Source organism: Bos indicus, chromosome 20 (assembly GCF_029378745.1).
Source record: "Bos indicus isolate NIAB-ARS_2022 breed Sahiwal x Tharparkar chromosome 20, NIAB-ARS_B.indTharparkar_mat_pri_1.0, whole genome shotgun sequence".
Lineage (NCBI taxonomy): Eukaryota > Metazoa > Chordata > Mammalia > Artiodactyla > Bovidae > Bos > Bos indicus.
In genome coordinates this window covers 31685380-31757468 of record NC_091779.1, presented here as the reverse complement: position 1 = coordinate 31757468, position 72089 = coordinate 31685380, and the positions used below count along the sequence as shown (strand labels likewise).

The 72089-nt window shown below is 38.7% G+C and overlaps 2 protein-coding genes across 4 annotated transcripts; one reads left to right on the top strand and one right to left on the bottom strand.

The window, feature by feature from the left end:
- The first annotated feature begins 15908 nt into the window (after positions 1-15908).
- Positions 15909-57575, top strand: CCDC152 (coiled-coil domain containing 152). 3 transcript variants are annotated; one of them, XM_070774710.1, is made up of 9 exons: positions 15909-15996; positions 20630-20723; positions 22433-22538; positions 33133-33201; positions 44737-44801; positions 48430-48532; positions 53990-54117; positions 55446-55529; positions 56063-57575. In XM_070774710.1, exons 2-9 carry the CDS (start codon positions 20637-20639, stop codon positions 56210-56212), a joined length of 792 nt encoding a protein of 263 aa, XP_070630811.1. In that variant the 5' UTR covers positions 15909-15996; positions 20630-20636; the 3' UTR covers positions 56213-57575. The 3 variants fall into 3 exon arrangements, with proteins under 3 accessions (XP_070630811.1, XP_070630812.1, XP_019838433.1); XM_070774711.1 differs by having other exon boundaries at positions 15956-16046; XM_019982874.2 differs by having other exon boundaries at positions 15964-15996; positions 20635-20723.
- Positions 56316-66023, bottom strand: SELENOP (selenoprotein P). The gene is made up of 5 exons (XM_019982873.2): positions 65853-66023; positions 62665-62880; positions 61735-61947; positions 59551-59668; positions 56316-57792 (listed from the first exon to the last, which is right to left on the bottom strand). The coding sequence occupies exons 2-5, from the start codon at positions 62865-62867 to the stop codon at positions 57094-57096; spliced, it is 1233 nt and encodes a 410-aa protein (XP_019838432.2). The 5' UTR covers positions 62868-62880; positions 65853-66023; the 3' UTR covers positions 56316-57093.
- Between the last annotated feature and the right edge of the window lie 6066 nt (positions 66024-72089).

The following is a 72089-nucleotide window of genomic DNA, read 5'->3' as shown; positions in this document are numbered from 1 at the left end:
AAACTCTTCCAGTTAACCTGGCCACATCGAATTCACAAGCCTGTCCCTGGGTTGATATCCCTAAACCTGTGGCCGTAATTCTGTAGTGTAAATGTTTATCTTACCCAACCACATAACAGTAAGTATTTGCTAGATAATCCAGGTTCCTGCATTTTGTCTGTATTCAGCGGCCACCCCTGTGCAGTCAGATGAGCGCAAATGCAGGGTTGCTACTTTTAAAAGTAGAAACGAGACTCTGAGGTTAACAGGATATCATCAGTATCACGATAAGCATCTCTCATAGTAGTCAGCTGCCTCTGCTCTGAAGAAGGGAGCTGCTCTTCACCTCTATCCCACGAAACGGGGCCTCTGTGGCCTCCTCCCAGCCTTCTTCCTCTTCTTCAGCGCCCTCAGTAGGGTTGTACACCTTGGGGTCCCAATTCAGACAGGCCCTGACCATCTGGACTCTCTTGTGGGCACCCATTCCTTAGTGCACAGCCATGCCAGGGTCCCCCCAGCACCTTTCAGTTCCCCGTTCTTATTTCCCGACATCTTGGCTCTCACAGGAGTCTCTTCAGCCTCCTGGTTCACTCAATTGTTGGGCTGCACCCCACAGAACCGTAAGCCTTGTAGTTGCCAGCCTCAAGACCAAAGAAAGAACCCGGAAATAGCAACAAAAACATCAACTGTTTACTGGGAAGGGAATCTTACCTGTCTGAAGCGAAAGGTCATGGAACTACACCCCACCGTGGCTGGCGGTGGCTGGCGGTGGCGGACTAACGACGGCAGGAACCTTCACAACCCGGAGCAGAGGAGGATGCATCACTTACGGGGCCAATGACGTCAGCGTGGCTCATCAGTTACCAGGGAAACCTGCAGCTGGGGGGAGGGGGGCAAGCACGGTAGGCAGTCACTGATGATGCCCTGTAATTAAGAGAACTGGATACTCATGTTATTAATGCTAGTTCACATGCTCAACGCACAGTGAGCCCAAACAAACGGAAACTTCAGAGTTTGGAGCAAACAAATTTTACTGCCGGGCCCTGTGAAGAGACGGGGGGCTCGTGCCCTGATAAGCCCTGAGCTCCCCGAAGGGTTTTGGCATAACACTTTTAAAGGCCAGGTGAAGAAGGGGGAGGGTTTCTGGGTCTATTGTCAGCTTCTGCACAACTCTCTGGCTGATGGTGAGGTAGCAGAGTGGTGTCACAGGGGTTAACAGTATCAGTCCTTAGGCTGCAGGAGGCCTGGGGCTATGTGCTCATGGTCATCAAGTAGCTAACTGTCTTCTATTTGTTGGAGAGGGGGAGTTGTTACAAAAACAACCAGGAAATGTGCATCAAATACTATTATCTAGGTACTTCAGGGGAGAAGGTAATGGCAACCCTCTCCAGTACTGTTGCCTGGAAAATCCCGTGGATGGAGGAGCCTGGTAGGCTGAAGTCCATGGGGTCGCTAAGAGTCAGGCACAAATGAGCCACTTCACTTTCACTTTTCACTTTCATGCATTGGAGAAGGAAATGGCAACCCACTCCAGTGTTCTTGACTGGAGAATCCCAGGGACCGAGAGCCTGATGGGCTGCCGTCTATGAGGTCACACAGAGTTGGACACGACTGAATCGACTTAGCAACAGAAGCAGCAGGTACTTCAGAGAGGAACCAAAGCAGAGGATATGGGGGAAGGCCTGCCCTTCCCGCCCCCTCAAGGCCCCGTGGGGTCCTGCTTGGTTACAGTGTGAGTGAAGCAGAGCCTGGTCAATCAGGGGATGCATAGAGAGCAAGAGAACAGCCATCTTGAATGACCTGACCCTACAGCTATCTCACGAGTATTCATTTTATACAACTTGCTAACCCTGGCAGCTGGTTTTCCATGATGTTCTGTGATTTCTTCAGTAAGCAAAAGGATCCAGGTGGAAGTTACCTCCTTTTGTTTCCCATGTGCTTATTTTCCCATTCTTTTTTGGGGGAGTCGGGCAATATTATTTTCCAGTATTCCCCAACAGTGATGATGGAAAAAGCTTCATTGTTGGGAGCTGGTTTTGTGTGTTTTGGCCTAAAGATTCAGATGAAGAGGTTGGTGCCTTCGGCCCAGCAGTTTAGAGGTGTTTAACCCTTCAGCTGAATCTGTGAGCCCTCTGTAACTTAGGTTTCTGTCGTATTTCTTGTTCCTAAAACTTAAATGAGTCCTTTTGGTTCTCATAGGTATTTTATTTTCCACTGTTATCTTGTTTGTTCCAAGTCATGACTGTGAGAGAGTTCAACAAGTTTTAGCAAATAAATAACCAAGCTCCTGATGGGGACCTGGTTGCAAGGTGCAGTCAAACAGAGCAGCGAACAAAGGGGTCAAGTCACAGGTTGCCACTTCTTCCTCTTTGACCTGGATTCTCCCTTTAAAATCGTAACATAAAGTCTGAAGAGATTACAATATCAGCTTAAATGGAACTCTCTGCAGCAGCGTGAATTAAGAAGAGGATACCAAGTGGTCTTAGTTCATGTCGTATAGCTGAGGAGATGACTCAAATTGAAAATCACGCAATGTCATAGGAAACTAATGGATAAATTGTTTCCTACGAGTTATTATGATATTAAAATACTATATATCTCTTTAAATCATTTCAAACTGTATGCACAATTGCTTTACAATCAAATTGCTATTAATGCTTCTTGGTAAAGATGGGAGATAATAAAATGATGACAGAATCTCACCACATTACAAATTAGTAAAATGAACCAAAAGGAAAAAAAAAAAAAGATGAAAGCAGTCACAATGTTCAACGACAAGAAACAGACAAGAGAAGAGTCATGACCTCATGTCATATATTTAGAAGATGACAATCAGGAGAAGAAATGGAGGATGGTGAAGAAGAGCTCTTCTACCCACCCTCCCCTCCCGCAAGCCTCACTGTTGAGTCAGAAAAGTCCTGAAACTTCTGCTTATACCTTCTAATGATGGAGAGAAGTAGACTTAATATTGTTACTTTCTTGTGATTAGGAAAGGGTGGAGGAGGGGTTAAAACTACCAGGTGAGATGGAGGAAAGGAAAAACCTGGGCTGATTTTCTTGTAGAATACAGGCTCCCAGAACTCCAGATTGAGTTTAACAATCTCTCATGAAGATATCAGAGAAGGCAATGGCACCCCACTCCAGTGCTCTTGCCTGGGAAGTCCCATGGATGGAGGAGCCTGGTGGGCTGCAGTCCACGGGGTTGCTGGGAGTCGGACATGACTGAGCAACTTCACTTTCACTTTTCACTTTCCTGCACTGGAGAAGGAAATGGCAACCCACTCCAGTGGTCTTGCCTGGAGAATCCCAGGGACGGAGAAGCCTGATGCGCTGCTGTCTGTGGGGTCGCACAGAGTCGGACACGACTGAAGCGACTTAGCAGCAGCAGCAGCAGCATGAAGATATCACCCATGGAGCTGAAATGAGCTCTTATTAAAGAGGCAAACTCCATTTGTGAAGATTTAACACAATCTCAGAGGAGACAGCCTAATCAGTTTTTCCAGGAAAAGCTGCAAACAGCTTTATCTGAGTTGTTCTCATATTCAAGACACAAGAAAGTGGTTAGATATCACTTCCCAGTCTTCACACAGAATTTAGAGGCAAGCTAGATTAATGAAGTAACTTAAGGCATGATATGAAATTTATATTTGAATTTACAATAATAGATATAATAGACATTACATTTCCTCAAACTCCAAAGAGCCAAAGCCTCCCTCTTAACTTAGTCATGAAATTCAAAGAGTGATAAGTGCCCTAAAACCCAGGAAAATGAGAACCGACTTCCTTCTCCGTGGTGAATGCCATGAAGTACTCTGACGGGAGATTCATAGATCACTAAGAGAGATTGCTTCTGCTGCTGCTAAGTCGCTTCAGTCGTGTCCGACTCTGTGTGACCCCATACACGGCAGCCCACCAGGTTCCCCCATCCCTGGGATTCTCCAGGCAAGAACACTGGAGTGGGTTGCCATTTCCTTCTCCAATGCATGAAAGTGAAAGTGAAGTCGCTCAGTCGTGTACGACTCTTAGCGACCCCATGGACTGCAGCCCACCAGGCTCCTCCGTCCATGGGATTTTCCAGGCAAGGGTACTGGAGTGGGGTGCCATTGCCTTCTCCAAGAGAGATTAGTGAAAAGTAAAATATAAGAACACGAATAACTTCCCAAACTGTGAAAACATCTGCTGAACCAGGGAGATGGCGGAAGACCTGGGAAAAGAGTGAGAAAGAATGCCTTCCTTTTATTAAAGACAGACTATCTCCAGTGAGACAAACCTCAAGAATGATGATTGGCAGCTCTGTCAACTGAGAGAAAGCTCAAAGAGAAAACTGGGGTAGAGTAGGAAGAGGTTATGATAGACAAAATTGGTGAAAACACGGTTTAAATTCCAGCTTTTTCCAAGTGGCCCTTTTGCCCCTATTGTTTCACATACAGTCCTGGGCAGAGGCCTGTGAGGATCAGGAGAACTGCTGGATGATCAAGTCCTCAGAGAAAAAGGGTAATACTGTGAGGACTCAGGAATCCGGTGGACAAGCAGGTCTGATTCGGCTTTGCCAGCAGCCGACCTCTGAGCATCCACAGCCACAACAGGGCATCTAGCTGTATTTTGTTGCCGGGGACCAGCCCTGGCTGATCCAGGGTATTCGAAGGAGAGACGGCGTAGGCGAAGATCAGGAAACAATTGCTTAATTAAACGTTAATTAAGGATATAAAGAGTAATAGAATGAGGATAGCTCAGTAGGAAAATTCAGTGGAGAAAAGAGGCTGAGTAGCTTGGTTTACGCGGGAGACCAATAAAACTTCAAGACAAGAAGTTTGCACCACTTACGTAGGCCGCAGGCGCCCTCTCGAATAGCGGAAGGTGCCTCACCCTAGACACCTTCTCGAGTGGGTCTTAGAAGCCCAGGCATAATTAGTAAGCGTGGTGGGTTCCGCGCTCCAGATGGAGACTCAGCTGGAAGTTAAAGGGAAGAATGACATGGGGAGACCAAGTTTCGGTGAACAAGGCCCGCACTTTATTTTCCAAAGTAGTTTTTATACCTTAAGTTATGCATAGAGGATAATGGGGGAAGGGGTAGAGTCTTGCAGCAAACCAGGCTTTCTTCCTGCAAACTTATCATATGCAAAAGCTTAGGTGATTTGCATCATCTTATGGCCTGGAGGCCTGTTAACATTTGAAGACCTTTTCTTCAGAAAACATATTTTTCTCTAAGGGTGATTGGTCAGGAGCCACCCTCCAAAAGCATTAGATAAAGTTGCATTCCTACAGAGCAAAGGTGTGGTGGGCTATAACAAGAAAAAGAATTAACTCAAGGGTCCCAGGTTACAAACATTAAAGCTACTACTTACACCAATTATATTAATCAATACACTGCCAGGGACACAGCAGGTAAGGGATATGGAAACTTAGCAGCAAACATTGGCCCAACAAGTGAAAATCCCTTCACCAATACAATTTCTAATCAATCTTTTAACTACTCAAAAGAATCTGTGTTTAGACAGTTTAGAACATCTCCTGCCTCTCACAGTTGGGAGGTTCTGAACAATCACATGTGGCCGGAAAAACCTATTCAGGCAGGCTAGAGGATTTCCAAAGGAGTTTGTAGGTTAAACACTGTCACACCCAGGAATTATTAACTGGAACCGTAAGCTAACTCTTTCTTCAGAGAGAGGTAGTGGGGGACAGCCCCCCGTAAAGTCAGAGGTGTAGGTGAAAGCACAAAGCAGAAAGTAGGCAGACTCTGGTTTTGGGGGTATATGCTTGAGAATTTCCAGGGGGACTCCTGAGGCTCGATCCCGCCTTTTCGTATGCCGAGCCTCCTTCCTCATGACCTTTGTCATGGGCGGAGTTCCTCACACTGGCTACCGGCAGTGATAGAATTCCAGTTGAGCTATTCCAGATCCTGAAAGATGATGCTGTGGAAAGTGCTGCACTCAATATGCAATATGCACTCAATATGCAATATGCCGGCTCCCGGCATTTTGTGTCTCTAAAAGTAATTCATTTCTTTTTAGTTTAATTGCAGTTATTTCACTGATGCTAGTTTTGCTCCTATTGAAGTTTGATAAAATTTTATTTTCCCCAAAAATGTTTTGTAATTAATGCTTATGAACGTATTTCCAACTACATTTGAACACTCTAGAATCTAAAAGCATACTGATGGTATTTTGATTGAACAATCACCTATTACTTCAAGCAAAATTGAAATTTTACATGATCAGATAGACCCATTTTAAATAATAAAGACCATCTTATAGGTTATGAGGATGTTATTTAAAATATGCAAAAGTCATTTAATTTACCTCAATAAATTTCATGTTTTAAAAGCAACAACCACCAGGATACTGGAGCTAAACTTATTTTCATTAGTTTAGCTCTAAACTTATAGATTAATTTAGAGGAGTTGACATTCTGCAACAATTTGCTTTTTATTTTTCAATTTCTTTTTGATCTTTGTTATTTTGTTCAGAATATTCCATGTTCTTCAAATGTTTCTAAATTTTATGCAGTCAGTATGAAAATTTTTTTTCTCCTTAAAAAATTAACCCAGTTTGGCTCCCTGGTGGTCCAGTGGTTAAGAATCTGCCTTTCAATGCAAGGGATATGAGTTGGGTTTCTGGCCTAGGAAGACCCCACATGCTGCAGAGCAACTAAGCCTGTGTGCCACGACTACTACTAGGCCAGCTCTCTAGAGCCCCCAAGCCGCCACTACTGAAGCCTGTGTGCCCAGAGCCTGTGCTCTACAACAAGAGAAGCCACCACACTGAGCAGCTCAGGTACCGCAATGAAGAGGAGCCCGCACTTGCCGCAACTAGAGAAAGCCCACGTGCAGCAACAAAGATCACCACAGCCCATAAATAAATCTAAAAAAAAAAAAATTAATCCAGTTTATTTTATATAATATATAAAATTAATGTGTCCCAGATTTCATTATTAATTCAAATATTTAGTATTCGGAAAGCATCTTTCTGTAGAAATGGTCAGATTCTATGATTAAGCATACCTATAGATGCTTAAGTTAAACCTCAGTGTAACTGAAATGCTATACATTCAAGGTGAAATTGTAGATTCTGGGCACTAAGAAAATTAACTCTGTGATTAAGAAACAATTTTTAAAGTACCTTTCTTTTCATGTTTGAGAAGAACATTTAACTAGCACAAGGTGAGGGGGCAGAGGGAGGCTTGTGTGAGAAGGATGAAGAGGACTTCAAGAAACTTGCAAGGGATTTGGAGGTGTTCACACTGGCTCCCAACTTTACATTTTCTCTTATGTAGGTCACATTGCATTTATTAGCCAAAACTAATTTTATTTTGGTAACATACGAATTAATCTAAGAAAGAAAGAGAGATTTCTTAAGGTTGTTGTCGTTATTCAGTTGATCAGTTGTGTCCAACTCTTTGCAACCCCATGAACTGCAGCACACCACAATTCCCTGTCCTTCATCATCTCCCAGAGCTTACTCAAACCCATGTCCCTTGAGTTGGTGATGCCATCCAACCATCTCATCCTCTGTCATCCACTTTTCCTCCAGCCTCCTATCTTTCCCAGCATCAGGGTCATTTCAAGTGAGTTGGCCCTTCACCTCAGGTGGCAAAAATATTGGAGCTTCAGTTTCAGCATCAGTCCCTCCAGTGAATATTCAGGGTTGATTTTGTTTACAATTGACTGGTTTGATCTAGCAGTCCAAGCGAGCCTCAGGAGTGTTCTCCAACACCACAGTTCAAAAGCATCAGTTCTTCGGTGTTCAGGCTTCTTTATGGTCTAACTCTCACATCCTGGAAAAACATGACTACTGGTAAAACCATAGCTTTAACTACATGGATCTTTGCCAGAAAAGTTATGTCTATGCTTTTTAATATGCTGTCTAGATTTTTGATAGCTGTTCTTCCAAGGAGCAAAGTGTCTTTTAATTTCATGGCTACAGTCACCATCCACAGTGATTTTGCAGCCCAAGAAAATAAAGTCTTTCGCTGTTTCCGATGTTTCCCCTTCTATATATCATGAAGTGATGGTACCAGATGCCATGATCTTCAGTTTTTGAATGTTGAATTTTAATTCAGCTTTTTTACTCTCCTCTTTCACCTTCATCAAGAGTCTCTTTAGTTCCTCTTCCTTTTCTGCCATCAGGGTGGTGTCACCTGCATATCTGATGTTATTGATATTTCTCCCAGCAATCTTGATTCCAGTTGTGCTTCATATAGCCCAGCATGTCCAGTGATGTACTCTGCGTGTAAGTTAAATAAGCAGGGTGACAATATACAGCCTTGACATACTCCTTTCCTGATTTGGAACCAGTCCATTGTTCCATGTCTGGTTCTAGCTATTACTTCTTGACCTGCATACAGGTTTCTCAGAAGGCAGGTAAGATGGTCTGGTATTCCCATCTCTTGAAAAATTTTCCACAGTTTGTTGTGATCCACACAGTCAAAGGCTTTAGCATAGTCAGTAAAGCAGAAGTAGATGCTTTTCTGGAATTCCCTTGCTTTTTCGATGATCCAATGGATGTTGGCAATTTGATCTCTGGTTCCTCTGCCTTTTTTCTAAATCCAGCTTACGCGTCTGGAAGTTCTTGGTTCACGTACTGTTGAAGCCTAGCTTGGAGAATTTTGAGCATGACCTTGCCAGCATGTGAAATGAATGCAATTGTGCAGTAGTTTGAACATTCTTTGCCATTGCCCTTCTTTTGGGTTGGAATGAAAACTGACCTTTTCCAGTCCTGTGGCCACTGCTGAGTTTCCCAAATTTGCTGGCATATTGAGTGCAGCACTTTAACAGCATCATCTTTTAGGATTTGAAATAGCTCAGCTGGAATTCCATCACCTCTATTAGCTTTATTTGGAGTGATGTTTCTTAAGACCCACTTGACTTCACACTCCAGGATGTCTGGCTCTAGGTGAGTGATCACACCATCATTGTTATCTGGGTCATGAAGATCTTTTTTGTATAGTTCTTCTGTGTATTCTTGACACCTTGTCTTAATATCTTCTGCTTGTGTTAGGTCCATATCATTTCTGTCCTTTACAGTGCCCATCTCTCCATGAAATGTCCACTTGGTATCTCTAATTTTCTTCAAGAGATCTCTAGTCTTTCCCACTCTATTATTTTCCTCTATCTGCATTGTTCACCTTGGAAAGCTTTCTTATATCTCCTTGCTCTTCTTTGGAACTTTTCATTCAGATGGGTATATCTTTCCTTTTCTCCTTTGTCTTTCGCTTCTGTTCTTTTCTCAGCTATTTGTAAGACCTCCTCAGGCAACCGTTTCACTTTTTTTCATTTATTTTTCTTGGGGATGGTTTTGATCACTGCCTCCTGTACAATGTTAGGAACCTTCATCCATAGTTCTTCAGGCACTCTGTCTATCAGATCTAATCCCTTGAATCTATTTGTCACTTCCACTGTATAATTGTAAGGGATTTGATTTAGGTCATACCTCAATGGTCTAGTGGTTTTCCATACTTTCTTTGATTTAAGTCTGAATTTTGCAATAATGAGTTCATGATCTGAGCCACAGTCAGCTCCCTGTCTTACTTTTCCTAACTATATAGAGCTTCTCCAACTTCAGCTGCAAAGAATGTAATCAGTCTGATTTCAGCATTGACCATCTGGTGATGTCCATGTGTAGAGTCTTCTCTTGTATTGTTGGAAGAGGGTGACAGGCACCCTGGAGTAACAGGAAAGCTCGACCTTGGAGTAAAAAATGAAACAGGGCAAAGGCTAACAGTTTTGCCAGCGGAATGCACTGATCATAGCAAACACTCATCCTCTTCTTAAGGTTGAAGTAAAGTAGTGAAGTATTAGTTGCTCAGTCATGTCCAACTCTTTGCAACACCATGGACTATAGCCTGCCAGGCTCCTCTGTCCATGGAATTCTCCAGGCAAGAATACTGGAGTGGGTTGCCATTCCCTTCTCCAGGGGGTCTTCCCAACCCAGGGATCAAACCCAGGTCTCCTGCTTTGCAAGCAGATTCTTTATGGTCTGAGCCACCAGGGAAGCCCCTCTTCTTAAGTTTACTAGGTACAAATTGAGTATAGTAGAAAGGAGTTATTAAAGAGATTGTAAGAAGGTAATTATCTGAGGATTTACTAAACAAAGACAAATAAAATGGTGACGAAAAAGGAGAACTTTCATTAAAGGTCTAGACTCGTAGAGTAATATTGATTTCCTTTCTGACCTGACTCATTTTCTTTTCAAGAAGAATGTTCTATCTCTAATGTTTATAGTTACCCTGCTATGGTATAAGTATAGGTATAGTTACCTATATTGCCTATTTATATATCTAGCTTCAGTGTGTTCGTTTTTTGATTATTTGTTTTGTTTTTTACTCATGAATCCTTTCTGGAGTTCCCAATGGAAAGGCTGCTAATGACTCCCTTGATGGAAGGCAAGAGTGTGGAGGACATCCCATTTACCTCTGTTTTAAGAATCGCCTGCCTCTTCATTTTCTCCATTTCTTTTTAATATTGCTTGATTATTTATAACTTCCTAGGAGAATACATAAACACCTGTAAATGGGTGATTAAAACTAGGAGTTGTCTCAAAAGACATTGCTATCTAACCACTGTTAGAACTAATGACCAAATTTCAATTTTTCTAACACAAAAATCATTTGTCAGATGTCCTCCAAATTTTATTGGGTTTATACTTAACCATTATATACAACAGGCCATTTTTTCCCCTTTACTGAAGTATGCATTCTGTAACAATGTTATTTTGACAGGCGTACCTAAAGATAATCTCTTTATTTATTTTTTTTGGGGGGGGCAAACTGACAATATTACCTTCCCTTTATTTATCCTGTTCAAAATTGGCGTCATCAAGAAGTGGAATCTGTTCCTTCACTACTTCTATCTGGGTGGCCCTGTAATGCACTTTGGCCAATATAATGGTGCGGAAGTCACTGGGGGCAGTATTGAGCCTTGCCTTCTAGACAGCCTTGCATACCACTGCTTCTGTCCTGAAAACCTGACACTCCCTAAGAATAAGCCTGACTAAGCCTACTTGAGGATGAGAGGCCAAGTGACAGAATGAAAAGTCATCCCAACTCCTATCCCAGGATGCGAGAGCCCAATCATGACCAACAAAGCCACTTACAGCACTTCCTTGATCCACAGCTGACCCAAAGTTCATAAGCAAACCCAGGCAAGACCAGAAAAACTGCTCACTGAGCTCAGTCTAAATTTCTAAGCAGAAATAGCATTAGGTAAATAAATGTTTGTTTCAAACCACTAAGCTTTAGAGTAGTTTATTACACCACAATAGTTTATTGATTCAGAAACTAACATTGTTCATTGATTCACCAAGTCATTCAACAAATACCTGTGGCCTACTCTAAGCCTGCCCTGATAAGATATATTTCATTTTATCCCTTCCATGATCTTCAGAAGTTTGTTCTCATTTGAAAATTATAAAACTAAGGGGTAGAGAGAGAAACTGAGTTGCCTAGAATCACACAGCTCATAGGTGCAAAGCCAGGATTGAAGCTGTGTTGTGCTGTGCTCAGTCTCTCAGTTGTGTCCAGCTCTTTGCAACCCCATGGATACCTAACAGTTTATTTATTCCCTTGACCCACAATCAAGTTATCACTAAGAAGGTATGTTATGAAAAAGTTGATGTTCTCAGGAGCAAAGGAATATTCTAGACTTAAACCATTAAACTCATGACATATTATCTTTTTTAAAGTTTTTATTTTGTATTGGGGTATAGCCAATTAACAAACAATGTTGTGATAATCTCAGTTGAACAGCAAAGGGATTCAGCCATACATATTCATGTATCCACTCTCCCCCAAACTCCCCTGCTATCCAGGGTGCCACATAACATTGAGCATAGTTCCCTGTGCTACACAGTAGGTCCTTACTGGTTATCCATTTTAAATATTCATGCTATGACATTAAAGCCATCATGGATCACTTGTTTATGTACCTGTGCAGACTTAAAATTGTATTTGAGAAAAAAAAATCTGACTTCTACTGAGAGTACCCCCATAGTCACCTCCAACCAACTATGGAAGACCAAGCTACCAAGAGTTGGCTAGATTCCTTAATTTTCACAAAAAATAAGTCACCTTTATCATATGCTCATGTCTAAACTGTATTGGTTTCTTCTGAGTAAATAGAATATTTGTACTTTCTGTCCTCAAACAAAAATACAAATTCTACCCAGTTAGCAATGTGATTCTACTTTTAACAGAAGCCTGTTGAAAGATGGAATATTTACATATATAAGGATGATTGTTTCAAGAAAAGTAGTCCAAATATTCCATGGTTTAGGATTTATCCTGGAGTCATGCCCAAATCCTTCTCTCTACATGGAGAAGGAGAGAGGTCCAACCAACATAGTTCCATGGGGTCATAGACCCTATACACACCCTGTACAGAGTGTCTTTTACCCAATTATTGAAAATAATGCTGAAAACCAGGGAGTCACAGAACTGGGACCTAAAGTTGTAGTTGAAGACAGGACAAGATGGTTCAGTAGCAGATAGTGAAATATGGGAATCAGATAAATACAGAGATAACAGCATGGAGAAGTGTGCCAAGAGTGCAGGAGGGGCAAATAAAAGCAACCCCAGCATCTATCTGTTGCCCCCAGCTAACATTCTGATGTATCCCTCGGGGCTTACTTCCATCTTATCTGCTCTGAGACATTCTTCATGATAGTGCACTATATTTAATGCAACTTCTGTTCACTTTTTAAATCAAAATCATGGATTTGTATTTCTTTCCTTCCACTTATTATAATTTTTATTTATCATTTATTTACTTGTTGAAGGAAATGGCAACCCACTCCAGTACTCTTGCCTGGATAATCCCATGGACAGAGGAGCATTGTAGGCTACAGTCCATGGGGTCGCAAAGAGTTGGACACGACTGAGCGACTTCACTTCTTCTCTTTACTTGTTGATTATCTATTTTCCTCTCTACACTGGAAGTCCTCTGGGGTCAGGAACCATGTCTGTTTTGTTTATTCCTAGTGTTCTCATAGATCCCCAAACATGGTTGGTGCTCAACATGTTTTGTTTTGTTTTTAACAAATAGATGAGTTAGTGCTGATGATCTTAAAAAGGCTGTCTTATGAAACTATAAGCTCTGAAGCAGAAGGAGAATGTCTTATTTGTCTTGCTCTCCCTAGCACCTAGACTCTTAGTAGCTGATATCTTGAAAGAACTTAAATATTTTAAAATGGATTAATAAATGAAGTTGTCTATTACAAGAAAAACATCAATGTATCATTCATCTTAAGATCCTTACATACATTAATTGGTAACTTCCAATTTTCTTCAGTTGCATTTATTTTCCAAATCAAGGCACTTTTTAATAGATTCAAACATTAGTTTCTTTCTACTCCCTTTGTTACCATTTATAATAATGTAAGTTATTTCTCTCTTATGGTTTTCCAGGCAGTTTCTGAGCAAATGTTCAATGAGTCCTTTCTGTTTCTCAGTCAGATGGTATTGATGAATACAACCATGAAAGGCACTTCCTTTTTAAATGAAATCATGGGCAGTTCATATAGTTTCTCATCGACAGATATATTTTTAACTCACCAGGATTTTTTTCCAAAAAAAAAAAAATGCTAACATATACAAACTGGAAGAGAAGCTTGTGACTCATTTCAAACTAGAAGAATCAAGCCAGGTTTTCATGATTTGTTTCTGACATGTTGGTTCTTCTATTTATTCTAACTATGCTGGCACAATACAGAAATACATACATATAATATTATACACACACAAACACAGAGTTTCTTTCTCCAAGGAGCAGACAGTGCAGCAGGAAAGATAAGATATCAATTCAAACAGCCCTAACAAATACCAAGGAAGGCCAGTATGATCCAAAGTAATGGGAAAAAAGTAATAAAAGCATAGAACAAGGAAAAGTAAGTCACTAATGATTGATAAAATCACTGAATGCCTCATGGAGAAGATAACATTTTAGGAGGGTCTTGAAGTGGGTTCATCTCAATAAATAATATAAGTAACACAGAACATTATTTGCATACTTATTATTTTGAATTGGATTCCTTCATGGCTCAGTGGTAAAGAATCTGCATGCAATACAGGAGACCTGGGTTTGATCTCTGGGTCCAGAAGATCCCCTGGAGAAGGAAATGCCAACCCACTCCAGTATTTTTGCCTGGAGAACCCCATGAACTGAGGAGCCTGGTGCAAAGAGTCAAACACAATTGAGTGACTAACAAAACAACAATATTTTGAATCATCAATTCAAAAGGCCATTTTCAATATCCCTTTGTGTTGTTACTAATGTCAAAGAAAGCCTCTTGGATAGTCAGAAGTTTCATCTCTTGTAAGATCTCTAAAAATTAAACTATGTGTGTGTTTGTGTATGTGAATTTTGTGAAATACAGTAAAGAACATGAGAAGATAACATTTTCAAAACATTTTGATGAGCTATGTTTTATCATAAGACAAATTTAAAATCTTAAAATTTTATCTGTTATTTAGTCCACTTTCCTTATTTCAAAGTGAAAAAAAAAAAGACTTGGGAATCCCAATCTTTCTAAGATTACCAACTGGTCAGCAGCATGAAGAGGTTCCCCCCCACCACCCACATATTTCCCATTTTGATCTAGTTCTGTTGCCACCATGCTATAATACCTTTCAGATAATAATGTATTATTTATCCTGTTACACTTTACATTTTTCTGCTTGCCAATTTTGTTCATAGAAAAATCAAATTAATAAATCTTCCCTCTCCCACTCAAAAAAAAAAAAAGTAGACAGGGAAAAGATGGCAGTGGATACACTTTCAAATGGTTATCAATTTTTTTTAATTATAATAATTAATACTTTTAACACTTAACCTTTGGCACGAAGTACATTAAACACTTTTAAAGTACATCATTTCATTTAAACATTACAACAGCTCTATAAAGTAGGCCTTAGCCTGCAGTGTTACTCATTCAGTCCTGTCCAACTCTGCAACCCCATGGGCTGTCTCCCACCAGGCTCCTCTGTCCATGGAATTCTCCAGACAAGAATACTGGAGCAGGTAACCATTACCTTCTCCAGACGATCTTCCCAAGTCAGGGATGGGCAGTTTCTTTATGAGCTGCTGCTAAGTCACTTTAGTCGTGTCCTACTCTGTGCGACCCCATAGACGGCAAGAAAGCCCATAAAGTAGGCATTAACTAATGTCTGTTTTTACAAAGAGACTGAAGCAGGTATAATTTAGAATCTGCTCACTGATCACCCCCTTGGTAAATAGAAGAGTTGGGGCTTGGATCCACTAAAACCCATGCCATTAAACACTGAGCTACTAAGACAAAAACTCTGTAGAAGGGAGATCATATCCATTAACTGACTCCAGACTGCACAGACTGTATTATATCCATGATTTCATCTCCATCACCTAGCACAGTGTCTGGTACTTTTATAAGCCTGCTGCTGCTGCTGCTAAGTCGCTTCAGTCGTGTCCGACTCTGTGCGACCCCATAGACGGCAGCCCACCAGGCTCCCCCATCCCTGGGATTCTCCAGGCAAGAACACTGGAGTGGGTTGCCATTTCCTTCTCCAATGCATGAAAGTGAAAAGTGAAAGTGAAGTCGCTCAGTCGTGTCCGACTCTTAGCGACCCCATGGACTGCAGCCTACCAGACTCCTCCATCCATGGGATTTGCCAGGCAAGAGTACTGGAGTGGGGTGCCATTGCCTAGTTTATGTTATTAAAATAAACATGGATTACTATTTATTCAGTAGTGGTGACTTATTAATCACAACTTAATCCAATGTGATTTATTATTTGCTCAGAAAATAATTATTGATCTGATAGTCACTACGTGTTGAATCGTATTCTAGTATCTACATGAAAATACCTAAGAAGCCCAAGGAGGTAAGGCTGGAGGTGGGGCCCTAAGGCCAGGCTCAGTGGGGACTAGGAGAAGGGCGGGCCCATTGTTGGGGGAACACGCTTCCTGAGCAGGGGACAACAGTTAGGGCCGGACCAGTACCAGGAAGAAGCTGTGCGTGGGCAGGCTGTGGAAACCGCGAGCGACAACAGGTAACGCTCCAGGCTTTTCCTCCGCGAATTCGAAATTTCCTTTTCCACAGGTATTCTTTACTTAGCACTTCTTAACACTATCCTGGTTTGAGACAGAAGTTTGACCCAGGGGATTTTTGTCGTGCTGTAGAGTTGAGCTCCTAGGGACACCAGAATGGGAGAGGAAACCTGGAGCCCTAGGCCTCAGGACTGAGGGTGAATTCACGCAGTATGGTGAAGAGGGGGGTTGGGGAGATAACACAATCCTATCCTGGGGTGCGGAGGGCCGGCCTGAGCAGGGTGGGGGCGAGGGCAAGAAGGAAATGGGGCTGCCGCCCACTGTGGGGGTGGTTGAATTTGGGGTTGTAGAGGTCAGGAGTCAGTCCCGGCTTCTCAGCAAGAATTTGCCAATCACTGAATCAGCAGCCTGTGACCTAGTTCACCGGGTGAGAAGACCGTACCAACTGAAGAGATCTTGCTCTTGTCCCTCCTGCATTGGAGGAGAGGTAATGAAGACATCTAGAAGCAATCAGATGGCTTGGCCAGTGTGACAAAAGTGATAGCATGTGTTGCTAGCCAGTGTAATATTAGTGATGATTTTATGAGGAAAAGCACCTCAAGGCTCTCATTAGGAGGAAAGAGTTGGGAGAAATCAAGCTCAAGTAAAACAAACTTAGTTCAGGAGCCAGATTCTGAGACAAAGCTGTAGTAAAACCTTTTATTTATTTAAAATGTTAGGAACTACAGAGAAGATAGGAACTACAGAGAAGACATACAGATGGCCGGTAGACACATGAAAAGATGTAGGTCAAAGCTATAATGAGGTACCAAGTCACACTGGTCAGAATGGCCATCATTTAAAAGTCTACAAGTAACAAATGCTGAAGAGGTTGTGGAGAAAAGGGAACTCTCCTACACTCTTTGTAGGAATGTAAATTCCTACAGCAACTATGGAAAACAGTGTGGAGCTTCCTCAGAAAACTAAAAGTAGAGTTACTATATGATCTAGCAGTCCCACTCCTGGGCATATACCCAGACAAAACTGTAATTCAGATACATGCTGTGAACCCCTATGTTCATAGCAACACCATTCACAATAGCCAAAAGATGCAAACAACTTAAATGTCTATCAATAGATGAATAGATAAAGAAGATGTGGTACATATGCACAATGAAATACTACTCGGCCATAAAAAAGAATGAACTAATGCCATTTGCAGCAACATGGATGCAACTAGCAAGTATAATACTAAGTGAAATAAGTCAGAAGGAGAAATAGAAATACCATACAGTATCACTTGTATGTGGAATCTAAAATATGGCATAAATGAACCTATCTACAAAAAAGAAACAGACTTGTAGGCATAGAGAACAGACTTGTGTTTGCCAAGAGGGAGGAGGGTAGGGGAGAGAAAGACTAGGAGTTTGGGATTAGCAGATGCAAACTGTTATATGTAGAAAAGACAAAGAACAAAGTTCTATTGTATAGCACAGGAAACTATATTCAATATCCTGTGATAAACCATAATGGAAAAGAATATATGTACATAACTGAGTCACTTTGTTGCATAGCAGAGCATGACTCAACATTGTAAATCATCTGTACTTCAATAAAAAAAAATTTTTAAGTTAGAAATTAAGGAAAAAAGTTATGAGGAAAGATTTTTCATCATTACTTCAGATTATCCTATAAATTAAACAAAAATATATATTGTGATGATTTCTAAATTTTGCCCCCAAAGGAATTTTACTGCATTTAAATATTTTAATAGCATCATGGGATGCTATTACAGTTAGTCTTCTGTCTTAAGGAACAAGTTTTAACTATTTTAGAGTTTTACTACTATATGTGATACAGAGGATAATAATTCAGTAAACTGAAAATACACAGCTAAAATTCAAACTTAAAACCGCTAATAGTTGTTAGTGCAATATAAAATAAAAAGAGGAAGGAAATGGGATTTCTTTATAAAGTAACAAATTGTCAAACAATGTCTATGTTTTGGAGTACCTCATTTTAAACAATATGTCCCCAAAATTACTTTGAGTAATTACTTTAGGAATTTTACTTACCTTTTACTTTGGACTACTTATCACTGCCACTGTCACACACCAGGCATTTGCACATGCCCTGTTGGAACCAGAAATCAAATTGCCAACATCAGCTGGATCATGGAAAAAGGAAGAGAGTTCCAGAAAAACATCTATTTCTGCTTTATGGACTATGCCAAAGCCTTTGACTGTGTGGATGACAATAAACTGTGGAAAATTCTGAAAAAGATGGGAATACCAGACCACCTGACCTGCCTCTTGAGAAACTTATATGCATGTCAGGAAGCAACAGTTACAACTGGACATGGAACAACAGACTGGTTCCAAATAGGAAAAGGAGTTCGTCAAGGCTGCTTATTTAACTTCTATGCAGAGGACATCATGAGAAACGCTGGGCTGGAAGAAGCACAAGCTGGAATGAAGATTGCCGGGAGAAATATCAATAACCTCAGATATGCAGATGACACCACCCTTATCGCAGAAAGTGAAGAGGAACTCAAAAGCCTCTTGATGAAAGTGAAAGAGGAGAGTGAAAAAGTTGGCTTAAAGCTCAACGTTCAGAAAACGAAGATCATGGCATCCGGTCCCATCACTTCATGGGAAATAGATGGGGAAACAGTGGAAACAGTGGCTGACTTTATTTTTGGGGGCTCCAAAATCACTGCAGATGGTGATTGCATGAAATTAAAAGACACTTACTCCTTGGAAGGAAAGTTATGACCAACCTAGATAGCATATTGAAAAGCAGAGACATTACTTTGCCAACAAAGGTCCGTCTAGTCAAGGCTATGGTTTTTCCAGTGGTCATGTATGGATGTGAAAATTGGACTGGGAAGAAAGCTGAGTGCCGAAGAATTGATGCTTTTGAACTGTGGTGTTGGAGAAGACTCTTGAGAGTCCCTTGGACTGCAAGGAGATCCAACAAAAGTCCATTCTGAAGGAGATCAGTCCTGGGTGTTCTTTGGAAGGAATGATGCTAAAGCTGAAACTCCCATACTTTGGCCACCTCAGGCAAAGAGTTGACTCATTGGAAAAGACCCTGATGCTGGGAGGGATTTGGGGCAGAAGGAGAAGGGGATGACAGAAGATGAGATGGCTGGGTGGCATCACCAAACTCAATGAGTTTGAGTGAACTTCGGGAGTTGGTGATGGACAGGGAGGCCAATTCATGGGGTCGCAAAGACTCAGACACAACTGAGCGACTGAACTGAACTGTCCTCAATCTAGAATACTGAAATGTCACATTTTTATTTTCTCCTTCGTGTTTGCTAGGGAAAAGTCTAAAGACAAGTATCTCATACATTTAGATTGTTTTAATCCTGATTCTTCTAGCTATTCTCACACCCTCGTATGTAAATACTTGCTGTTTTGCAAAAGTCAGTTTCCATCCTAACTAGATGAGCTTACCTCTGGAATTCTGCAGAATGTCTTATGACTGATTCCATAGAACTGAAACTGGAACTCTTATTCTTAACTTCAGCAGTTAGTTGGTTATACCCCAAAGTACTCTTATGTAAAATAAAAGAATAGAAATACTGAGTGCTTGCTTTAAGCATATTAATTTCCTTATGTTCATTATTTACCAAACAGGTTGCCAGCCAAAAAAAATAAGAAAATTAATTGTATATGTCTACTCAGGCTGCTGCTATAACAAAATACTACAGGCTCAGTGGCTTAAACAACAGAAATTTATTTTCTCATAGTTCTGGAAGCTGAGAAGTCCAAAATTAAGGTGACATCAGTGTTGATCCTCGTGAAGACTCTCTCCTTGGGTTTCAGAGAGCCACCACCTCACTGTGTGCTCACAGGGCCTGTCCTCAGTGTGAATGTGTGGAGAGAGAACAAAATCACTCTCTTCCTCTTCTTATGAGGCCACAGTCTTATCAGATTAGGGCCACACCTTTATGATTTCATTCAACTTTAATATTCTCCTAAATATTCTATATACAAATATAGTCACAGTTGGATTTAGAGCTTCAACATGCAAATTTTGAAGGAGACATAATTCAATTCCTAGCAACAAGCAGACTACCAAGAAATTCTGCAAAAATCATTTGTGGCATGATAGTTAAATATTTTAAACACTTTAAATTGAGAATACATACAAATACAAGTGTCAGTCAGTCGTGTCCAACTCTTTGCAACCCCGTGGACTGTAGCATGCCAGGCTTCTCTGTCCATGGAATTCTCCAGGCAAGAATACTGGAAATGAGTAGCTATATTTAAAAGCCATGTATCAGACTTAGTAATGCATCAGATTTTAAATGCAGTCATATTGATGGCAAAGAGCTGAGTGATGAATGGTGACATAATTTTTGTGTAATAGGGACAAATAATTTCTACATATGCACATATCATTGCACTAATTATAGATTTGTTTAGAGAAAACTTGGCTGGAGTGGCTGTGTAGAAGAGTAGAGAAGCCTTAATTCATTTGATCGTTGTTAATAATGGGGGTATAATAAAAATTCTCTTGAGTGCAATGGAGCTCAAGTATGTGCTCTATGAGTGGAATACAGGAACTTTAGTATTTGAACTATTATCATTATTATAGTGCTTTGTATTTTGTTTGTTTGTTTTAACACTATCTACTCTTCACTAGTTTAGATATGAATCAAAACAGCGAAGGATGTATGAAAAAGATTAGCAGTGTGAATCTTGACAAACTTATAAATGACTTTTCACAGATAGAAAAGGTATGTAAAGATATCCAACAATTGTAGAATATAAGGGAAAGTGTAACAGATTTTGTCAATGGAGGGAGTTAGGGAGAAAAAAAAAAAATATATATATATATATATATAAAAAGAAGCAAGATAAAAATAATGGAAATGTATTTTTTAAGCCCCTTCTCTCTCATTTTTAAAATCTGTATTTAGAATGTATGTGGTTGTAACTCATTAATACTAGTATCAAAATGTTTTGGGGGCAAGGGAGAAAATAATTGATATACTTTTGCTAAAGTTAAAGGGGAAATACATATGTATACACCCTGGATGTCCATAAACTCAAGAATGGTTTAGTAAGGATTGAAGTAGATTCAATCTTCAATCTCTTACTCTTATGACTAATTTCCTTTTTAGTCTTTCCTGTTCTATCTGTTCCCTTTTCTCTTTTGCCTAAAAGCAGACCTGTTTGAAGTCCCCCTCCCAAACTCTACACAAATTGTATGTCAGACCATATCCCCAAGTATATACTAGGCTTTTTGTCTCCTCTGCCTGGGAGAGGAGTAGGAATATCTGTTGAGAAATGTAAGTGGATAAATCAGATTTGGGAAGTGGATTTGTGAAATAGGAATAGGAGGAAGAATAATCCCTACCTCTATTTTCTCTCTTTTTCTTATCATCCTTCTCTATTCCTTCTTTTCCTCTGTACAATGTAGTATTGCTCTCTTAAAAAAATTTTCATGATGATGGGTATTTTCATATAATGAGCTTTTTTCCAACAATGGACTTGTGTTTTTTTAACCAAGTGATTCTGACCAAAGTAAGAGAGGAGAGAGAAAGAAATAACACTTTGGTGGGAGAAGAACTGGTACAAAGCATTTGGAGCTTAACTTGGGATTATCTCTCATATTCTTAGATATTTTAAATTAGAAATATTGTTCTTTTTTAATGTCATAATGGTATTGTGATTGTACTTTTGAGTCACCTCTTAGAGAAGCATGTAAATGATAATATTTATCAATGAAATAATATAGTGTCAAGGAGTTGCTTTGAGATAAATTCAGAAGCAATGAGAATAGAGAATGGGTAGAAGTACAGATTATACAGGATAGGTTATGAGTTGATGATTTTTGAAGGTGTTTGAAGGGTACATGGCAGTTATTACATTATTCACAAAGATATATGTTTGAGAATATTTATTCATTGACTGTAATAGCAAAAAATGGGAACAGCACAAATTTTCCTCAATAGGGAACTATTTAAATAAATTAAATTCATGAATGAAACTCAATGCAGCTGTTAAAAAGAATGAGGTAAGACTTTTACATGCTTATATGCCATCATCTCTGAGAAAGCAGTACTAAGTGGAAAATCCAAGGTGCAGAACAGAGTATAATGTGACCCTTTCCTATAGTTGTTTAGTCATAAAATATTTTGGAAATATTTATAAGGAATGGTTAGTTTTAGGAGTGGAGGTTGAATAGTTGGAAAGAAGGGAGTTCAAATTAGGTCATATTTTTACTTTTTATAACTTTTTATAACTATTCACCTATTCTAACTTTTTATTATGTTACTCTTTAAAGATAAATTAGGAAATTGACTTATTTAAAAATGTGTGCCAAACTTAATTATTAGACTTTCAGGTATTAAATGGTTTATACTTTCATATTCTTAGGTTAAAAAAAAATCAAAATAGCGGCATTGATTTGGTAATAAAATGTATTCTGTTTCTTCTATAGAAAATGATAGAATCCAGTGGGAAGAACAATATCCTGGATATGCAGTTGGAAAAAGCTAACTGTTTATTAAGAGTAATGCAAACAAAAGAGGTCGCAATGAAACAAGGTTAGTTCTTTGCTACCTGTAGAAACAATCATTCTAATGAGTGTGCTTTTTGCTATAACAGTAATTTTACATTTGTAAAATATTTTTAATTCACATAGAACTTTTCAGATTATCATTTCATTTTGTCCTTAATATAGCCCTGAAAGACTATATAGATAGGACTGATGTTATTATTCCACTTTGATAATGAAGAAACATAAACAAAGGAGGGTGATCTATCTGCATCCAGTCAGCTAAGAAATGACAAATCCAAGGCTCAGTCCAGGCCTTCAAACACATGGAAGAAGTACAGTTGAATTCCTGCCTCACAGTTACACCAGAAGAAACTTCAGATGGGTCAAAAATTTTAGTGTTAGAAAGATGCTGTCCTAGTCCCACTCGCTTCTCAGACATCCATGCCACGTGCTCTGCTCAGCTCCCAGCTGCCACCATCCCTTCTTGTGTCTACTCTGCCCCTTCTCTGTGCACCCGTTAGCCCTCAGGGAGCGTGGGAGCCTGGGCACCCAGCCTGGCATGGTGCTACTCGTTGAGAAAGTGGCATTGCTCTGCAGCACAAAGGTCTGGGACTACACTCAGTTGAACAAGCTACCTGACAACTTCTCCCCAGGCCTGGTAGTACTGGTCTTCCCATGCAACTCATTCCTGGCATCAGGAGAACGCTAGGTACAAAGAGAGCCTGAGTTCCCTCAAGTTCAGAGACTTTTCCAGAAGTGTATGGTGAGTGGCACGCAGATGCATCTGCTCTGCACCTTCCTGTGGAAGGCCTTGCCCTGGCCCCCTGACAACCACTGTTTTCAACAGATTCCAAGCTCATCACTTGATCTCTGTGTGCTGCAGCCATGTTGCCTGGAACTTGGAGAAGTTCCCGGAAGGTGCATCTGTGCCCAACATGGAAACACTGCTGTTCTAGGAACCCAGCTATGCCTAGGGCTCCCCTCCTACTTCTGCTGTTTGCCAGTCACAGTGATACCCTCTGTGTGGGTTTCATCCATATTTCCTCTAAACCTGCATGGAGAAACCACCTGATGACCAGGAAAATCCCCCTAGATGAATGTTAGTCCTGTCCATCCCAGCCTCCCCTTTCGTGGACCAAGCCTCCTTACTAATAAAGTGCTGGGCATCAGGAAAAGAAAAAAAGAAGCCGTATACATACACTTCCTTGTTATGTCACCTGAGAGGGTACATAATCCATAGCAACAAGCAAAACTAGCACCAAGTTTCTAATACTATCTTATTACAAAAGGAACCAGGACTTCTTGAAGAAATGGCTGATTCTAAGACGGGGGCAAGAAATATATAAGTCGAAAGCATCTTGTAGTACCAGGAAATAAAGTACTCAAAAAGGAAAAAACTGCATAATAATGGGGTATGTCAAAGATACAGGACTCAAGTGAAAAAGTACTCAATGACCAAAGCTGAAACAATTTGAGCAACAAAATAAAATAGTATTAGATTAAAACCCCAGGTATATCCATGAGTACATATTCATAAAAATAAATGAATAAATAAATATATGGGGTGAAGAGATAAATCTCTGCAGAATTCCAAATAGCTTATGTAAATGACTTGGCCTCAAGGAAATATAACACGGCACTCATCAGGTGTGGGCTGTGTACAATGATTTTTTTCACTATCAGATCAGATCAGATAAGTCGCTCAGTCATGTCCAATTCTTTGCGACCCCATGAATCGCAGCACGCCAGGCCTCCCTGTCCCTCACCAACTCCCGGAGTTCACTCAGACTCACGTCCATCGAGTCAGTGACGCCATCCAGCCATCTCATCCTCTGTCATCCCCTTCTCCTCCTGACCCCAATCCCTCCCAGCATCAGAGTCTTTTCCAATGAGTCAACTCTCTGCGTGAGGTGGCCAAAGTATTGGAGTTTCAGCTTTAGCATCATTCTTTCCAAAGAAATCCCAGGGCTGATCTCCTTTAGAATGGACTGGTTGGATCTCCTTGCAGTCCAAGGGACTCTCAAGAGTCTTCTCCAACACCACAGTTCAAAAGCATCAATTCTTCGGTGCCCAGCCTTCTTCACAGTCCAACTCTCACATCCATACATGACCAGAGGAAAAACCATAGCCTTGACTAGACAAACCTTTGTTGGCAAAGTAATGTCTCTGCTTTTCAATATGCTATCTAGGTTGGTCATAACCTTCCTTCCAAGGAGTAAGCGTCTTTTAATTTCATGGCTGCAGTCACCATCTGTAGTGATTTTGGAGCCCAGAAAAATAAAGTCTGACACTGTTTCACTGTTTCCCCATCTATTTCCCATGAAGTGGTGGGACCGGATGCCATGATCTTCGATTTTTGAACGTTGAGCTTTAAGCCAACTTTTTCACTCTCCACTTTCACTTTCATCAAGAGGCTTTTGAGTTCCTCTTCACTTTCTGCGATAAGGGTGGTGTCATCTGCATATCTGAGGTTATTGATATTTCTCCCAGCAATCTTGAGTCCAGCTTGTGTTTCTTCCAGTCCAGCGTTTCTCATAATGTACTCTGCATATAAGTTAAATAAACGGTGACAATATACAGCCTTGACGAACTCCTTTTCCTATTTGGAACCAGTCTGTTGTTCCATGTCCAGTTGTAACTGTTGCTTCCTGACCTGCATACAAATTTCTCAAGAGGCAGATCAGGTGGTCTGGTATTCCCATCTCTTTCAGAATTTTCCACAGTTTATTGTGATCCATACAGTCAAAGGCTTTGGCATAGTCAATAAAGCAGAAATAGATGTTTTTCTGGAACTGTCTTGCTTTTTCCATGATCCAGCGGATGTTGGCAATTTGATCTCTGGTTCCTCTGCCTTTTCTAAAACCAGCTTGAACATCAGGAAGTTCACGGTTCACATATTGCTGAAGCCTGGCTTGGAGAATTTTGAGCATTACTTTACTAGCGTGTGAGATGAGTGCAATTGTGTGGTAGTTGGACCATTCTTTGGCATTGCCTTTCTTTGGGATTGGAATGAAAACTGACCTTTTCCAGTCCTATAGTGAAACATATACTGAATGGAAAAGGGATTGATAAAGAGTAATTATATAGTGGGGAAATCTGACGTACACAACTTAAGGCACGAAATCAAGGTCAGCTTGATGTCATGTTGATAGTAGGTACCTGTGCTATGATGTGATGAAAATGGCACTTTACTTCTATGTTTTTTCTCCCTCTAACCTCATCTCATCATGAGATAAGCATCATATTCACATAGAGGGATATCTACAAAAGACCTGGCCAGTAGTTTGAAAAACTTAAGTGCATCAAAAACAAGAAAGCTCTGAGAAACTGTCACAGCAAAGGGGACCTGAAGAAGACACGACAACTAAATGTAATGTGGTATTGTGGATGGAATCAGAGAATAGAGAAAGGATATTAGGTAAAAATTAAGAAAATCAGAGTAAAGTATGCATGCGTGCTAAGTCGCTTCAGTCGTGTCTGACTCTGTGCAACCCTATAGACTGCAGCCCACCAGGCTCCTCTGTCATAAAGAGTCTCCAGGCAAGAATGCTGGAGTAGGTTACCATTTCCTTCTCCAGGGGATCTTCCTGACCATTGGCAAGCAGTTTCTTTACCACCTGTACCATCTGGGAAGCCCAAGTAAAATATAGATTTTAGTTAATAATAATGTATCAACATTGGTTCATTAATTGTAACAAACATACTGTACTAAAGTAAGATATTAATAATAGGGGAAACTTAGCTTAGGATATTTCACAACTCTCTGTAGCATCTTCCCAAGTTTTCTGTACATCTGTGCTCAGTCGTGCCCGACTCTTTGCAACCCTATGGGCTGTAGCCCGCTAAGCTCCTCTGTCCACGGGATTTTCCAGGCAAGAATACTGGAGCAGATTGCCGTTTCATACTCCAAAGGATCTTCCCAACCCAGGGATCAAACCAGCATCTCTTATGACTCCTGCATTGGCAGGCAGATTAGCACCACCTGGGAAGCCCATCTATACATCTAAAACTTTTCTGAATAATAAAGTTAATTAAAGGTCAAAAAGTGAAGCCACAATAGAAGAGAATATAGGGAGTTTTGTTTTTATGTTTTTAAGACTGAAGAAAGCTTTTCCAAGTGTGACACCTATCAGTGGATATCTGGTTAAATAAATTACGGTATATTTTGTAATGAACTACTATATAACTGACAAAAAGAATGAAGTATCTTTATATGATATAGCATCAGTTCAGTTCAGTCGCTCAGTCATGTCCGACTCCTTGCGATCCCATGAACTGCAGCATGCCAGTCCTCCCTGTCCATCAACAACTCCCGGAGTTCACTCAAACTCACGTGCATCGAGTCAGTGATGCCATCCAGCCATCTCATCCTCTGTCGTCCCCTTCTCCTCCTGCCCCCAATCCCTCCCAGCATCAGTCTTTTCCAATGAGTCAACTCGTCGCATGAGGTGGCCAAAGTACTGGAGCTTCAGCTTTAGCATCATTCCTTCCAAAGAACACCCAGGACTGATCTCCTTCAGAATGGACTGGTTGGATCTCCTTGCAGTCCAAGGGACTCTCAAGAGTCTTCTCCAACACCACAGTTCAAAAGCATCAATTCTTCGGTGCTCAGCTTTCTTCACAGTCCAACTCTCACATCCATACATGACCACTGGAAAACCATAGCCTTGTCTAGATGGACCTTTCTTGGCAAAGTAATATCTCTGCTTTTGAATATGCTATCTAGGTTGGTCATAACTTTCAATCTCCCACGTATAGTAAATGAAAATAATAATGTACACAGCAGAGTATTATCATTTTTAAAAAATATATTTTAACGCACAAACACCCTCCCCCCTGTATATTTGTAGATCCCTGGAAAGATAAACAGTGCCCTAGTAACAGTGTTTGCTTTGAGGGGAGGGAAACTGGTTAGTTTTGGGGCAGAGATTGTCAGGATATTCACTTATCACTAAACTTGTGTCTCATGTGTGTATATTATTTGAAAAACATAATCAAATACTTCCTTAAAAATTAGTTATACTTATTCTAAATCTAATGACCTTTTTCTGAATAATACACAATAGAAGTGAAAGAACAAGTGAGAATGATCTCTTAGAAAGCGAAGTGCGTACTAATTCACTTAGGAAGGGCAAACCATGTATGTGACTGGACTTGTTCAAAAGTAAATCATGATATCTTTATATTTTCTTCTCTTGATATCAGATAAACAATGCCTTTGCCAGCTCAAGATGGTAACAATATTGATATTGAAGATCAAGTACTATAAAAAAAAGCCTTTTCATGTACATTTTATTTAATATTTCCAACTGATTTATGATATAGATATTAATACCTAAATTGCTTATAATGGTAGAGCCTAAATTTGACCTTAAAACAATCACTGATTTGCTAAATTATACAATATAAGTGATAGCTTAATGTTCTGAGCTCTAGTTTTTAAGAATTGGATAGGATAGTTCTTCAAATTGTACTGTAAAGTCCAACAGAAATGATGCGTAGGAGAAGTTTTGCCAAGAGAATTAAAAGCTATTATTCTAAAATAATGAATGATCCTCTATTTTATGGGGCTTCCGTGGTGGCTCACATTTAGTAAAGAATCCGCATGCAATGCAAGAGACCCAGGTAAAATTCCTTACTGAGCCAGTTTCTGTTTTAAAAAATGTGTTTAGAGAGCCACCTTGTGTTCTAAATTTAAAAATACACAGTTTGGAAACATTCGGTATACTTTTAGTTTCAGGGTTCTGTTTTCAATTTGCTAATTACTGAGATAACATACTTTAAAGGCAATGGCACCCCACTCCAGTACTCTTGCCTGGAAAATCCCATGGACGGAGGAGCCTGGTGGGCTGCAGTCCATGGGGTCGTGAAGAGTCAGACGTGACTGAAGTGACTTAGCATAGCATAGCATAGCATGCATGCTGGATTCGTGCTTCTAAAGGTGCAAGGACAAGTGATGGCAGGATCTGTGCCTCCATTTTTAATTGCAGCAGCTAATACAGTAATATACATGAAGTAGGTAATGTCAGTTGTCATTTAACCATCATTCTGTTACTAGGACTCAGCAACAGAACAAAATGAAGGATGGTGGGAACTTTGAGTTGGCGATAGGGGAGGTAGAGTGGGAAAAAGGAGGAGTAGAAGCTTGTACTTGCATAAAGCTTTTAACTTCTACCGAATACTTTCATTTCTATTAATGTAGTTGAAGTACATGGAGACTGAGTTATAGGACCTCTAACTGAAAATGGGAAGTTTTGAACTCTCCCCTCACAGCATTGGTTCTCTCATTTAGTTAATAAATACAAAAACTATTGAACACTTATGAAATAGTCATCACATTATGCCGAGGTCCAGCCCCGGCTGATCCAGGGTATTCGAAGGAGAGACGGCTTAGGCGACCTATTTATTTATTTATTTATCAAAGATATAAAGAGTAATAGAATGAGGATAGCTCAGTAGGAAAATTCAGTGGAGAAAAGAAGCTGAGTAGCTTGGTTTACGCGGAAAATCAATATAACCCGTGACACCAGGTTAGCTCTGACCACGGAGGCCGCAGGCGCCCTCTTGAATAGCGGAAGGTGCCCCACCTTAGACACCTTCTCAAGTGGGTCTTAGAAGCCCAGGCAAATAAATGGTCGCAGAGGATATCCATGCTCCAGATGGAGACTTAGCTGGAAGTTAAGGGGAAGAATGACATGGGGAGACCAAGCGTTGGTAAGCAAGACCCGTAGCTGTATTTTTAACAGGGGCTTATATACCCTAAGTTACACATAGAGGATAATAGGGGATGCAAAGTCAGCAGTTTTTGATCCTTATCAAAAACCAGGGTTTCTTTCCTGCAAATTTATCGTATACAAATGGTTTAGGTGATTTACATCATCTTCTGGCCAGAAGGCTTATTAACATTTTATGACTCTTGACAAGGACTTATCAACAAAGACTTATTTTCTCTAAGAGTAATTATTTTAAGGTTTGGCGCCATCTTCCGAAGATAAAATTGCATTCCTATAGGGCGGATGTGTAATGGGTTTACAACAAAGGAAAGAATTTATTACCTTAAGGGTCTAAAGTTACTAACACCAAGGCCACTACTTATTTTTTCTACATACAAACTATATTAATTAATACACATTCAAGGATACAATACAGGGGATGTGGAAACTTGGCAACAAGCATTGGCTCATCAATGAAATCTTTTACTAGTTTTATTCTGACAGTTTCTAACTCTCTGAGAGGCTCTAAACTATTTGAATATCTTAAGCTTCCCGTGCCTCTCGAGGCTGGGAGACTGTAAACAATCGTATGCATAGCTGTAGGAGTCCGGGTAAACTTGTCAAGCGAGTTAGAGAGCTATCTGAGGGGTTTGGATTTAAACACTCCTAGTTGCCCAGGAACTTTATTAATTGGAGCTGTAAGTTAACTCTTTGACAGAGAGAGCGAGATGGTGGTGGGGGACAGCCCCCAGTAAAGTCAGAGGTGAGAGCACAAAGCAATAAAGTAGGCAGACTCTGGTTTTTTGGGGGGTAGATGCTCGAGAATATCCGGGGGGACTCCTGAGGCTCGATCCCACCTTTGTGTATGCCGAGTCTCCTTCCTCATGACCTTTGTCATGAGTGGAATGTCTCTCGGGCTCCTGGCAACATTAGAAGTAAGGATTATCAAAATAAATATCTTTACCTGAAAGAGTTCACTGTCTAGTGGGAGAAACCATCTAACTAAAATGTAATGTGAACAATGGATAAAAGTAATATATACAAATTGTGGGACACAGAGGAGAGAAACAGTAACAATGTTAAATATCTGTGAATGAACTTAGAAAGTATATTTTTTCATTTGGTTGTCAGAACAACCTAATATAGGAGAAAAGTACATTACCCAGAGCGTCATAGTTACAAAGTAAAGAAGAAAAAAACTCTAATCCAGTTCTTTTGATTCCAAATTTCATGGTTTCATCAGCATGTTATACAATTCCTGAGGAAGTCTTGAATTAAGAGCACAGGATTTAAAATGTGAAAAACCTGTGTTCAAACCTAGACCTACCATGTACTGTGGAATCTTTGTTAAGTTACCAGATATCTATGGGTGACTTCCTCCTTTTGTGAAATCCAGATAATGATGCCAATTTCTCAGCATCAGTTTGAATACTGATTATAATGTTTATAATGTACTTAATGTAATGCCTGACAGGGTAAATATTCAATAATGTACTTTAATGTACCTAGACAACTTTTTACTGTTAGATAAAAGTATGTCACACTAATGCACAGTGGCTGAATATCCACTGTAGGTCTCTAAAACTGAAAGAAAGAGAATAAGGTTCAATGTTTAATAACCATTAAGCCAAGCACATAAGAACAAAATTGCCTAATCTTTCTTTTTAAAAATACTGTTACTCTTTGTGAAGTTTTCATCACTATATATTTAGCTACTATAATTGTAAACTTAAACTGGTGCAACCTGGGTTTCTCAAACTTATAGTAAAAATGTGATAGCAATAACTATCACTAAGTCTTTCTCTGGCTCTATTCCTGCCCTCTTTCCAGGGCCTCTCACCTATTCAGATTAGTCTGAAGAAGTGATCCTACGCCGATCTTCTTGGTATATTAAAGTAGTTAGAATCATTGGCGTTAGTGCTGGACTGCTTGAGTTCATGTTGTAGCTCTACCATCTACTACTTTTAAGTGTGAGTTTGGACAATTTGCTAAACTTCTATGTGTCAATTTCCTGATATGTAAAAATGAGGCAAATACTAGAATCAATGTCATAGAGTTAAAAGGGTTAAATGAATAGTTGCAAAGCATTTAAAATAGCAGTGTGTTATTATTCTCATACCACTGTTTCTCCATTTACTCCTTACCGTTATAATGCCTGTCAATCAAATCACTTAAAAAATATTTAGGAAATGACTATTATGGACCACAACTCTTCTAAGTACTAGGGAGAAATGTTAAACAAGACAGAAGATAGTCCCTGCTATCCTGAAGCTTACAGCCAAGGGCTGCTTAAAGTTACAGAAGTCTCCACCACTGTTGCCCCGCTTCAAATGTTTAGCTGTTGCCGGTGATACCAAGAATATACATACTGAAAGCTTATTTGCACATTTCGGGCTTGATTGCACAGAATTCTCCCATTATTCAAGAAGACATTAGCACCAAAGTTGCTGATGCCTTGTAACCCAACACATTGAGTTTTTACTCTTTGTCGCTACTCCCTTGTCCTAGGACTCAGGCAAGAGGACAGGTTAGAGGACAATGAGGAAGAAAAGCCTTATCTTCTCCCAAATGACACTTGTTCACCAGCTCTGACTCTCTATCTTTGAATAAAACTTCATTTTCCTTGACTCTCTTTCCTTGGAATGTTCTGACTCTCTTTCCTTGGAATGTTTTTATGGAAAAGCCACTTGGGTACGTGCCTCACAGTCTCCAGACATATCCAAATGTGCCTTATTTCTAGGGTAGCTGTTGCTAAAGGCACATAGAGGGAATCCCTACTTTACTGGGTTTTTCATGCCTTAGAAAACTCATAACTAAATCATGGAGTGCATTTGACTTACAGACTGATTTAAAAAGTGTTTATTACAGATGGCTAACAAGCACATGAAAAGATATTTAACATCACTCATTATTAAGAGAAATACAAATCAAAACTACAATGAGATACCACCTCACACCAGTCAGAATGGCCATCATAAAAAAATCTACCAATAAATGCTGGAGAGGGTGTGGAGAAGAGGGAACACTCTTGCATTGCTGGTGGGAATATAAACTGATACAACCACTATGGAAGATGGTATGGAGATTCCTTAAAGAGCTAGGAATAAAACCACCGTATGATCCAGCAATCCCACTCCTAGGCATACACCCTAAGGAAAAAAAAATTGAAAAAGACACATGTACCCCAATGTTCATTGCAGCACTATTTACAATAGCTAGAACATGGAAGCAACCTAGATGTTCATCTACAGATGAAAGGATAAAGAAGCTGTGGTACATGTATACAGTGGAATACTACTCAGTCATAAAAAGGAATGCATTTGAGTCAGTTCTAATGAGGTGGACGAACCTAGTGCCTATCATACAAAGTAAGTCAGAAAGAGAAAAGAGAAATATTGTATATTGACACATATATATATGGAATCTAAAAAGATGGCTTTGATGAATTTATTTTTAGGGCAGCAATGGAGAAACAGAGATAGAGAACAAACCTACAGACATAGAGGAGGGGAGGACTGAGAAGGGGAGGTGTGTGGAGAGGATAAAATGGAAATTTACAATACCATATGTAAAATAGATAGCCAATGGGAATTTGCTGTCTGACTCGGGGAACTCAAACAAGGGCTCTGTGACAGGCTGAAGGGTGGTAAGGGGAGGGAGATGGGAGGGAGGCTTGGGAGGGAGGGGATGTGTGTACCAATGGCTGGTCCTTATTGATGTATGACAGAAAACCACAAAATTCTATAAAGCAATTACCCTTCAATGTAAAAAAAAAAAGTGTATTATATAACTTATTTTGAGATACCTGGTTGCTTTATTAAGTCTCATAATTGTCAATTAAATATTATTTTAAGTATTTTTTAACTTTGAGATAATAATTCCAAAAAGAAAGTAAATATTCAAATAGATTTGTCTTTTATGTTTTAGAATGTGCTACTCTTCATGATATGATAAAAGGGCTACAGCATACCATTGAATATCAACATAATTTGAAGGGTAAGTTAGAAAAAAAGTAAAATCTAAAAAAAAAGGTTGTATTTAAGCATCTTTAAGAATAGAAAGTTTTTACATTGCTGACAGTAATCTTCTCTTAATCTGATCTTGTTAAATTTATCAGCTAAGAGCAGGATTCCTTACTACTCAATAATATCTTCCTAAATTATTGTAAAATAAGAAATGTCATGCTGAATAGAACAATTCAGTCATATTCTGACAAAAACATCAGGGTTTTATAGTTGATTATAATAATTCTCTTTATTACTTTAGAAAGGTTAGAAGTATATTTATTCCCAGTAGTATTCTTGGTCTTTAATAACCTTGTGTTCAGTTTTAAAGGATGGGTATTATGAGTAATTACTTCATGAGTATTCTGTTCAAACCTCAGAGATAGTTTAGTTTACTATTTAATTTCTGTCATTGAGTAAGGTTTTTATTTGTGTAAATTAAGCCAACATCTTCAGCCACCATTGAGAAAACAAGGCAACCAAGTGTTTTGTCTTGCTTTAATTTAGCTACAGTGCAATGTTAGTGGCATTTTCCTCTACTATAATTAATTAATTAATAAAAGTCACTCAGTCATGTCCCACTCTTTGCGACCCCATCACCATACAGTCCATGGAATTCTCCAGGCCAAAATACTGGAGTGGGTAGCCTTTCCCTTCTCCAGGGGATCTTCCCAACCCAGGGATTGAACCCAGGTCTGCCGCATTGCAGGTAGATTCTTTACCAGCTGAGCCACAAGGGAAGCCCAAGAATACTGGAGTGGGTAGCTTATCCCTTCTCCTAGGGTCTTCCTCCACTATATTAGAGTTTAAACTAAATTGCCTCCAAGATCTCATAAAACTGACACCAAACAATAAGAATTTTTTATCTTAGTCCTCTGCTTTTCTCATAATGAAACTACTTTACATATATAGGGGAGATACAATACTGACCTTTTATGGTATTTATTTGATGTGTTATTCCTTATAGTCTTTTAAGAACTACTATTAGTTTTTACTTTTCCCCCATTGGTTTACCTTAAAATATTTCCTCAAGTGTTAATGAAACAAATACAGGAATTGGATCAGAAGACTTCACACTTAAACTGCCGAACAGCTTCTGCAGTACATAAAGGATTCATTTCCATGTTGATACACCACTAAGAGCTGTTCTGGAGATCAAGAAGGGTAGTAGATAGGGAGCCATATCATCTCCAATATCTTTTTTTAAGTTTTTTCCTGCAGATGTCTGATCACGGTATGTCCCATAGGTTTTTGCTTGGCTTAGTTCTAGCATCCTGCTCATTTTTTCCCAGTATTTGATCCCTATCCCACACCTGGTTTGGGCTTTCATTTTTCCATCTCAGTGCCAAGGGCTCAGAAAAACTTTTCCTTTCTCTGACTAAATATGACACCTAGCTGCATTTTTTTTAATGTATCTGTTCATAATCCTTTACAGGATTCACCTCTTTCCAGGAGTTTAACCCTTTCTAGGATTTTGTTCAAATAAAACATCTACCAGAGATTAACATTAAATACTTTGAAGTTCCAGAAAGTTGATTATAATTATAAACATGTTAAACATATTGCTTTATAAGAGGTTATCAAATATCTACCATAGTCAAGAATATTATATTTTCACAGATATGGTAGTACAGATCTTTTAATAATCCATTTCTGAAAAATGGATATCCTATGCTGCCTCTCAGGAAGAAATAGTGATTCACTGATTTCATTTGTCCAGTGCTCCTACAGGTTTTGCCCAACATGATAGATGTGAACTACCTATCTTTCTTCTCTTTGATCTGTTTGATTCTCAAGATTGTATGGATAATTTGCTTATCAAGGTTACAGTGGTTGTAAATGTCTGCCTCCCCAGAAACTATTTCCTTTTCTTAATATAAACCTGACTTTTTTTCTAAGATTCATTCTTAATCCACGTGATCATATGCCTCAGGAGAAGCTAGTTACACCCCAATTCCAAGGGAGGGCTTCTGAAATATTTTCCTCTCTCCCAAAAAACTGTTATTCTGGTTGTTGTTAAGTCTGCATATAATGCCTGAAATTGTTGCAGACTGTTTGCTTTCAACCTGAAAGTGATGACAGCATTGAGGAGAGCAGCAAGAAAAGACTAGAAGGATATGGTGTCTTGACTGCATTATTGAGTTACTGAATCAGTTGCCCTCTAAGCTTAAGAGTTTCTTCAGCCACTATGAGAGAAATGATACCTCCCTTTACTCTCATCCATCAGTCTTTTCAGTAGGTGCTTATGGGCTGTGTAAAAGATGATCCATTGAGATGCAGAAAGAAAACAACACAATTCCTATTAATGCTTATTTTTTATTAAAAGTAGTCAGTCATGTACTGGAGAAGGAAATGGCAACCCACTCCAGTACTCTTGCCTGGAAAATCCCATGGGCGGAGGAGCCTGGTAGGCTACAGTCATGGGATCGTGAAGAGTCAGACACGACTGAGCCACTTCACTTTCACTTTTCACTTTTATGCATTAGAGAAGGAAATGGCAACCCACTCCAGTGTTCTTGCCTGGAGAATCCCAGGGACGGGGGAGCCTGGTGGGCTGCCGTCTATGGGGTCGCACAGAGTCGGACACGACTGAAGCAACTTAACAGCAGCAGCAGCAGCTACTTACAATCAAAATAATCCTTTCAAACTGGACAGTAGCTTTAAGAAATAAAATATGTTTGACAATAATACTAATAATGCAAGCACAAATCAGCAATAAAAAAGTAGCAAAAAAGTAGCAGAGCTGTCACTTCTACCCTTGTACAAGTTCAGAAACATTAAAAAGTTTAATGAAAAACTATCATAACTGATGAAATGTCAGCCAATGGTGGCCAAGTGTAACTGCCTTTGAAAAAATTAATCTATAGCAGGACTGTTTACAAATGAATATTTAGAAATGGTTCCATCATTAAGTGATTGGGGGCCAAAAATGTGTCAACTTTAAACATTCTTACATGCGTATTAAACTTGGCATAGAAAGCTAAATTCAATTAAAAATTCTTCAAACAATGATCTAACAATGATTCTCAACCCTTTGTTAAATGTTTGTTTTCAAAAATCTTTTGAGAGGCTTATAACAACATCAAGGAAGATGGATTTGACAGAATTTCAAAAACAAATCACTTTTGCCTAATCAGTGTTTGGGACTGAAAAATGAGTACAGTAGGCCCTTCATATCTGCAGGTCCTGCATCCATGGATTCAACCAACCCAGACTGAAAATACTTGAAAAAAATTTCAGAAAGTTTCAAAAAAGCAAAACTTGAATTTGCTAAGGGCTAGTAATGGCACCCCACTCCAGTACTCTTGCCTGGAAACTCCCATGGACGGAGGAGCCTGGTAGGCTGCAGTCCATGGGGTCGCGAAGAGTCAGACATGACTGAGAGACTTCACTTTCACTTTCCACTTTCACGCATTGGAGAAGGAAATGGCAACCCACTCCAGCATTCTTGCCTGGAGAATCCCAAGGATGGAGGAGCCTGGTAGGCTGCTGTCTATGGGGTTGCACAGAGTTGGACACGACTGAAGCGACTTAGCAGCAGCAGTAACTATTAATGGCAGAAAGCAAAGAGGAATAAAGAGCCTCTTGATGAAGGTGAAAGAAGACAGTTAAAAAGCTGACTTAAAACTCAATATTAAAAAAACTAAGATCATGGCATCCAGTTCCATCCCTTCATGGCAAAAAGAAGGGGAAAACGTGGAGGCAGTGACAGATTTCCTCGACTGCTTCTTGGCAGGAAATCTATGACCAACCTAGAAAGTGTATTAAAAAGCAGAGACATCACTTTGCTGACAAAGGTCCATCTAGTCAAAGCTTTGGTTTTTCCAGTAGTCATGTACTGATGTGAGAGCTGGACCATAAAGAAGGCAGAGCACCAAAGAATTGATGCTTTCAAACTGTGGTGCTAGAGATGACTCTTGAGAGTCCCTTGGACAGCAAAGAGATCAAACCAGTCAATCCTAAAGGAAATCAGGACTAAATATTCATTGGAAGGATTGATGCTGAAGCTCCAATGATTTGGCCACCTGATACGAACAGCTTACACTTTGGAAAAGACCCTGATGTTGGTAAAGATTGAAGGCAGGAAAAGAGGGCAACAGAGGATGAGATGATTGGAGGACATCACTGATTCAATGGATGGGAACTTGGGCAAAGTCCACGAGATGGTGAAGGACAGGAAGGCCTGTCATGCTGCAGTCCATGGGGTTGCCAAGAATTGGACATGACTTGGTGAATGGACAACAACAAAAGTAACTATTTACATGTATTTATAACTATTAACATAGCATTTACATTGTATTAGGTGTTATAAGTAATCTAGAGATTAAAAAAAATATTAAAAAGATATACAGGATGTGCATAATTTATATGCTAATACTACACCATTTTATGTAAGGGGCTTGAGTATCCATGAATTTTGGTACCCACAGCAGTCCTGGAACTAATCTCCAATGGAAACCTAAGGATGACTGTGTTGTGATTTAGTAAGTACAGCCAGTAATGCATTTGAACCCGCAAATCCAAGTATCAAGACAGCCTGAATATTAAAAAAATTTTCATAATCAAAGAGTTAAATCAACATTGTAAAAGCTACTGATGCATTTCCAGTGGCATTATCTCACTAAAATTTATCAACAATAATAGTGATTCAATAAAAAGTTTTATAACAGTGCTTTAAATAATATTAGAATAAATTAACATTTTTTTCCTCTTTAGTTCACCTTCTTAACTTCTACTTGTATCCTTTTTAAGAATTATATACAGTAAGAAAGTGATATATATATATATATAATTTATAAATAGACAAGAATTGGGGTGTACATTCTCATTATTTTTATTAACAGGGCACACAATTATGAGAGTTTGGAGACTATTAGTTTAGAACTTCACTTTATCTGTTTGTCACTACTTTTTAGATTTTGTGATTTTGTTATTTATGTTGGCCCACCTATTCCCTCCTAATATTTACCAGTTACATGTGAGACAGTGGATGATCCCTCTTACCATTCCCTGATGGCTCAGTGGTAAAGAATCTGGCTGCCGATGCAGGAAACTCGGGTTTGATCCCTAGGTCAGGACGATCCCCTGGAGAAAGAATGGTGCAACCCACTCCAGTATTCTTGCCTAGAGAATCCTATGGACAGAGGAGCCTGGTGGGCTATAGTCCATGGGGTTGCAAAGAGTTGGACATGACTTAGCAACTAAACAACAACAAACCATTTATGGCAATAGCATTGGAATTTCATAACTTAAGGGAAAACTTGAGTCTCTCATTCTCATGAGTGATTGGATGATTAAGTTAAATATATTTTCTGAGGTGTTCTCATTGTCAAGGACCAAAGAAGCTCTTCATTTATTACTGCTAACCTGACACAGAGAAGGAAAGTCATGAAACAATATTTAATGACATCTGTTATGCTGGAGACATCTATCAGGCTGGAGAAAGGCAAGGGCCCATTGTGTAGATTATGCAAAAGTGTTGGCAGCCTTTTATACTATGAGCCTTTGTTTTCTTGCTGCTTCATTACCCCAAAGAATGAATTCATTCTATCTTTGAAATAATATGTATTTGGAGTTCAGGATATGAACATAAAACAGAGTATGATTCATCCAATATATCATAAATGATAGGAATATTTTTATATTGGTTTTTATATTATTGTAAAAGTATTATTCTATATTCTACTTTAGGAGAATCTCAGTAATTCACTATATGAGAGATAGTGACATTATACCTGCTAACTTATCATCAGTGGTTATTACTGCCCAGACAAAGGAAACAAGATTCAGAGCCTTTTTTCCACTAGAGGAGAATTATTGCGATATAACCAGCCCTAGATCAATTGAATTTCAGGCATTTAAACACATGAGCAGTGAAAAGAGAAAAAAATAGAGACGTGAAATCAGCCGAATATTCAGAGCACCTCCAAAATCAGTAGAATTCAAACATATTTGCCAATTTTCTCTAAATAATTTATTACAACTTAATATTGCTTTTTTCCTGTCTGAACTGAGCCTGAATAACTTAAATTTATTTGAGCCCTTATACTCTAAAAGAGTGGATTTTAAGGAAAACATTGTTATGGACAGTGCAGCTTTACTGTACAAAATTGTTCTAAACAAAATGATGTAGTCAAAACTGATCACTGATCAGAATGTTTTGAAAAGAGCAAAAGCATATATTCAGTGTTATTCTATAAAAGAATTGTATGAGAAACTAAGCTAATCCATGATCAACTACTACTTAAGAAAAAAAATAATGCTTACATGAAAATTAGTTTGAATAATGTAGAAATACTTCTTTCAATGTAATTGTGAGAAAGACCTTCTTAAAATAATCAGACTTGTTCAGTTCAGTCACTCAGTCGTGTCCAGCTCTTTGGGACCCCATGAATCGCAGCACGCCAGGCCTCCCTGTCCATCACCAAATCCCGGAGTTCACCCAGACTCACGTCCATCGAGTCAGTGATGCCATCCAGCCATCTCATCCTCGTCCCCTTCTCCTCCTGCCCCCAATCCCTCCCAGCATCAGAGTCTTTTCCAATGAGTCAACTCTTTGCATGAGGAGGCCAAACTACTGGAGTTTCAGCTTTAGCATCATTCCTTCCAAAGAAATCCCAGGACTGATCTCCTTCAGAATGGACTGGTTGGATCTCCTTTCAGTCCAAGGGACTCTCAAGAGTCTTCTCCAACACCACAGTTCAAAAGCATCAATTCTTCAGAGCTTATAGTATATCTTTTGAAGAATGCTATCATATTTATATAAGCATCTTTTAAGTATGGGGAAATGACTTCTTATGAATATGTACTGTAGAATCTTCATTATTTAAAAATTGCCACCTTCCAAGAGAGATTTCCTAAAGGAACATTAAAAGGAAGGTAAAGAACAAAACCTATAAATAATTTTGGCCACCAACATAATTTTCAGGGCACAGTGCAAAGTGAAAACATGGAGTCCATGTTCAAAAATTAGGGAAAAAAATAATATTAAAGGTTCTGAAATATAAAGCTTCTTCCTTTCTTTTGTGATCTCTCAGTTGTCAGGATATTTTATTTGTTGTTTAATATCACTCAATGAAAAATACTTTTAATTTTAATTATGAGCATGAATTTTACTATTTACCTTTCTATTGTACAAACTAGTTTTAAATTCAAAGAACACAACTCATATATGGAAGTACAGAAGTACACAATTAATACTTCATAGTTTATACATGTATATCTGTTTCATTCTTACCAGAATAGAGAAAATGCTACACAAAACTACCTCAACCATTTTTCATTCATTTTAATTCTTGAGACATGCACATTCTACCAACACTGTCTACCTTCTGCTTACTGATGAATAAAAAAAAGACTGAAATGAAAAATAACTATGAATTTCCCTATTTTTCCTTTTGTTCCATGTCATCATTTTTTGTCTGGCTAATAGAGAGAAGTAACAGAAGTAGTAAGAAAGGATATGATAGAGTTGCTTGGTCATTCATGTTTCTTAGAAGACCATTTCCTTCTTTCTGGTTTTAAAGCAAAATCTAGCTCAGGTTAGACAGCAATTCCTTGTCAAATATCAGGACCAGGTGGACTCTACAGTGATCAAGATGCTATTTGAGTTTATCTCTGCTCCAGCCAGTGCAGCAAGAGCCTTGTACCTTAAGGAAGTAGAGATATGTGTTTGAAAATCTAATGTAAAATCTGGGAAGATGATGAAAAAGAGCTGTGCCAACAATAATAATATAACATGGATTATAATAATAATATAACATAGATTATACTACAGATGAAAGCCAACAAAAAGCCAACTGAGGAGCACTATGAAATATTAAGGAGGTTAGCTGTTTCTTCAGTAGATGACTTTAATTCATAGGTAAGTTATGTGCTTCTGTTTAGCATAATTATAGATATGCCAAAGCTAGATACTAACATAACATTTAGATGGGTTGATCGATATTTCTGGCAGAGGGAAGACTTAACATCATTAAAATGTCATTTTCCTGAATTTAATATACACATTTCATGTAGTTTAAATTAAAATATTAAATTTAGGGGTAAAGGAGAAGATTGCATAAGCTAATCTTACAGTTCATTTGACAGAAGAAACAAATAAACAAAAACAGAAAGTATGAAAAATAAGAAGAACGTAAGGGAGGAGGACTTCCACTACCAGAAAATAGCATGCTCTGAAGCCATTGTAATGAAATCAATATGGTATTGGCATAGAAAGTGAAAAATACATCCATGGAAAGAATGATCTAGATTCTAGAAACAGGCCCCAGTATTTGTTAACTTAATGATTGATGCAAGGAATATTTCAATCTATTGAAAAAGAATGATATTTTAAAGTATGGTACTGACACAACTATCTTACCATCTGGAAAGTTTTCCAACCATATCAAAAATAAATTCCAGATGGATTAAAAAAAAAAAAACACTTTAGTGCAAAAAAGAACAATAGAAACTTAAAATCCAGGAAAAGCATACAACCTGGAGCTGAGGGATATCATCTTAACCAATCTGAGAACCTCAGTTACTATATAAAGAAAAAAAGACCCAACACACCTTCTTAACAACAATGCAACCAAAGTACAAACAACAACAATGCAAAAAGAACCCTACATGTTATGTGTAAAACAAAAGTCAAAAAGCAAATAATTTATTTGAAATAAAAGTGTTTTCAAATACCAACATAGTTTATATCTACAATACAAAGAGTTCTACAAATTAATCAGGAGGAACAAAGAGAATTTTTAAATGGGCACCTTTAATGTCTGGCTCAGGTACAGATCCTTGCTCTGTTTCAAACCCTCACCACACACTAAATCAGAACTGACTTTTTCCTGATCTAAGTATATGATTTTCCTTAAAACACCTAGTGGTTAACAAGAGTGAATATAGAAAAATGTGAAGCACCCTCCTTCTCCATCATGCCTTGTCAAGAGAAGTTTTGATTTAAAAAAAAATGTCAAAATTATGATAGGTATGAAATAATAGGGCAAATTGAAGATGCAAAACTGTATTTTACTTAAATTCATTTTTTCCTAAGTTTTACTTAATAGGGCATTATATAACTACGGTTCTCAATAATATTGTTCAAAGATTAAACCTTCCTTTCCTTCTAGTTTAGCTTAGCTTACTATATCAACTCATCTTCTTTTTAAAAGTATTTATTTATTTGGCCACACCAAGTCTTAGTTGCAGTGTATGGGATCTAGTTCCCTGACCAGGGATCGACCTCTGACTCCCTGCATTGAAAGGTCAGAGTCTTAGCCACTGGACCCCCAGGGAAGCCCCTCATCTTTTTTGTACAGTAGTTTTGTTTCCCTCACCTATCCTAAAATACAAACTATACTAATCCTCAAATACAGATCAATCCAGCCATATACTTGCTTGACTTACAGTGCTATAGGCATAGGCACTGAAGGCTATTGGTAAACATAAATTGCAAAGTCATTTTGAGTCCCAGTTTCACATATACCCTTAATTTATCCAGGCTTTTAAAATTTTCATTCTTTAAGTCCCCAACTTTAAATATTTCTTTCTCATTAAACCTACTTTACTTTCTATTTCATAGAAAAAGCTGTCAGACATAAACTACCTGATTTCCTGTCACCCACTATCCCTTCTTCCCACTGCACTTCCTCCAGTGTATTCATACACAGACATATCCTTTCTTCTTCCTCCTTAGCTTTGAAGAAAAAAAATCCTTCTTCCTATCCAAAGTTATTTTTTCACTTAACTCTCATCTCTCATCACCTCTCTCTTCTGGGATGTTGCATCTTCTACTGTCCCTTCCTTTCTCATTTCCCTCTTTCTATTGGTCATTTCTCTCAGCTTTTAAACAACTCAGATCTCTCCCATATTTTCAATAAACACAACAAAGTGTCCTTGATTTTGTATTTATTCCCTCCAATTACTCTCACTCTTTCCTTTTGCAATGGAATCTCAAGGGAATAGTGTGCACTCACTATCTCTATTTCCTTAGCTTCATCTAGTTTTTGGGCTTCCCTGATAGCGCAGTTGGTAAAGAATCCGCCTGCAATGCAGGAGACCCCTGTTCGATTCCTAGGTCTGGAAGATCCACTGGAGAAGGGATAGGCTACCCACTCCAATATGCTTGGGCTTCCCTTGTGGTTCAGCTGGTAAAGTGTCCACCTGCAATGTGGGAGACCTGGGTTCAATCCCTGGGTTGGGAAGATCCCTTGGAGAAGGGAAAGGCTACCCACTCCAGTATTCTGGGCTGGATTAGTCATACACGGACTATACAGTCCATGGGGTTGCAAAGAGTCAGACATGACTGAGCTACTTTCCCTTCCACTTCACTTTTCATCTAGTCTTCAACTTAGAACAATTGGGCATCTCCCAAAGATTTCAGATTCAAAGTTCTCTCATTTCACCTTTTTATTGCATTTACTGCCATGGATTATAACCCCCATAAACTCTCTTCTCTTAGTAACACCCTCTCCTGCATCTCTGGACACTTCTTAGTCTCCTTTATAGGATAGTTTTCCTTTAGCCACCTCTAAATGTTTCTCAGCCTACAAGAAATATTCTCCTGGATATCTCAAGCATTTCAAATTTGGCATGATAAAGATAGAGATCCGTCATTCTAAATCCTAAAAATCTTCCCCTTTAAAATTTTCCCTAATTGATTAACAGTTTTCATCCACTCAAATCAGAAACCTAGAAGGCAAAGGTTCCCCTTTTGCTTTTGCCGCTGCTATCCAATCAGCATTAAGTTTCCTGATAATTCTATTGTCTATATAGTTATCTTTATTTTCCATTGTCTCTTACTGCCAGTGACCTACTTTAGGCTCCCATTATTTCTTACTTGATCTGTTACTGATGTATGGACATCCTCTGGGTTCAACCCCTTCCCTGTTCATCTTCTGCACTGCCAGATAATCTTTTTGAACATGTAACTAATAATTTCATTTCACTGTTCAGAATTCTTTGGTGAGTCTATAACCTATAAAATAAAATTCAAAGTTTTTCATCTAGAATCTGTCTACTTCCTATAAAGTTACTTCCCCAATCTATTTAACACATTCTCCTTATAAATTTACACTCCAACAATACTGTACTTGAATTGTAATTTTCCCAAATGTGCTATATTGATTCAAGCCCAAAGTCTTCTGGATATTTTTCTGTATCTCTCTCCAACTTACTATTTAAGTCTCAGATCAAGTGCTCCCTCTTCTACAAACCTTTTCCTGACTTAGAACTGACCTAAGCTTTTCTTCCATATCACCCCACCATATTTCAGACACACTGCCATTACCAAACAGTTATCACAGCATTATCATAACTGCTTACACGTCTATCTGTCTTACCACTAGGCTGTAAGTTCTTTGAAGAGCGATAATTTTTTTGTTTCAGCATTCCCAATGTCATTCACAGAGCCTAATGTGTAGTAGATTTTGTATTCACATGTTTAATACATACATGAACGAAAACTTGATGGGTTAAAAATATTCCCATATTAATTGAAAAGTTCTATATATTATAATACTCTTCATTGACTTTTACACAGGTGAAAATGAACAACTAAAAAGAAATGCTGATCTTATGAAAGAAAAGTTTAAAATGCATGAACAGGTGAGTTTATGTGTCTTTATATTCTATCAAATACCTGTGGAGCATTGTCTTCCCAAATTAGGAGGGGGGGAGTCATTTTTAATTAATATAGGCAGCCAAAAAGATACAAGTTTTGCAGACCCTCAGTGTTTTACAAACTAATGTAATAGTATATTGCTTGCATTACTTTCTTTCAAACAAAAAGGGATGCAACAATTTTGCCATTTATTTAAAAAGTTATCTTAGAGTTTTTACTCTTCAGTATACTCTTAATTAGCACTTTATAAAAGCTTTTTTGTGATAAAGTGAATGCCTTCAGTATTTTATGATTTGAGTGATCTATTGAAATTTTATGGCACCATCCAAATGAAGAGAGCATTTTATGTGGGTCCCCAATTTTCTCCCAAGAGCCAGCATACACTCTGCTACTTTTTCTTATCTCCTATAAAAAGAGCATCATGATAATAATTATAGAACATAAAACCTAGTGCCTAGAACATAAAATATCCTCAATGAATATAAGTTCCCACCCCTCTGCCCTTTGGGAGGTTTATTATGCTTGTTTTTTCTCATCTCCCAAGAGCCAATATGTCAAACTCTGGCAGATCTAAGATTTCCAAAACTCAGCTTAGATCTGTATCCACCTTAGAACTTCAACTTGAAGGATGATCTCTGTTTCAATCTGGTTCTTAAAGAGCCTTTGAAGAAACACAAGCTAATTCTGTAAACATGCTGGGGCTTCTAGGTAATACTCAGGAGTAATGAATGGTATCTCATGTACTCTTGGAAAATTTAGCTTCTCATCACCAATTTTGAAATAATTTAAATATCCCTGGGTTATATCCCATTCTTTATATTTCCTTTATATCTTTACTTTATTTTTCCATCCCTTTCATATCTTTCCTCTACATTTCAACAATAAATGTAGTCAGGGTGTAATTGGAACAGAAAGGGAGAAAACTTTTGCCTCCTCTTCTAAAATGTCAGATTGTAGAATACTTCTTTGTCTAAAATAATATGAATTTTCAGAGGGGTGGGAATGACAGAATAAACACCGTAACCCAAGATTCTGAGCTTATTAACTGCTGTCCAAAGCAAACTAAAGATTACCTCAACCTAATGAACATTCTCTAGTACAACACCTCCAGGCACATCCAAGACATACGGAGAACCACTCCCTAGAAATAAACTTTGGAGTTACTTACCAGCCATATTTATGAGACTGGAAGATTGGTAACTTGTATGTGAAGAATGCTTAAGTTTTATAAGAAGATATAACCAGAAGCTGTCCCTTGGAATTTAAAGTTCTCAAGAAAGCAAATGAAAAGAAGGCAATCAACAAGAACCTGTTGGAATTTTGTCCCCTTAAAAAGAAGAAAGGATTGGACTCTTTGGGGCTGTTACAGATTATACTAGAGGAGAAGAACCCAGTGAGATACAGCCTGGTACCAGCCCAGACGTTTAAGATAGGCTTCATGCCTCGAGACTACAGTGAAAATTCTCAATCTTACCAAACTAACGGCAGCATGTCAGGTGGGAAAATCAATGGAGAATGAAAAGACATGTAGATTTGTCTCCTAGAGTTTCCCAGAGCAACAACTGCTTAGTGCACCAATTTGAGTCAGGAGTCATTTATGAAAGCCATTGTGTAGTTGTCCATCTAGAAATCTAGATTCAAGCATAGGAAAAATATCACAGTCTATGAGATTGACCCCTTCAGTCACCTACCTAACTTTAATCAAAGGCAATGGTTGGATAGGTTCAGCCATTCCTGTAAGTTTTCTGGCAAACTAAGTAACACAAGTAGGAATCCTGACTGTATCCTCTTGAATTTAAGGAAATTTTTAATTATATATATAAATTAATCTTTATTTTTAATTATAGCTGCTTAAACCAGTGGATCTTGACTTTTTTTCATCTCCTCAAATACCTGAATATACTGAATATCTATTAAAACCCATGAACCCTGATAAAAAAGTGCTCAAAAGGGCACGTGCATGCATACAATTTCAGGAAGTTAACAGACCCTTGAAAACCCTTTATCTGGGTCTAGGGTAAGAACCTCTAACTAATAATTCTTATTAGCATTCTCATTCATTGAATACATATCAAGGGATATACACCAGGAGATAGGAATACAACAGTGAGTAAAAACAAAGTCCCTGCTTTTACAGTGCTTAACACACATGCGTGCCCAGTCATGTCCAACTCTTTGCAACCCCATAGACTATAGTCCACCAGGCTCCTCTGTCCATGGGATTTTGGCAAGAATCGTGAGTGGGTTGCCGTTTCCTACTCCAGGGGATCTTCCTGACCCAGGGATCAAACTCTCATTACTTGCATCTCCTGCATTGACAGGTAGATTCTTTACTACTGGTGCCACCTGGGAAGCCTTACCATGTTTATTAGAAGATTTTTCTGGGCCTCCTGCCTGCATCATTGTCTCTTTCTTACTATCCCACTTCACTTTTATTCTTCCTTCTTTCCTTTACTCCTCTCCATCTAGAAATATACCTCTGGAAAAACTGAAAATTTAATCTCTCTGGTGGATTTCTCTTTCCACACTTCTCTCAACACCTCTCTCTAGGGACTTCCCTGGTGGTACAGTACATAAGAGTCCACCTGACAGTACAGGGGACGTGAGTTTGATCCTTGATCTGGGCGGATTCCACATGCCACAGAGCAGCTGAGCCCATGCACCACAACTACTGAAGCCCATGTGCCTAGAGCCTGTGCTCTGCAACAAGAGAAACCACCACAGTGAGAAGCCCAGGCACCCCACCTAGAGACTAGCCCCTGCTTTCTGCAACTAGAGAAAGCCCTTGTACAACAATGAAGACCCAACACAACCGAAAAAATAAAATAAATACTTTTTTTAAATGCTACTCTCCTTATGAGCATAATAAATCACTTCTCTGCTTCAACAACCTATAAAACTAACCTCAGGAGGCTGTTGACCACTTCTCAGATCCCAAATTCATCCTTCTTTAGCCTCCTCATAAAGCTGACCCTTACCATAGATAATGCTTAACCTCCTTCTGGAAATTAGGGATGTTTATATAATTGTCAGAAATGGAAAATTCAGGCTACATTCAAAGAGATTGACCCTATGTTAAGGTAAGTTTGCTGCTGCTGCTAAGTCGCTTCAGTCGTGTCTGACTTTGTGCGACCCCATAGACAGCAGCCCACCAGGCTCCCCCGTCCCTGGGTTTCTCCAGGCAAGAACACTGGAGTGGGTTGCCATTTCCTTCTCCAATGCATGAAAGTGAAAAGTGAAAGTGAAGTTGCTCGCTGGCTATCAAATGATACATAAAGTTGGCTCTACAATATACTTTGGCTTTTTTGAAATATTTTAATGTTCATGCCATTTCTGCACACACTTAAAATATTTTGAGCATCTATGATAAGTTATGGATATGGTGATGAGAATTCAGGAGGCAAAGATAAAAATCATTGTGTCTAGATGATCTATCTACTTGAACAAGAAATTGGTCCTTCTCAAAGTTTAGCATTCAAACAACGAACAATATCTTTCCTCTCTAGATATAATTATATATCAAAAATTAATATAAACTTTGAAAATTTCATCTAATCAAAAGATGTGAACACATACTTAAATTGAACAATGAATATATGTTTTAATCTATAGGAACATAGGAATAATATTGCCAAACTTATGAGTGAAATGAAAATCAAAGAGGAGGGACATAAGATTGAAAAAACAAAACTTTATCAAGATATGCAGAAAAAAGGTAAGTTTTTATTTTTAATTTACTGAATTCTAAGATACCATATATGCCAGAAAATTTGGAAAACTCAGCAGTGGCCACAGGACTGGAAAAGGTCAGTTTTCATTCCAATCCCAAAGAAAGGCAATGCCAAAGAATGCTCAAACTACTGCACAATTGCAGTCATCTCACACGCTAGTAAAGTAATGCTCAAAATTCTCCAAGCCAGGCTTCAGCAGTATGTGAACCATGAACTTCCAGATGTTCAAGCTGGTTTTAGAAAAGGCACAGGAACCAGAGATCAAAGTGCCAACATCCGCTGGATCATGGAAAAAGCAAGAGAGTTCCAGAAAAACATCTATTTCTGCTTTATTGACTATGTCAAAGCCTTTGACTGTGTGGGTCACTGTGGAAAATTCTGAAAGAGATGGGAATACCAGACCACCTGATCTGCCTCTTGAGAAACCTGTATGCAGGTCAGGAAGCAACAGTTAGAACTGGACATGGAACAACAGACTGGTTCCAAATAGGAAAAGGAGTACGTCAAGGCTGTATATTGTCACCCTGCTTATTTAACTTCTATGCAGGGTACATCATGAGAAACGCTGGGCTGGAAGAAGCGCAAGCTGGAATCAAGATTGCCAGGAGAAATATCAATAACCTCAGATATGCAGATGACACCACCTTTATGGCAGAAAGTGAAGAGGAACTCAAAAGCCTCTTGATGAAAGTGAAAGAGGAGAGTGAAAAAGTTGGCTTAAAGCTCAACATTCAGAAAACAAAGATCATGGCATCTAGTCCTGTCACTTCATGGGAAATAGATGGGGAAACAGTGGAAACAGTGTCAGACTTTATTTTTGGGGGCTCCAAAATCACTGCAGATGGTGACTGCAGCCATGAAATTAAAAGACGCTTACTCCTTGGAAGGAAAGTTATGACCAACCTAGATAGCATATTCAAAAGCAGCGACATTACTTTGCCAATAAAGGTCCATCTAGTCAAGGCTATGGTTTTTCCTGTGGTCACGTATGGATGTGAGAGTTGGACTGTGAAGAAAGCTGAGCACCGAAGAATTGATGCTTTTGAACTGTGGTGTTGGAGAAGACTCTTGAGAGTCCCTTGGACTGCAAGGAGATCCATCCAGTCCATTCTAAAGGAGATCAGTCCTGGGTGTTCATTGGAAGGACTGATGCTGAAGCTGAAACTCCAGTACTTTGGCCACCTGATGCAAAGAGTTGACTCATTGGAAAAGACCCTGATGCTGGGAGGGATTAGGGGCAGGAGGAGAAGGGGACAACAGAGGATGAGATGGCTGGATGGCATCACCGACTCGATGGACCTGAGTTTGAGTGAACTCCAGGAGTTGGTGATGGACAGGGAGGCCTGGCGTGCTGCAATTCATGGGGTCGCAGAGAGTCGGACACGACTGAGCGACTGAACTGCAGATACCATAAAAAAACTTACATGCATATATAATTTTTTTCAGTAATTACCAGTATTCTTGAGTAAACACTGCCTTTACACATCTCAATTTAGGTTTGTTGCTTTCTTTATATTTATGTGATATAAATTACATTTATAAATTGGACTCATGGAGTTTGAATTTAACATTTATGTGAGATAGTTAATATTATTGTAAAATTAATATAAAATGTAAGTTAGCTTTGATATTTATATACTCATCATATTGAATATAATTTCACTAAGAAATTATATTCACTATTCACTAAGAATGAAATGTAATTTCTCTAAGAAATTATATTCAATATTCAATAAGAATGAAATATTCTTCCTTTAGCAAAGTAGGTCTCATGAACTAATGTTGAGAGTTAACTGGTTTCATAAAGGTATTTAAAAGTTTCTTAACAAGCCTAGATGCACACCGTATGCAAAAATTAACTTGAATAATAGATCTGAATGTAAACCTATATCTATAAAACAGCCAGAAGAAAGCATAGCAGATAATCTTTGTGACCCTGAGTTAGCCACAGTTTCTTACAAAGAAACACAAAGCACAAACAATAAAGGAAAAAATTCTAAATTGAACATCAAAAACTATTAACTTCTGTCCTTCAACACAAAAGAAAATGAAAAGACAGGCTACAGACCAGTAGATAATACTTACAAACGCATAACTGATAAAGAACTTATGTTCAAAAATCTATAAGGAACTCTTAATTCAATAATAAGTCAAACAACCCAATAAGGAAAGGAACAAAATACTTGGACACAAATAATATATACAGATGAAAATAAACACATGAAAACATATTCAACATAATTGGTTTGTAGAAAAATGCAAATTAAAACCACAGTGAGATACCACATTGCACCTTCTGTTGTTGTTCACTCAGTCATGTCCGACTCTCTGCGACCCCATGGACTCAAAACCTCAGTGCCAAGTGTTGGTGAGGGTATGGAGCATTGGAATTCTCATACATTACCAGTGGGACTGTAAAATTACACAACCACTTTAGAAAAGAGTTTTGCTGTTTCTTTGGGTTCTCTGAGAAGCAGATGCCTAGATAGAATTAGACATTCAAGAGATTTGTAAAGGAAAACATTTGTGAAGATAGGGAGGGAACTGGGGGAGATGGGTTAGCTGTTACAGGTTGAACCGATGTGAAAAAGAGAAGGAAGAAAGGTGTGCTGGACAGGAGAAGTCAGTCTGTGACACATTTATAAGAAAAAAGTCAGCAAAGTTGGGCCAAAGTTGCCCATCAACCAAGTTCTACAACTCTCAGGAACAACTCTGCCTTAGTATCCATGCCAAGTTCAGTCAGTGGCTAGGAGCAGCTCTTGGGAATCGTGACCTCAGCATAAACATGGTCATGAAAAGCAATGAGTCAGTTACGGTCCCTGAAGTTGGAGATCTGAAAGATGCATTTTCATGGGCACAACAGTTCCCTCCTTATGCTACACGTACCTCCTTCTCCATTGGAGTTCAGGCAGCAGGTTCTCCATACTTCTATGGACGTTTCTTCCTCAGGAGAAACCTAGAAGAGGGGTTGTTGAAGTGTTCTTCCTCCTAGGGACCTAATTGTGTATTTTCAGCCAGCAGGTTCTAGGTCAAAACCTTGGTTCAGGTTAGGGAACTGAGCAAAAAATAATTTTTAATGGGGCCATGTGCCCTCAGCCTCCTGTTCCTCCATTCTTATTTCTTTTGTACTTGTTAAGCAGCATTTACTGCTCATCTGTTAACTAACTCTATGATTCTCAAAAATACCCCTTTGGCTGCTTTCTGACCTTTCTGGTCATTATAGTAATTGTGGCCTCCTGGCTTCTGGCAGTTAAACACCATCATCTGGCTTCTATAACTTGGTGGGGGAAGGGGGACACCATTCATGAATATTAATGAGCCCAACTTTATAACCTCTTACTGGCAGCCCTAGCTTGCAGATAAGAGTGAAAGTTGAACTTCTTGGTGATGCTGGTTTGTCTCTCACCAGCACATTCCCTGTGGCTTGATTAATAGTGTGCCTTCTGTGTCCTCCTAAGGAACATAATCCTTTGGTGCGTTTTCTTGCCTCACAAGATACATCTACTCAAGCATGCCAACTTTTGAGAGCCTCCTTATACCTTTCTCGCTAGCTGCCAGGGCATCTCAGGTGTTGCCACTTCACTCTGTTTTGGCCAGTGCTTTCTCTAGAGGTCTAAGGCTACTCCAACAGAATTTGCCCCATATCCTGGGTCCTTGGTAGGGTATTATGTCCCCTGACCCTAAAGAGTATCTTCAAGTCTATTAATTCTTGCTTACCTAAGTCTTAATTTCTGTCGTCTTCTATCCAGCACCCTCAAAAGTGCCTTCTCAAAGGTATTCACATGGCTCTTCCCAATACAACCTAGCTAATTCTTGCAGCTCTTTGGGGTATATTCACTTTCCCCACTTACCAGCCCCGGTACTCCCCCAGCCAGGTGATACTGAGCTTTAACCCTAGTTATTAGCCTAGCCACCAAAAGAAGAGGCTGGGGCAGTTTTGGAGAAGAGCCTCTGTAGCATCTTTCATCAGTTAAGCTAAGGGCTAGCTCTTCCTAGGAAAAGGTAGGTCACTTCTGCCAATTCTGAGCATTTAGGGGAGCTGTCAAAGCAGTTTCCTCATAGGCATTGATCCAGATACCCCTGTCCTATTTTTTAGGATATTAGGTGTTTCCAACCAGGATTTAGCATGGCACACTTGTTTCTGCTGAGCATTTAAACCTCTCTGGAGTTCTGCAACTTTAATGATTAGATTCTGTTGCTCAGCTGTGCCTGCGCTTCCACTAGAGTTTGTAAGAGCCTGTCTATGGGCTTCCAAAGAGACCCTCTGACTCTCACACCTGTTCTTTAAATCTTTACCTTCTAACAGCTCTGTTTCTTATTATCCCAATTCAGGTAGATGTAAGAGACGTGGGTTCGATCCCTGGGTTGGGAAGATCCCCCAGAGGAAGGCACAGCAACTCACCTCCAGTATTCTTGCCTGGAGAATCCCAGAGACAGAGGACCCTGGTGGTCCATGGGGTCACAAAGAGTCAGATACAACTGAACCAGCTGAGCATACACACACAGGAAGTCAATTTAATTTAGCGATAAATAACTCTCCTGTCTTTGTGGGCTTTGTTTCTCATCTTTCAAATGTCTGAACTATTATACCTACAAGGCATTCACCTCCACCAGGACATTTTCCCAGATAACTGCTGATAAAACCTTCAGTGGGCTTCCCTGGTGGCTCAGTGGTAAAGAATCCGCCTACCAATGCAGGAGAGGTGGGTTCAGTCCCTAGGCTGGGATGATCCTCTGGAGAAGGAGATGGCTACCTAACTCAAGTATTCTTGCCTGGGAAATCCCATGGACAGAGGAGCCTAGCAGGCTACACTCCACGGGGTCACAAAAGATTTGGACATAACTTAACGACTAAACAACAACAACAAAATCTTGAGTAATCAGACCCCTGTGGTGTACTAGGAACTCCCAGTCCTCCACATACCACTGATGATGGCGTCCTCTTCCTCACAAAGTGGTAAGTGCCCATCCTAACTGTTTCTTGTGCTGATTCAGATCCTCCAAGGAACCACCGAGATGGGAGTAGAAACTCAGAAATTTACTGGACAAAAATGCCTATGAAGGGAAATAGTGAGGGAGCCAGAACAAGCTGGTATAGCTCTAGTCATCCTGTGATGTGAAGCCCTCTATACATAGGAACCCAGGCTTTGTGTGTCTCTTTAACCAATAAATCTCCTATTCTCCAGGCATTCAGAGAACATTATTCTCTAGATATTTAAGAGTACAAATTAGTTTACTTATTCAAAAGCATTCAATGGGCAGCCCTTTTGTTTCAATCATTTTTAAGGGACTTGTTAAAAATATATAAAAGCTACCCTGCACATAAACAGTTTCTAAAATACATTTTTATTAATAAATTGTACTTTCTTGTCATTTTTTAAAATACAAAAAAGTAATCTTCTAAGATTTTTGAAAAGTTACGGTGAATTTTTTTTATTCAGTCAAATTAAGCGAAGAAAAGAATAAAGAACTGATAGAGAAAAAGGAGTTGGAAATTTCCGAGTTAAATGCAAAGTTAAGAACTCAAGAAAGGGAAAAACAAAATGAAATGATCAAACTACAGCTAGAGGTAAGTGTTTAAGGCTCTGCTGAATTTGAGGATGCATCCCTTAGACTAGGCCATTCTTTGTCATCACAGTGAGATAAATTTCAGGATTAGAAACAAGCCTGTGAGACAGTTTCACACATGCTTATTCTTCATCCATAGCATGCAGTGCTCAAACCCTGCACAACTGTTACACTGCCTTTCAGCACTTGGCCTCACGGTGGGACTCCAGTCGTTCAAAAGGTGCTGATTTCCACAGAGGGTCCTATCTCCTCTGCCTGCAGAGACAGCTCAAAGATTACCTACATTTGACAGCTGAGTCAATGCAGCCAAAAGGACTACTGTTCTAGCAGTAGGGAGAGTGTTTCTAATCCTTAACGTTACTCTCTTCTCAGCAGTAATTGTGAAACCCTGATGAACCAACTGGAAGTTTTTCATTTACAATAAATAACTATTTTTTTCCTAATAAATGTGTAGAAAGATAGATGGTGAAGAATCTGCCTGCAATGCAGGAAACCTGGGTTCAGTCCCTCGGTTGGGAAGATACCCTGGAGAAGGGAACAACTACCCACTGCAGTATTCCGACCTGGAGAATCCCATGGACTATACAGTCTATAGGGTCACAAAGAGCCGGACACAACTGAGCGACTTTTACTTGCTATTCATCTTCATTGTAACTATCCATTCTCTCCCCAAGCCAGAACACGATCTCACTGAGTTTATTCTTAGTTCACACTATAAACTCAACCTGAAGGAAAAATAATTGAAGATTTTGCAAAAAAAACATGACCTGTAAGAATGGCCCATGAGAATTTTTTTAACCTGATACAGCTTAATGTCAAACCAGCAAGCATTCAAACTAAATCAGTAAAATCATATCCAAATTCTACTATTTAGCCTCACAGTTTCTATAGAAGGGTATTTAAATGTTTTCCCATGACTGTTGATTACACTACATTTTCTTTACAAAATACACTCATAGCAACATGAAAGTATTTTTATCTACCTTTAAGTTCATGAGATTCTCAACCCTAGTTAACTAGATTCTTAACCCTACATGATAGAATCAATGGATGTCTTGAGGAAAAATGCTCCTGACCCCAGCCCAGAATCTCTAAGGTAGTATCCAGGTATTCGGTTCTTTAAAAAACCTGCCCAGATAATTTTAAAGTGCAGCTGGGGTCAATCTTGTTTGGGTAATCCTTGTTCTGAAGACTTTTCTATCTTCTGTTATACAGTGAATACAATTGAACTACAGATGATACATCTAAGAATATAGTGGATTATATTTATAGAAACAATTGTTTCATTTAACTAGAATGTTCTCAACTTTCTTTTTAAACTTGATTCAGTTTGATGCCAAGCTAGCAAGAGTTCAAACTAAAACAAAATCATATCCAGATTCTACTGTTTCACCACACAGTATCTACAAAAGGGTACGTGAGTTTTTCTTCCATGATTGTTGCTCAAAAAAATTCTTAATGTGTTTCCATAAAAGTTATATTTAAAACAATATACTTAGCAGTTTTCCTGAAAATATATTTATCCCACTATGAGACATTAAATTTTTAATAATCTTTGTAAGTCACTTTCAATTTAAACTAGTAAATCTTAGTAGTAAATTAAAACATTAGACAAGTCCTTTGACTCTTTGGACTATCTCAGGAATTCCACAGTGTATTTTGAACTAAAGCTGACTTACTATTCTGAAGTTGTTTAGATACTCAGATAGCATATTTCTTCTTGTTCAACAAATAGTGCTAATGTGTGTTTTTTGTCCTTACACCAGTTTTACCCTGTTTATGCCTACATAAACAAAATTATAGACCTTTTAAAATATGGTATCTTTTTAAATACCTTCTTCTACTTAAACCAGAAGCATCGTTTTTGCTGTTTTGTTGTTCCTTGTATTAATACTTAGTTGTATTATTTATGAACTGCAATAACAAAATTGTTCTGCTCCATTTAGAAACTTCAACATCTTCAGGAAGAAAAAGACAAGGAGATTGCAGTTCTTCGTAATACCGTTCGTGATTTAGAACAACGCCTCTCTGTCAGCAAAGATTCTCAAGTTAAACTTGTTGGCAAAGATCCTCGCTTTAAACGTAGACGGTTTTGAGTAGATTCATTAGTTGCTATTTAATTTCTTTAAAAGCAGTTGAAAATTAATTTTGATTGTCAATATAACATACTACCTAAGTAATAACAACAATGAAAACAAAAAGCTTTAAACTTTTTTATTGAATTTAAACATCCACATTTTTGCCAGTCCTGTTCTACATTTCTGCTTAACAGTATTGACCATAAAAAAAATTCAGGTTTATAGGACCTGGTTTGCCTATTGAACCATCATTGACTATGGAAATACTTTCTAAGCAATCAAGAGTTAGACAACATTCTTTTATCTTTTCCCATCTATCTTTCAAGATTGGCAAAAAAACAAGATATAAAGGCTTCATTCATATGATAGTAAAAATCAAGATATGAGTCTTAGATATAGAAAAGTATAAATGAATATCTAAAATGTAATCATAGCAAAGTATTCATGTGTATTTCTGGGTCTGAAAAGACAGAATTCACTTCTTGCTTTAAAGGTTTAATCTGTTAAAAACCTAAGATTAAAAAGACGAAGATAACATTGTTTTGAGAAATAAGAAAGTGGAGAACATGTCTTTGTTGTTCTTCCTCCATTCTCAGTTGCCAACCATCCAACAGAAACCCCTAGGTTATAGTTTACGTTTCTGTTCTCATTAACGCAAGTAGAATACTGGAAAAAGAAAAAGAAAGACATACTAACCAAACGCTGCAACCACCTCTCAGCTGAATAAAAATATGGTTTGGGTCAAAATTTCTTTGACTTAAATTTTATGGAAGTCAATTTCTCCATGTTTGCACAAATCCAATTCCTATTTTTGGATCACTGTTAATTAGGTACCTTATACAAATGCTGGAAATGCAATTGTGTAGATTGACTTGGGGAATATATCCAATTTCATATATTTAATTTGAAGGTCATTTTCACATTTTGGCCTTATTTTTTCAGCTTCACTTGGTGCTGGCTTCTGTGGGGTTGAGCTGCTGACCTGCTGCCTGTCAGGCAGCTGGAGGCAAACGTCACTGTCAAGATTCAATGACATTCTCCTCCGCCAAAAGGCCCTGTCAGCTACACAAAGAGGGGAGCTTTTCTGTACACTGTCAGGTGATTGCAGACCCTGTTTTTTCAAATACCAGATGTCGACAGTGGCAACAGCAGCTACTCAAAGCAGATTCTGAATCTTTGGGAAACTGTCAGAGTAACTGATTTATGCATCTCTTTCGTCAGAGCTTCTTTTGTGGAAGAGAAGGTTGTAAACTTTCACTTCCTACTGGTGTATCACAGTTATCTGAGTGACCCTGTCTTTGGGGACCCTTGTGCCTGTGGTGGTGGTGATGAAGACCTGAAGGAGGGGGATTCTCAGGGGTATCTGGTGTGTCTGGTTTTGGAGACTCTGAAAGATGAGCATTTTCATGAAGCTGATGCCCATGATGGGGATGGGGGTGGGGATGGGGATGGGGGTGGGGGTGGGAGTGGGAGTGGGGGTGGGGGTGGGAGTGGGGGTGGGGGTGGGGGTGGGGGTGGTGATGTCGCTGTGAAGCCTCAGCTGTTTTCTCCTTGGTAGCCAGAAATACATTTTTACAGACGTCTTCATCTTCCAGTGCCTGGAATACATTTTATAAATCATTTAACAAATTTATAGATTTAGCAAGAATGCATGAAAAAATGAATTCTGGAGTTAACATATATGAAAGTCAAACTGCTTAATTAGATTTGAACTGGTTTTGTGTTTCCAGCATCATATTAATAAGAGAAAAAAAAATTTATCTCAGCCTCAACGCCTAGACTTTTTATTAAATTTCGTTCCCATCCATACCTAATTATAAAGTGCTTCTTGTACAAAGTTTGCATTTAACTAAAGAATCTTCAAACATTTTGCAAATAAATCAATGTAAATGTTTTGAAAATAGATTTTTAAAAATGTAAGTTAAAGCTTTAACAATGAAGCTTCTATACTAGTTAAATCAACAGCAGAATTCAAATTTTCCTTTCCTTATTAAAAGCATTTCCTAAATTTTTAAGAATTCTGAGGAAGAATAAAACCACTATATTTATATCTGCAGAAGCAAAACTAAACTAACTGGTTAAAAGAACTTAGATCGACTGCAGTAAAATCAAACAACTATCAAATCCTAAAATCAGTTTACCAAACGTAACCTTTCACACCAGTGTCAACAAAGCATTGAATATAATATTATTTTCTGAAACAAACTAATTCCTCTGATAACTCAAAAGAGCCAATAAAATTAACTCTGCTAATATTTATAATTACTATTACTATTTATAATTACTAGGCATTTTCCAAATTTCAAAATACTGAAACAAATCCCAAAATAGGAATCAACATAGCTAATATTCATCAGGCACTGAATATAAGTTAGACACTGAGTTAGTACTTTACTTGCTTTACTTCAGTCTCATCTATAAAAGCAGTAAAATAACCCTCACAGTATTATGCAGATTAAAATGTGAAGAATGACACAACTAAATTAATTAAACTGTTGGTTTTCTTATTAACTTAAGTGAGTCATTAGAATGTGAATGGCTTTCTTTAGAGTTGGGAAAAATCTAAAGGAAGCAGAGCTCGTAAATAAAAATTTTAAATTATTTTTGAACCTGAGTTCAAATTTTGCCAACTTGGCTCTGTCAAGGAAACATTGTTTGGAGTTATTTTCCTTCTCAATCTGAGAGGAAAAGAAGTTTATTTAACATAAGAAGTTTAGTTAATATAAGTTAAAATCAATTCTCTAAGTATCTTTTTTATAAATCATACATACATATAGTGTTTCTCATAACAAGGAATAAATATTCTAGTGGTTGTGAAGAAGTAAAAAATAAATAAAGTTATTAATTTTAAAAATAAATAAAATGATTTTTTAAAAAGTATCAGTAATTCCAAGTGCATTGTGTAAGAGCGTCACAGAAAAGCTGACAGTCTTACATTCTTGGTGAATTAAGTAGTTATCTGGGCCTGTTCCACTTCAGGTAATGCCATGGATAATCTTTGCTATCACTATGTACTTACATGAGCACATTCATAATATTGCAATAGTGTATTTTATGTTGGCTGAATTCTTTAAGCACTTAAAGTCATGCAGTATCATTTGGTGGTAATTATAATATGTTGCTGCATTGATTTTTGTTCTCTAAACTCCTCCTAGATAAAAGCAATATGAATCTTGAAAAGATGTTTTAAAGTGTATGTTACATAACAGGAAGTGTAGGTAATTATAAAAATGACTATTGTAGTTTATTTCTAGTATATCAAAAGAAATGCTGATTTAGCTAATTAGTCATGAAACACTAACTTAGATAGCTCTTTAAAGATTTCCTCTTCAAAGAAAAATAATTGAGAAAAATACCTTGAGAGAGCAGTTTCCACATTTATCTTCACAGTAAACAGTCTTAATGGAATCTTCTACATATGTGAAAGTTAGGAAGGAATAAGGCAAACCAAGATGATATACAAGGCGGCCACATCTGAAAAATATAATAGCCATTACAATACTTTGGCTTAAAACTCAATATTCAAAAAAACTAAGATCATGGCATCTGGTCCCATCACTTCATGGCAAATAGATGAGGGAACAATGAAACAGTGACAGACGCTATTTTGGGAGGCGCCAGAATCACTGCAGATGGTGACTGCAGCCATGAAATTCAAAGATGCTTGCTCCTTGGAAGAAAAGTTATGACCAACCTAGACAGCATATTAAAAAGCAGAGACATTACTTTGCTGACAAAGGTCTGTCTAGTCAAAATGTGAGAGTTGGACTATAAAGAAAGCTGAGCGCCGAAGAATTGATACTTTTGAACTGTGGTGTTGGAGAAGACTCTTGAGAGTCCCTTGGACTGTAAGATCAAACCAGTCAATCCTAAAGGAAATCAGTCCTGAATATTCATTGGAAGGACTGATGCTGAAGCTCCAATACTTTGGCCACCTGATGCAAAGAACTGTCACAAAGAGTTGAACACAACTGAGTGACTAAACTGAAGTGAACAATATTTTCAGTGTCATGATCCTACTCATGCACCATCTGGCATGAGACTGTAGGTTTAATGGTCTTATAACTGTTATAAGACCCTTTCATAACTTGAGTAAATTTCCCTGAAGGGGATCTCAAGCTTCCTGGCACTGCATACCAGGTCAGGTCATGAAAAGACTATAGTGAGTCTGATATGGTTGCCAGGTGGGAGGGATAGTAAAGGAGTTTGGGATGGACATGTACACACTGCCATAAAGTGGATAACCAGCAAGGAGCTACTGTATAGCACGTGGAACTCTGCTCAATGTTATGTGCAGCCTGAATGGGAGGGGAGCTTGGGGAAGAATAGATACATGTGTATGTATGGCTGAGTCCCTTCACCGTTCACCTGTAACTACCACAACATTGTTAATCAGCTGTACCCCAATACAAAATAAAAAGTTTCAAAGAAAAAAAAAAAAAGACTACAGTGAGTCCGATACTAGCATTGTGAAAAATGAAATAGATATATGTCACAATAAATAAGTCAAAACTATGTGGTTATTTTGATTTGGTCAAATACAATTTTGTAATTGGCTCATAAATTCTATCAAAGTTCAAACCACTGACCTCATAAATCAGGTCTGCAAATCACATGATCTTTTCATAACTGCTAAGGCAACACAAATTCCACACAATAAGAAATCACAGCATAATGAGAAAGATCCTCAAGTCTTGGCCAGTAGCCCACTGATTTAAATAAGAATCTGATACAGCAAAAATTTCAGCACAATGAAAGAAATGGAAATACACTTGGCATTTTCAGAAACGGTGGAGTTTAAATGTCCTTCTTGCCCCCATTTTATCCTGTATATACAATTTTATATGAATATCAAAAGGTTAAACTTTGCAACAGATTAAATTAGAAGCTCGCAGTCCTGAAAGAATAACATGTAATATTAAAAATACTTAGAGTAAGACCAAGTAGGTCTCAGACCTAGGCAGAGTCTGGCTTACCATCCCTGAAGAGCCAAAAAACAAACAAACCAGCACCAACTAGAAATGATGATAGCAAATAATGTATGCATTGAAGTTCTTTCATAATTCAAACATTTTATTCATTCATGGAATCAAAAGCAGATTCATACAGATTATGCCTAAATGATTAACATACTTTATAGTTAAGAAATGCAGATATATAACCTTAAAATGTATTAATAGTAATTTTAGAGATAAGCCAGTAGTCTGCAAAGTACAGTTATTCGTCTGCAACATTTTTAAGTGAGAATTGTACGAAAGGTACAAATTGATTTTTCTTTTTATTTAATCAGAATGCTAATGTACAGAGGGAAGAAAGTATAGTCAATTTTCCTTATTTCCCTATTGGAGTGGTGAATTCTTTTGTGTAAAAGGAAGTCATCTGGCAAAACCAAACATTCTAATGGACTCACTTTGAGTATTTGGTAACAAGATGAAAGCAGATGTCTTGTTTTAAATCACTTATTACCTTAACTATGAAGCAGGTATACTGTAATGTGGGGGTGGGTGTGCATGCACGTGTGTATAAAGGTGGGGACACACCTGTCATATATGAGGAAGTCATCTTTGTTTCCATTTAAGAGAGTCCAGACATCTGGTTGGTTTTCTTCTTGTTGGTAAACAGGAATATGTTCTGAAACCTTATTTTTAAGATGCACATATTTTAATCGAGAAGAGATTCCTTGATGATTAACAACAACATAGGAGATGTTAGAATATCCTTCTTTCTCCAGTTTTACTCGCAGGTCCTCCAATCTAACATATTTGGAAAAAATACAAAAAAAGGAATAATTAGTGACTTCTCCCTTTCTCCTCTATTTTCCTACATGAAACTCTTTTGTTATTTTTTACTTACTCAGACCTCTTTTTTATATTTTTTTAAAAAACTAAAACTTGTATTTTTCTAATTATTTATTGAACTCTTTATACTCAGTAAAAACTATACGCCAAGTGCTTGCACAAACAGTCCATATGGTCCTCAAAGGAATCCTATGAAGTGTGTATCTTTTTAATCCATCTCCCAGTTACAGAGAAATTGTACCCAATAAGTATTTGGCAAATAACCCAACAAATATATATATTTATAAATTCATTACATGACTCAAGACCTTTGGTGGCAAGTATAGTGTTTGTTCTACTCTGGCAAAGCTCTCATATCTACTTCCTTTATTGAAATAACTAATCCATTTGCAGGAGTACAATTTAAAACATTTTCCTTACACAAGTAATATTTAGTAGGCTACTACAAAATATAGGTACACAAAAAGAAAAAAAAAATTACATAGCTCCAGGAAAGCCACTGTAAACATCCCCCTAGTCTTCTCTCTTCTAACATGTTCTAGGCCAACAAATATAGTTTTTTTTTAATGCAATTTAGTAAATATATCTTTTCTATTTTTATTGTTTCATGCATGTTATCTATTGAATAGCTATCCCCTTAAGAAATTGTAGACCACAGAAAGACTACCTTACCTAGATGCCTGCAGAATGCACAGGTATCAGCTGGCTTGAAGAAGAGCAACCACAGTCACTGAACCGTAGGAGTTCAGCATAGGGTCTTGATCCTTTATGCTCCAGGGTGGAGGTTGCTTACAATAGGAGCTTTGGCCCTGGCTCTCTGTCCCTCCGGTTAGGAGGAGGCAGAGAGCCAGAGCCAGCCCCAGGCCTCTCCACATGGCTGGGGTTGTCCTGTAAAAGAGAAAACCTTTCTGTCATCTTCACAGTTGTAACAAGGAATCTCTATAAACCAGCAGGTATAATTCTACTTTCTACAAATATCTAGCCAGTGGATTCTGTCTCTGTGTTGTTGGGTTCTTTGTATTGGGCATCTTAGCACCAAATCTCCCTGTAAAGGGGAAAGATCAGCCTGAGTCAGGGAAGCTGCCTAAGCACCTCTCAACTATCTGGCTTAGCGAGATACTTGAATAAGCCTGCTATGAAGATTAGCCTGAACAGGCAGTCCAGTGCTTCTCTAGTAGAAGATATATGTCCAGGAGAAAATACATGTCTAGGGAAATTCTGAGAATATGGCCTCTACAGCCAAGTAACATTCTGTAGACATGATTTGATTTTTGAGACACAAGTTCTGACTGCTTCTTTCTTTTCTCTACCAGTCTAAGCACAGGAAGGGTACATAGGGAATTCTGCATAGAAATGAAAAGACATCATGGGAAGAGAACTTAGGAAGAAAGGAGGTGGCAGTGAGGGAAGTCTGCCAACATGAGATTCAGATGTTATTGCCAGCCAAAATATTGCTATTATAGCCAAGACCAATACGGACCAATGATAAGACACCTGGCCAAGAAGAAATACTACAAATCACTGGGCCTTGTACCACTTAAGATTCACTGAAATCTACACTCTTATGAGTCTACTTATTGGCTACCACTACTTTCAGGAAGTTTCTGTGACTAGATGGCATGTTCTTGGGTAAAAAAAAATGACCCCTCTGAGTAGGGAAGTTAAATAACATGATGAGAAATATCCCCAAAACAAGGGCCAGAGCTCTCTGCAGAGAGGTACAAATAAAACACATGAACTGTAGATAGGTGGTGGAAAAAAGAACATATTCAGCAGAGAAAGAAAAATCCATACATTTAATTTTTAATTTCAGACACACCAAGTGAATCAGGTCATCAAGATAAGCGTGCTTATTTTGATATGAAGGTCGGTGAGAGACAGATCAAGGCAAAATTCCAGAACTAGGAAGTCGGCACATGTTTAGACACTGATCTATGATAAAAAAGTAAAAGTACTTTGGGGACGGGGTGGTTGGGGGAGAGGAGGCAGCTAATGATAAATTACGTAGAGTGAGCCCAGAGTTAAGAGGGGAGCAGAGAAGCTAAAATTGGACTGATATGGGCTCTATTGCACTAGTAGCTGTGGATAGAACTTTTAAAAACCTGATTACAACTATATGACCATTATCTCTTTTTGCAGCTGAGAAAACTGGCTAAGTGTGAGTTTAGGCAGCTTGCCCAAGTCCCACACAGGTACTAAGTCACAGGGAAACTGAATTCAAACCAGTTCTACCGATTCCAACACATGACCTCTTACCTACAGCAATATATTGACTCTTTTCAGATAGGTCACCTTTAGTAACTACAGTAGCCAGAATTTCGGGGTTTTAATTTATTTATTTATTTGCAGTATAACTGCTTTACAATGTTATGTTCGTTTTTGTGCTTTCCATCACATACAACAGCATGAATCAGCTGTATGTACAATATACCCCCTCCCTCTTAAGCCTCCCTCTCTTTCCTCCACCCCACCCCTCTAGGTTAGGACAGAGGGGATTGAGTTTTTTATGCCCTAAAATGACAAAGAAAACATCAAAATTATTCAGGCTTTTTTTGTTTCTTACTAGAATGACTAGATTTTCCCCACTTTATAGAATATAAATTCAGTAGTTACAGACCCTTCAGCATAAACTCGGCACCTGGCACCCTCACTCTGCACAGCATTCCAACTGGCTGAAGAGTGAATATAAATGAAAAGGTTATTTCACTCAGTTTTTTGATGAAAAAATAACTAAAGCCATTGGCAGAGGGTAGTGGATTACAGAGTTCACACTTCCAGATTTTCCCATCACTATAATCAAGAAGCTGTTAACTTTGTTTTCTTAAAATCACTTTTTACATAAACTTTTGATTGATTGCAGCTGTCAGACAACTACATAAAATAATGAGGATAAGTAAAATTAGATTTACTGAAAGGTCTTGTGGCTCAGATGGTAAAGAGCCTGCCTGCAATGCAGGAGACCTGGGTTCAATCCCTTCAATCTTGGGAAGATCTCCTGGAGAAGGAAATGGCAACCCACTCCAGTAATCTTGCCTGGAAAATCCCATGGACGGAGGAGCCTGGCAGGTACAGTCCGTGGGGTCACAAAGAGTCGGACACTATTGAGAAACTTCACTTAATGCAGTAACAATTAAAATGTAGTTGTGAATTTCACTAATCTCATCACTTTACAATCACAAGCCTGGATTCTTGACCACAAACAGACCTATATTTGTTTAAAATTCCCCATTTAAAGGCAAAATATGCAGAAACATTTTCCACCCTCTTCCCCTACCCTGCATCCTCAGACCCACTTCTGAGGGTCCCCTTCTCATTCTCCTAAAAGCACCAATAACCACTGATTTTGACATGGGTTTTAACTCTTTCAAGAATGACTATTCTCCACAGTGAACCAAACCTGCTTTCTCTTTTTTTACCTTGAAATTGTTCACAATATCCCTGGACATTTCTACAGCACCCTCTACACAGACCAGATCTCAGTCTCTGCTCCTCAAACCCACCAGCTGTTTTGTCATTAGAGCTCTCACTTTGCATTTCAGTGGCAAATACTTAAGCTTGAACACACAGTATTGCCTATATAACAACACAACTTTTTGCAGAGGAAAAGTATTCCACTTCTCCAGCCTCCTCTGCCCCTATCTTTATCCTCCACTGTGCAGAAGGCAGGGCAAAAATCAGCTAGAACTGATAATGTCCCCACCACACTTTGTGTTCAGACTCTTGTGTTCTTTATTTTCTTTACCCATCTCTTTTTTTCAAATCTCTTCTAAGGACAAAAACATTTTATCAAGACCCGAAAATCAAATCATTTACCAAACTCTCAAAGAATCAAGTTTGGAAAACACAAAGTTCCTACTTACACAACCCCTTCGGACCAGCTTGCTTCCTTTCTCTTTGCTCAGCTGGGCGGCTCCACAAAGCCACAGAGAGAAACTCAGATATTTATAGTCCTGTTGTTTACCTCACCCCCTGAGCGAAAGTCAGAAGTGTAATGCATGCTCAGCCTGTGACCTTGCAAGGAGAGATCAGCCCTGAACTGATTATTACCATCAACTTTTAAAAGTAACAAGCGCTGGCATGCATAAAATGGGGGGAATTTGGGGTAATTACTGGTATATTCCCTATCGTTTTTAGTCACCCTGTTTGCTAGGATTTAATGGTACAGTCGGGGGCGGGAGGAAGAGCTAAGAATAAAGAAGGCTTCCAAGTTACGTTCTTCTCCAAACAAACTATAATAGGGAAAAATATTTGCTAAGCCAGTGAGGTAAGCTGTCACTTTAAAAAAAGAAAAATAATTTTTTTTTCTTTAACGTTGTAGTGGTCAGGTGATAGCCCAACCCAAACCGTGTGAGCTTTGTTAAGTCTCCTGCTGTTAAGGACCTGCTTGGGTTATTTTGCGGCTTTAAAACTTGAATCTCTGGGATCTCACAGGACTTCTGCTCTTTTTTTTTTTTTTAATCATTTAAGGGAAGGAATAAGGAAACAGAACTTCTGCCTGAGAGAAACGAGGCTTCAGTTTTCTCATCACAGAAGTCCCACTCCCTGGAAGACATATGTATCCCATAGAAGTTCTTAAGAATCTACTGTAAAATCGTTACCAATTTAAGTACCATGCAAATAAGTTAACTGTGATAGTAGCTGCATATGGAAAAGAATATGGACATTTCAAAGTATACAAATATATTAAGAATTACCACCCTTTCAGACAGTGATACAGTCTTTCTATTAACTGCTGCCAATGAGCACATCCATGACAGGTAAGGCAAGTGGCAATTGCGCCAAGAGATGCCGGCCCTGGATAGTGATGATTTTCAGGTGAGCCTTGCTTTCCCTACCAGTGCGCTTTGTCCAAGTGAACCCCTATGGATTGGTGAGCTGGGTACTGCTTTACAAGGTGCAGAGAGTGCAAAGAGGCTCAGATGTGATCTTTTCTGTAAGGAAACAAATTATCAAAGTAGAAGCTTTGCGTTTGAAAGCCAAATTCTATTTACTCACACCAAGCAGTAACCTTAATCTTTCAGGGTGCCTTTGAGAATCCAGTAAAATGCTTAGTTTCTCCTCGGGGGCGGGGGGAAATGCACATATACATCCTTGTTTTTAAAAGAATCTTTTGGGGGAAAAAAATTTTGAAATAAAACAGATAACTCCCACTGTGGTTCATTTGCTTAAGAAATTTAAATAGTCATGTTGGGTCTTTCTGCAACAGAGTATTAAGTATATTACCATCACCTCCTTCCTTTACATGTGGCTTAGCATTTGCCTCCTGTACCAAAGAATTCCCTGCAAGTATGCAACTGGCTCCAAAGCCAAACACCCAGGACTGTGTGTGTTTCCAGGCGACTGTATGCCTAAAACCCCCAAATGGCCAAAGGAGATGATGGGGAGTTTGCAGTATTTGAAGGGAATCCAGGCTTTTTTAACTGAAGTATAGTTAACTTATTGTGTTAGTTTCAGACATACAGCAAAGTGTTTCAGATATAGTTTTTAGATTATTTTTCATTATAGATTATTACAAGGCATTGAATATAGTTCCCAATGTTGCCCAATAAATCCTTGCTGCTGCTGCTGCTACTAAGTCGCTTCAGTTGTGTCTGACTCTGTGCGACCCCATAGACGGCAGCCCACCAGGCTCCCCCGTCCCTGGGATTCTCCAGGCAAGAATACTGGAGTGGGTTGCCATTTCCTTCTCCAATGCATGAAAGTGAAAAGTGAAAGTGAAGTCGCTCAGTTGTCTCTGACTCCTAGCGACCCTATGGACTGCAGCCTACCAGGCTCCTCCATCCATGGGATTTTCCAGGCAAGAGTACTGGAGTGGGGTGCCATTATGTATAGTAGCTTGTATTTGCTAATCCCATACTCCTCTAATTTATTACTTCCCCCTTTCCCCATTGGTAACCATAAGTTTGTTTTCTATGTCTGTGAATCTGTTTTGTATATAGATTAATTTGTATTTTTTTAGATTCTACATATAAGTGATATCATATAATATTTGTCTGATTTCATTTAGTATGATAATCTCTAGATCCATCCATGTTGCTGCAAATGGCAATATTTCATTTTTTCTTTTGGCTGAGTAATATTCCACTGTATATATGTACCACATCTTCTTAAACCAGTTATCTGTTGATGGGCACATAGCTTGCGTCCCTGTCTTAGCTATTATAAATAGTTCTGCTATGAACAGTAGGGTGCATGTATCTTTCCAAGTTAAGAGTTTCCACCTTTTCTGATGCATGCCTAGGAGTAGGGTTGCTAGATTATATGGTAGCTCTAGTTTAGTTTTTTAAGGACCCTCCATACTGTTTTCCATAGTGGCTATACCAATCTACATTCCCACTACAGGGTAGGAGGGTTTGAAGGGAATCCATTTTTAATAGCCTCTTCTGTGCTGGGCAATCTAGGTCTAGTCAGGTTCTTAAAAAAGCAAAGGTTTTGAACAGACTTTTAGTGAGTATTAAATTATATTAAATCAAACAAAATCAAACATTTATTAGGGGCTTATGCTAGACACAATGTTGAGTTCCTTGTTCTGAAGGACTTCAAAATCTAACAGAATTGACAGACAAGTAAGCAGTGAAAAGACACTAGAAAGTGTGACAATATCTAGAATGCCTGTAAGCACAAGGTTCTGTTGGAACCCTGGAAATGAAAAGAGCAGCATTGTAATGCAGTCTGGAGACAGGGCCAACAGGACAGTTAGCACGAGTTCAACAGGCACTTCATCTTAGGCTTCTCACTCTACTTCCAAAGTGCCCAGTAACTCTGATCATAGGACTGTCTAGAAAATTACTTTGTTTCAATTTTTAACGAATGATTAAAATCTCCTGATAGCTTGTTCCAGGTACCACCGTACAGTGAACATTAAGATGACTGACTGTATCCCATCAAGCTGAACTTCATCCTAATGATCTCATCTCCCATAACTTCCAGCCCTGGAGCCAAGATTCTATCTTTCTTCGTACTTTCTCATTCTTCCATATCCTTATCATTTTTCCTCAGAATGTTTATGTAAATGTGTAAACTATGTTTTTAATAAGCATTCTCAACTTTTTAATGTGTCTTGGGTGATTTTCATGGAGAATAGGGCCCTAAGAATCTGAGTTCATTATAGACTTGGAAGAGGACTATGAACTGTGATTTTAGAAATCAGTTAGCTGTAGCAGGTGATAATATGACATTAGCATTTAACATTTGTAAGACACTGATGTCTCAAATAATTAAAAAGGGAGTGTCATAACCATATGAAGGAACTATATAAAATATTAACCCCCTTAGCTTGGTTGTCAGATGGTGTTTTAAAAGCAAAGGTAAATGAAGATTTTTTTCGCAATATTTTGAGAAATGGAACCCTTTGACCTAAATTCTTTTTCCTCCCCTTTCAAATACATGAAGGTGCCCTATACCTCATGTTATGCATTATACCCAATATAATACTTTTTGAACATCCATGTTGAAAGGTAAGTGACTGAGTATGCAAGGGTTGTCCAGGAAAAAACAAGATGCTTTCAAAGTAAAAAAAGCAAAATAAGAACAATGGCCAGAGGAAGGCATGGACCAGAAGCTTAGATTAGATAAGGAGTAATATAAACCTTTGAGATTCATGTGAGCTGAAATATGCTTTGAAGGGAGCTCTTCAGGCTCAGAAGTTTGACAGATCTGAGAACTGTTTGCTATATCAAACATGAATGCAATTGAGGGAGTGATGACATAGAGTGCCAAATTTCATGCAGGACTGAGCACATTCAGAGAGTAATAGACAACAGAAGAATTTCTGTTTGAAATAGGCTGTTATTAATTTTTTTTTTTAATTTAAAAGCTTGTGTAAAACAGCCAGCACCAGCAGCTCCTCAGAGGACACGGCATCAACATACAAGAAGCAAGGGGACATCAAATAGCCCCTTGATGACACATAAAGAAGGAAAAATGATTTTCCCTCTCCCCTTCTAGGTTCGTGGCTGAGACCCCCTATGTAATACAAGGTACAGTAACAAGAGAAAACGAACAGATGTTTGATGACAAGTGTTGTTGTTGTTGTTGTTGTTCAGTCGCTCAGTCATGTCCGACTCTTTGCAACCCGTGAACTGCAGCATGCCAGGCTTCCCCGTCCCTCACCATCTGCCAGAGCTTGCTCAAACTCATGTCCATTGAGTCGGTGATGTCATTCAACCATCTCATCCTCTGTCAGCCCCTTCTCCTTCTGCCTTCAATCTTTTCCATCATCAGGGTCTTTTCCAATGAGTCAGTTTTCACATCAGGTGGCCAAAGTATTGCAACGTCAGCTTCAGCATCCGTCTTTTCCTCGAATATTCAGGATTGATTTCCTTTAGGATTGACTGGTTGGATCTCCTTGCAGTCCAAGGGACTCTGAAGAGTCTTCTCCAACACCACAGGTCAAAAACATCAATTCTTCAGCGCTCAGCCTTCCTTATGGTTCAACTCTCACATCCATATATGGAAAAACCATACCTTTGACTAAATGGACCTTTGTCAACAAAGTAATGTCTCTGCTTTTTAACATGCAGACTTTTTAATATGTAGAGGTTAATATATAGGTTTGTCATAGCTTTTCTTTGAAGGAGCAAGAGTCTTATAATTTCATGGCTGCAATCACCATCTGCAGTGATTTTGGAGCCCCCCAAAATAAAGTATCTCACTCTTTCCATTGTTTCCCCATCTATTTGCTATGAAGTGATGGGACCAGATGCCATGATCTTAGTTTTTTGAATGTTGAGTTTTAAGCCAGGTTTTTCACTCTCCTCTTTCACCTTCATCAAGAGGCTCTTTAGTTGCTCTTTGTTTTCTGCCATAAGGGTGGTGTCATCTCCATATCTGAGGTTATTGATATTTCCCCTGGCAATCTTGATTCCAGCTTGTGCTTCATCCAGCTCAGCATTTCTCATGATGTACTCTTCTTAGAAGTTAAATAAGCAGGGTGACAGTATACAGGTTTGATGTACTCCTTTCCCAATCCGAAACCAGTCCATTGTTCAATGTCCAGTTCTCACTGTTGCTTCTTAACCTGTATTCAGGTTTCTCAGGAGGCAGGTAAGATGGTCTTGTATTCCCATCTCTTTAAGAATTTTCCACAGTTTCTTTTGATCCCCACAGTCAAAGGCTTTAGTGTAGTCAATGAAGAAGAAGTAGATGTTTTTCTGGAATTCTCTTGCTTTTTCTGTGATCCAGCAGATATTGGCAATTTGATCTCTGGTGCCTCTGCCTTTTCTAAATCTAGCATGAACATCTGGAAGTTCTCAGTTCATGTACTGTTGAAGCCTAGTTTGGAGAATTTTGAGTATTACTTTGCTTGCATGTGAAATGAGTGCAATTATGTGGTAGTTTGAAAATTCTTTATCATTGTGCTTCTTTGGGATTGGAATGAAAACTGACTTTTTCCAGTCCTGTGGCCACTGCTGAGTTTCCCAAATTTGCTGGCATATTGAGTGCAGCCCTTTAGGAACATCATCTTTTAGGATTTGAAATAGCTCAGCTGGAATTCCATCACCACTAGCTTTATTTGTAGTGATGCTTCCTAAGGCCCACTTGACTTCACATTCCAGAATGTCTGGCTCTAGGTGAGTGATCACACCATCATGGTTATCTAGGTCATGAAGATCTTTTTGTATAGTTCTTCCGTGTATTATTGCCACCTCTTCTTAATATCTTCTGCTTCTGTTAGGTCCATACCATTTCTGTCCTTTATTATGTCCATCTTTGCATGAAATTTTCCCTTGGTATCTCTAATTTTCTTGAAGAGATCTCTAGTCTTTCCCATTCTATAGTTTTCCTCTGTTTCTTTGCATTGAACACTTAGGAAGGCTTTCTTCTCTTTCCTCGCTATTCGTTGGAACTTTGTGTTCGGATGGGTATATCTTTCCTTTTCTCCTTTGTCTTTCACTTCTCTTCTTTTCTCAGCTATTTCAAAGGCCTCCTCAAACAACCATTTTGCCTTTTTGCATTTCTTTTTCTTGGGGATGGTTTGGATCACTGCCTCCTGTACAATGTTAGGAACCTCTGTTCATAGTTCTTCAGGCACTCTGTCTATCAGATCTAATCCCTTGAATCTGTTTGTCACTTCCACTGTATAATTGTAAGGGATT

What these genes read in the sequence shown, in the direction of transcription:
- CCDC152 (XM_070774710.1), top strand. Translation starts at nt 20,637, where the DNA reads ATGAATCAAAACAGCGAAGGATGTATGAAAAAGATTAGCAGTGTGAAT. An exon ending in AGAGGTCGCAATGAAACAAG is followed by an intron (nt 22,539 to 33,132) that starts GTTAGTTCTTTG and finishes TTTATGTTTTAG; the next exon opens with AATGTGCTACTCTTCATGAT. An exon ending in AGTTTAAAATGCATGAACAG is followed by an intron (nt 44,802 to 48,429) that starts GTGAGTTTATGT and finishes TTTAATCTATAG; the next exon opens with GAACATAGGAATAATATTGC.